The sequence below is a fragment of the Tasmannia lanceolata genome, unplaced genomic scaffold (genome assembly GCF_043159265.1).
Source record: "Tasmannia lanceolata isolate RefF3 unplaced genomic scaffold, GAP_Taslan_0.1 ptg000002l, whole genome shotgun sequence".
Taxonomy (NCBI): Eukaryota; Viridiplantae; Streptophyta; class Magnoliopsida; order Canellales; family Winteraceae; genus Tasmannia; species Tasmannia lanceolata.
The window spans coordinates 34878993-34951081 of NW_027518679.1; the positions used below are offsets into that span (position 1 = coordinate 34878993).

At 37.4% G+C, this 72089-nt stretch overlaps 1 long non-coding RNA gene and 1 pseudogene across 2 annotated transcripts; one reads left to right on the forward strand and one right to left on the reverse strand.

Moving 5' to 3' along the window:
* Positions 1-13723: 13723 nt before the first annotated feature.
* LOC143881859 (ATP-dependent zinc metalloprotease FTSH 8, mitochondrial-like) lies at positions 13724-38304 on the reverse strand (annotated as a pseudogene).
* Positions 38305-59283: 20979 nt separating this feature from the next.
* LOC143884317 (uncharacterized) lies at positions 59284-63003 on the forward strand. 2 transcript variants are annotated; one of them, XR_013252817.1, is made up of 2 exons: positions 59284-59392; positions 62504-63003. It is a non-coding gene; the product is annotated as an uncharacterized LOC143884317 (long non-coding RNA). The 2 variants fall into 2 exon arrangements; XR_013252818.1 differs by having other exon boundaries at positions 59286-59392; positions 62564-63003.
* The last annotated feature ends 9086 nt before the right edge of the window (positions 63004-72089 follow it).

The window sequence follows — 72089 nt, forward strand, 5'->3', positions numbered from 1 at the left end:
AAAGAGGAAAAAATCTGCTGGATTACCTAATTATCCTCAAATGAAATAGAATTTTTTTAGTAAAATCTTCATCTATAGAGGGGTATTTAAGTCAATCTATTTATTCCCAAATCTTTGAAGAATCAGTGCCACCACATAGTCGGTCCTCCCAAGCAAATGTCCGAGAAACGGACACGTGTCATATGTTTGTCATATTACAAGCTTTCAGTTTGAGGACAGTAATAGAAGCAGCTGATTGTTGGAATGTCAACGTGGCATTTTTTAATAGGTCCAAGTTGCGAAAATCAAAGAGACCCGGAATGGACACGTGGCTATATCCTAAGAAGAGAAAAAAAATACAGAACTGTCTCCTAGCAAAGATTGTATGTTGTACCTAGCCCTATAATTGAGGAATGTACAATTCGGTTAGCCCCATCCATATTGGCACTACTATGTTTTGATAATTGCACTAATTCATCTTGTCTTTTATTAAACAGCTGTCAAAGGTTATTATAGTTCCCAAAAAGCTCTCATAAGCAATTAAAAAAAGAAGAGACAAGCTGAGTTTGTGCAATTATTAAAACATTGTAGTGCCAGTATCATTTTTTAATATTACGAAAATATCCCTTGTGAATAGACATATAGATATAAATGAACGAAAATATGAAGGGTGTTTATCACGATTCTAGGATGGTCCATTGGGTATTGTAACTACGTCTAAGTCATGATCCGAAATAATTTCTGATCTTAAGATTTGGATCCAAATGGACACGGTTCGAATCAAGTAGTTGTGTCCAAATCGTGTCCATTAACGTTAGAATCCTTTGGATACATCAGATAGGCCCGGCCCCAGATGGGCCAATTGATACCCCAACTCAAGCCACGTTTCAGAGGATGTTTTGCATAGATAACAAGGGCAACTTGAATAATTTTCCAAATGGCCAGAAACGCATGGGCCCATCCCATTTTAAATATTTTTTCTCCTCAGGTGTTGTTAATGCCTTAAATGAATAAAGGATCAATTACCAATGGGGGTCAAAAATTAGGTGGAACTATCAACATGACCCATGCTTTTCAGAAATTATCAAAGAGGGACAAAAGGGGTATTTTCATTAAAAGTTGGACGGAAATACCCTTTTCTTAAGCAACACGTTTTGCTTTTCCACTTTTCCCTCTTCTCTCTTCTTTCCATCTTTTTTTTTTACTTTTTCATTTTCAACTTTGTTTTTTTTTACCTTACCAGTCATCTTCTTCATCATTTAGCCACCATTGGAGGTGGGAAAACTCAAAATTTTGAAATGTGAGTTTATTCCCATCTATCTCTCAATATCTAGGTTTTGTTTTTCATTTGTTTTAGGGTTTTGCATTTCTCCTTCTCCCTTTCAATGGAGGATGAGGAAGATGAATCGTTCGGTAGAAAGAAAAAAAATGTGAAAATGAACGAGTGAAAAAAAACAGGAAGAAAAAAAGTGTTCATAAGGGATTTGATAAGCCCATTCGGAATTTGGTAACCCCATTTTGATACTGGATAACCCCAACCCTAGAGACTTGAAAACCCCCTTCCAAAACTCCAGTACCCTTGGGCAATTTTAAGAGACTTGATAAGCCCATTTGTAAATTGGTAACCCCATTTTGATACTAGATAACCCTAATCCTAAATACTTGAAAACCCCCTTCCAAAACTCCAGTACCCTCGGCCAATTATCAAGGACTTGATAAGCCCATTCAGAAATTGGTAACCCCGTTTTTTATACTAGATAACCCCAATCCCAGAGACTTGAAAACCCCCTTCCAAAACTCTAGTACCCTTGGCCAATTTTTAGGGACTTGATCACCCCATTCAGAAATTGGTGACCACATTTTTTATACTAGATAACCCCAATCCTAAAGACTTGAAAACCCTCGTCCAAAACTCCAGTACCTCGGCCAATTTTCAAGCATTTGATAAGCCCATTCGAAAATTGGTAACCCTACTTTTGAGAGTTACTAACTCTCTTCCAGAGAGTTGATAAACCCCTTCTGCTACAAAACCCCCTGCCTATAACAACTCTTCTAATTGCATTATAATTCTGCTCATGATAGAAATAACAAAAGAAATGGATGTTGTTGTCATTAAATGTGCTTCATGTATTACATCCCAATTTGTGTATTACAAAAATAATAATTAAGTAAATTAAAAAATGTGTAGCCATCCATTCATGTATTACATCAACTTTTTCTTATACAACCACTTGTCTTCCAAAAAAGTGAGTGAAGCCATCCATGAATTATCTCCAGAACTCACCCTAAAAAACAAATCGCTTAAACTCTAAACAAGATAAATCAGAAACAGAGGAATGAAAAATAGTGCAAAACCCTAAAAAAGAAAAAGAAAAAGAAAAAGAAAACCTAAATACAAAGAGATAGATGGTAAGAACTCAACATTCAAGTTTTCAAGATTTTTAGCAACAATGGCGGCTGAACAAGGAGGAAGATGACTAGTAGGGTAAAAAATCAAAAAGGTGATAATGGAAAAGTAAAAGAAGAGAGAAGAAGGAGAAAAAAAGGTCAAAATGTGTTGTAAATGCCAAAGGGTATTTTCGTCCAGCTTTTGCTGACAAGACCTCTTTTGTCCCCAGTTGATAATTTTTGAAAAGCATAGGTCGGTTGATAATTTTGTCTAATGTTTGTCTCCCATTGGTAATTGGTCCATGAATAAAATATGCCGCCACTAATAAAGTGAAAGTGACCAACCTTATATAGAGCATGACACAGACTTCCCTTTTTGATATTTTTTTATACAATTATAATAACCAATTGGAAATAATTGGAACCCTAAAGTCACTTACAATGGAAAACAAAAGATCAAAACCCAATAACAAAAGATCAAAACCGAATAAAATAACAAGAAAGTACAAAGGGAGTAGATGGCAAAACCACAAAATGGAGAACATATAAAGACCCTTTGTTTTGTTCTTCCTTTCCCACTCACAAAAACACACTTAAATTATTAGATGGATCCCAACTATGTATTGGAAGGTCCATTTCTAACTCTTCTACTAATTTCTTCCCCATTCAATTATTTCAGATGTTGGCTGATCATTGCTCATGACTAGACCCATTCTATCAATTTATTGGGTCGTTTTCCCAGTTGGGACCCACATTATTTAGTCACTAATCTAACTTAGATTCAATCCTAGCCGTTGATTTGGTGATGATGACGAAAGATTAGTGGGTTTAATTAGCAAGTAGAGAAATAAACATGACCATTTTTGTTTGTTTCGAGAGGAAGAAACACATTAGATAACAAACTCCAACTCTTCCTTGTTGGGTGCTCTTTGATTCCCTACCAAATTGGCTTTGTCTCTTCTGTTAGGGAACTGATATAATCTTATTTTGTTAATGGCACTACTCACTTTATTAAACACTTCTTAATTGGTTGTTGGTAGCGTTTTTGGAATTTTGATTACATTTAACAGCTAAGTAGCTAACCAGAAAAGTGTGACATGGAGCAAGGAGTGCCATTAGTAAAACATAGTGCCCGGGTAATGTTGCGAGGGAGTGATTTATACGTGACTCTCTGTTTCTTTCTAAGTAAAATGGGTGTAAAAGATATTTTACACCTAATTTTAAGTGTAAAATGGGCATAAATGAAGTTTTACTCCTTTAAGCGAAAAATAGGCTTACAATTTGTTTTATCCTTTTACCACTCAAATTTATTAAATTTTAGTTCAATAATCGGTTTTGGACTTACAATCGGTTCTCAAAATCTAAAGGCCCTGTTTGTTTAAGAATATGACAACCGATGGATCGGTATGGCACTCATAATCAGTTGTCATAATATTAAATGAACAGGACCAATGCAAACATGGCCTTAGGGTTGGAGGGTGTTGCTTTAAACGGACAGTGCTCAAAAGTGTTTCAAAATGCAGATTTAGGTCAAAACATGGCTAGAGAAAATCCTAGTGGACTTGGCAAGACGTGGCTGAGACTCGGTTGATGTAAGTAATAGGTTAACGCGAGCGGGTACTTGTTTGACACGATCAAATACTTAAGAAGGTCATGGTGCGATCAAGTACTTAAGAGGGTCAAGGGAGTTTCGATTGAGTATGTAGGGGGAAATACGGACTCGAACAAGAATTCGGTCAACGTAAAAAGTAGTCGGACTCGGGTGAGCCAACTATGGTGCAAGATAGTTTTAAAACTATGGCTTAAATACCCCAACCATTTGGACTTTGGGGTCTTTAAACAATATTGGCTTAGCTCTATATAGTCCACAAGTACCTATAATTAGAGAAGAATGGGATAAATTTTGTGATGTGACTGAAAACTACAAAAAGATAAAAATAGTAAAAAATACAATATATTTTGTTTAAATGTGAAAGTAGTAATAATTACTGAATTAGATAATTAATTTTATCAGAATGAATAATAGTAAGTAATTATAAATGTGATAAATGAGTCGTTAGGTATATGACATGACAGTAAATAAAATAATAATTAAATCTAATGAATAGTTTTAAGAAATATGTGTATCTACCAAATTCGATCTTAAGTCAATAAATTACTAACTAAGTATATAATCAATTGGGCTAGAGGAGGAGATTATCGACGTGGAAAAGATTAACCGAGAAAACATCGAATTGTCATCACTAGAAACAATGTGTTAGTGTTAGTGCCCTAAAAACCAATGTACTTTGGTTATTTATCAATAAAATTTCATTTCCTTTGGGAGTAAAGTTGGAATACCATGCTCAAGGATTCAAAGATCCTAGAGATCTAGGAGATATAGAATTTCAATTATTTGCAGACCTTAGAGGTTCCTAGTTGGGGTTTAGATTGGACATCTCTTCCTGTACACAACTAGCACCAGTCTTGCCTACATGCACGTGTCATGGAGTGGCTTATCTCAGTCACTTGGGTAGTGGACCATAAGTAAAAAGAGTGGGTGTGACAATGGGATTGCGGAATGAACAGAATTACATTAGAATAGCATGTAGACAGGAGATAGTAAGGCTATTCTACCAGATAGGATCCTTTACATGTCCTTCGATCTGAGGGTTCATATTGATCTTTGGGCCCGTCCTTCACTCTTGATCTATCTAATAGTGGTTCTTTTGGGGATCACTTGAAGGTAGTACTAGAATGTTAGACAAACCTACAAGGCTAATACGGATACCCGGCATTGAATTTTCTGCCCAATTGTTAGGACAACATCTATAGTTTTTGTTAGAGGCATAGGTCTATAAAATTACTAGGTGGATTTGATAAAAAAATTATCAAATGTTTTACAAAATATTATTTTGAAATGGTTTTATCAAATGCATTTGCGGGCCTAAACTACTTGACTGAAAGGTATACCACGAGTGGGCCCAGCGAGTAGTTTGTGTCCAGCCTCCGTAGGACCTAACTTAGTAGATGTTGAAAGGATAAGTGACTTGCACATAATAGATGTGATTAGAGGTATGATGATTTGATGGTTATGTTCAGGATCATGTCTTGATGGAGGCCACTGATCCAATGCGATTGTAGTTTTAACTACAGAGCAAGATCGCAGTGGGGCCCGTCTTTGGGTTCTGTAGGATCAACTGTTGAATCCTTGCAACGATCCCACTAATAACTTGAATGGCTCATTTATATCCTTCGGATAGGGGTCCCGCATTTAATGGATTGCATGAACAAACTAGTTTTGTCGCATTTGATGCAAAGGGAAAGTTCTATTGGTGTATATAAGCCGTAGGACCCATTTGAAATACCAAATTAGTTAAATGTTAACTAAGGGGTATTTTGGGAATTATAAATTATTTGGATGGATCTTTAATCCGATTGGATGAGAGGATTTTCTATGTATTTAATTGGAGAATTAAAATGAGAGTTTTCATTTAATTGGAAAAACAAAGTGGAAACTACATAGGATGAAATTGGGTGGGTCCCATGAAAAAAGCCACATATGGGAATCCATATTTGGTTTTCTTTGTTTCAATTAAATAAAATCTTATTCCATATCCTTTTAGGGAAAAAAATTGGAGATTCTTTAGGAGATCTTTTAGGAGATATTTTAGCAACCACTTTATTCCCACCCCCGTGTGGGAAGGAGAAAACATCCATACATTTCATTAAAGGAATCCTCACAAATTTGTTTTCCTATTTGAAAAAGGTGTGTGAGCTATACTTCCCTTTGAGTAGAATTGTTGGAGAAACCTTAGGGACTGTTTTTAAATAAGAAACCACTTCATATGTAAACATTGGGGAACATTTCCAAGAGAATAATAGTTCTGGAAATCCATGCCGAATTCACTCTCAAAAAGGTTTTAAAGTTCGCCTCTCTTTCTCTCTTCCTTCTAGTTCTCAATTCTACTTCTAGTTTGTGAGCAAATAACCAAAGCTCCATCAAAGGGATTTCATTTTACCATCCCAAGGTACTGATTTAATTCAGTAAACATCTGAAAATATAAGTTATTCTTGCAAAACAAAGGAATCCATCGGTTCGACTTGCAATGCCGCGACGATTAGATCGTTCTTAGCCGTTCGAGGAGCAGATCAAGCCAACAGATTTCTTCTCAGCTGTAAGTAAGGTAAATTGTTTATTCCATGTTCTATTTAATCCAATCCTTGTATCGAGCAGCAGTAGATGAAAATAGCGGGTCTGTAGAGAGCTACCCAGATTAGAATTGTGTCGAATAATTAAACCCCAAAAAAATTGGGCTTGTGGAGGAGAAGTATGAGAATCTGGACCAAGGCTCCGTAGTTAGAGGTGGACAATGATCACATCAAATGGGCAGTAGTTGATAAACAGGTGGAAGAACTCTTGAACAATCATGTTCTTCATACTAGTAGAACCTTGGGCCTATCCTTCTCTGGTCTTGAGAGTGAGCTTAAAAATATGTTTTTGAGAGTTGAACTCAGATAGGGATGTGCGGGATCCAGAAGAGGACATGAGATATGAGATCATAAGTAGATACCTTCACAAAATGGCGAGACTTCATTCTTTAGAAAACTATGATAGGCCATCTAATAGCTGAACCTTAAATCGAGGTAGGGGGAGGGGGGGCTTGTAGGTCCTCAATGGGAGAATAAAAATGTGTCATGATCATGAAGATTCTTAGTTGGAATGGAACGGGATTGTGTGCTGAAGATAAAAAGCTTCAAGTCCAGCAAACGGTTTTGGCTCTGAAACCTTAGATTTTTTGTCTCAAGAAAACTAAGATGGAGGATATGTGTAGGGTTATCATTAGAGATGTGGGGTGCAGAGTTAGTCGGGATTTTGCTCCTCTTAATGCAGTGTGCTTAGCAGGAGGGATTTTGATTGTCTGGGAAATTTCAGCTTTCGACCTCATTCTTGAGGATAGGGGCGCCTTCTCTTTGTTAGTTGTCCCTAAGAAGATTTAAGATGGCTCTCTCTGGATTTTTACGTGTGTCTATGGACCAAACGTGAGGGCCGATCACCATCATTTTTGGGAGGAGCTGGATGACATAAGGATAAGGTGGCCTTATCCTTGGTGTCTTGGAGGGGATTTCACTGTGTATTGAAGAAAGGTTTTGTTGTAAGAGGAGCTCATATGATATGGAGGCTTTTTCTAATTTCATTAATAGACATAAGCTTATTGATATTCCTTTTAGCAGGGCACAATTCACTTGGGCTAGAAATCAAAGCATGAGCAGAAATGACAGATCCCTCATTTGCTTGGGGTGGAAATCTAGGAACCCTAATGTCTATTAGTACGCGGTTCCCAGAACCATTTCAGATCGTTTTCCATTAGTTCTTCACCCTTGCTTTGAATCTTGGGTGTCTGTGGGACCTGGGATCCGGGATCTGGTCGCACCCACGAGTGTGTTGTAGGCTTTGCTGGTTTTTTTGTTGGCGCTTGCTCGGTTCATGTGTGTTGCATTTGATTTTCTCGCTTTTCCATGAACTTGGGATAAATAATCCAAATTCCACGAAAACGACTGACCTGAGTCGCCACCTAGGTTAGGGCCTAGGACCCATAAGTGACTCTGCGAACTAAGTTCACATTCCCATAAGATTGGGTTGCCTGATTATGAAAACAGAAGATGTCAGGTACCGTTCTCGCCCAGTCAAAAACCGGTCTTTATATTTGAGAGCTTTATTTACTTAAGTTCTAACTTAAAGGGGTAACAAGTTTTTATTAAGGTGATTTATGCAAAGGAAGTTAGTTGACCTTATGTTTTATGGAGTTAGTTTAGTCGTTCACAGTTTATACTCGTGCGGGCCAGGAGTTTTGAAATGGGATATGAGTAGTGAAGGAAATGAAGAAAGAGAGAGAAAGGTGTGACTGAACTTGGGTTTGCCAAGTTGCCTACGTACGCTAAATATTAGGGATCAAGCCATCACGTAGTTCAAATGGTCCTAAGATGCCTACCTAGAATGCTTGCCTAGCATGAAATCTAAGTGCCTGAGTGTGGTTTGACTGTGCTTGTTGATTGGATATTCTGGGTGCTAAGTGCTAGTGAGTACTAGTTCCTATATGCCTAATATGCTGGTACTAGAATGTTCGTAGAACTAATGAAAGGGAGCCTAATGATCCTAAGCTAAGGCTAAGGTTTGAGGTGTGATTTACGGATCCTAGGATTAGCAATCCTCAGATGGGGTGTTCTTGGTTGGGATTCTAGGATAAGGTATCCTAGGTTTCAGGTTCTAGGTTTGGGGTCCCAGGATAAGGTATCCTAAGTTTAGGGTTCTAGGTTTCAGGTTCCAGCACAAGGTATCCTAGGTTTCGGGTTCTAGAAATCGAGATAAAGTATATTGGGCTTGGGTTCGGGAATCGGGATATGTCATCTCGGCCGGTTCGGGTTCTTGACACGGGTTGAACTCAGGTTGGGTGTGGGTCCGATTCGGGTTGGCATCGAGCTAGAGATGGACTCGGGTGGGATGTGGGTCCAGGTTTGGGAACGGGGTTGGATCGAGTAGGGTCAACCCGAGTCGGGTCGGATTTGGATTGGGTGGGCCCTATGGGTGGGTCTGATGAATTAGGACGAGTGGCCCAAACTACTACCACTTAGCTTTCATTTATTTGCAAACGAACTACTCTTTTGGTCATTTCTCATTTGACTTTATTAATGAAAGATTGAATACAAAGCTACTGTTTCACTTTAGCATTTGATCTTTATTAATATATATATATATATATATATATATATATATATATATATATATATATATATATATATATATATATATATATATATATATACACACACACACACACAAATCGTGTATCATTTTATGTAAGCCCAAGGGTTTCTATGGGTTAATCATTCAACTTACCTTCTTGTTTTGATGCTAGCAAACCAAATTGATTAGCATTTATGGACTGATGTGTTGCTTTGAGGTGTTGCGTTGTATATAGGAATTTCATGTCATAATCGCCATTACACAACTCTTCACAACACATGGCTTGTGGATCAAAGAGCAAAGAAACCAAGAGCTTGCACCTACAGTGAAGACATCCTCATTTGAAGATGTTCAAATCAAGAGCTCACCATGAAGATCCCACAAGTTCCCTAAGCAAGTGTCACGAAGGAGCTTGGTGTTGAACATGCCTTGGTGACACCTCATGTACTTCAACATGCATTGAAGATTGGAGGACTAGTCATAAGAGCCAAGACAAGGTCAAGATGTTCACCCAAGCAGAAGAAGTCCAAGAAAGTGCAAATGAGCCTATACATTCCCAGAAGACTCAAGGTTTTCATCTTTTAGATTGTATTTGGAGTCCTCTTGATTTTATGTTTAAATGCACTTTCAAAAGGTTTTCAAATGGTTTTCATACTTAACTTTTTACATCTTTGAAAACTATACACACACCCAAAAATATTTTTTGAAAATCTAGGACTTAAGCCCAAGGCCATGGCTCAAAAGTCCCTGATTTTTAAAGTTAAAAAATGAAATTTCACACAGGGCCGGTCGACCGCGAGATGGAACCTGAGAGTCCAGGACATCTCGAAATTCATCGGGCCGGTCGACCGCGGATTGATTTTTTGGAAATCCAGAAAACATCCAGGTTGGGCTTGGCGGACGACCGCAATGGGTCGGTCGACTGCGGATAGGTTTTTGAGCCGAAATTTTGAGCTAACAGGTTAGCCTCGCAGGACGACCGCGACAGTAAGAAATTTGAAAATAAAAAAGGTGCCCAATAGAGGCAGGCGACCGCGGTGGCTCGGTCGATCGCGACGGTCGGGCAAACTAGCCGTTGGGGTATTTTCTGCTTGACTTTTTCAAGCCAGTTATTTACAGTTTTACCCCAAACGGTCATATTTTCAAATACACTATATATACATCATTAAAACCTATCTCTACAAGATTTTGAACATTTGAAAGATCAAATCCCATCTTTCCTTGAGTTTAAACTTTTTAAAATCAAAAGCAAAACCTCTTTGAGCTTGCATTTCTACATCTTGTCAAGAGGCATTCCATAGAGCTTTCTTTTGCTTATTTCTTTGGAGTGATTGTGAGCTATAAACTTTGTAATCCGCCTATTAAGAGGCATTGAGAGTTTTTCATTTTCTTTGTTCTACATTAAGGTTCTTCTCTTCGGCCCGTTAAGAATCGTGAAGACGAGGGTCTCCTCTTGCCCGTTAAGAAAGGTGAAGACGGCATATGAGGGTGTGTCCCCTCGCCGAAGGCTTCGTGCAGATGGGGTTCGCTTTGGCCCTTGAGAATGAAAAAGTTTGGTCATGTAATGGCTCATTGATCCGGCCTTGAAAGAGGATCGAGATAGTGGAACTCACGTGTGGACGTGAAGAGTGGAGTAGGTCTTGTGATAGACCGAACCACTATAAATCTTGTGTTCATTGTCTATCTCTCTCTCTTCCTTTCCTTCTCTTGCACGTGTGGTGATTGGTAATCTCTAACCCTAACTTGTTTATTGTTTTAATGAAACAAGGGTTAGTAAATGCACTTGAATTAAATATATAAACCCTAATTGCATTTATAATATTTATTTGAACAAGGGTTAGTTAAATGTGCATGATTAGAAAGTCTAAATCCTAGCTTTTATTGATATACCTATTTGAACAAGGGTTAGACTAATTAGTGCTTAATTAAATGGATTAATTTTTAATCTTCCCTTAATTAAGCCTAAAATTTCTAATTGACTAATTCACCCCCTCTCTTGGATTGTCACACCTGTATTTCATCTTAGCGTTTGGTTTTTATTAAAAAAAAAGCATACAAAGCTATTGCATCATTTTTTTAGACAAGTTTTTTTTCTTTTTAATTCATTTTTTTGCTAACAAGCTGCTGTGTTATTTTTTTCCTTTTTCCAAGGTTTGCTTATTTTTATATTATCTTTTTTTTTGTTGAAAACCATTGTTTTGCTTCAGATTAAAACAACTAGAAAGCTTGAATAAAACCTACAGATTCAGAAAACTATTACTAGTGTAATCATGGAACCATCTATGATAAATTCAAAAGCATCTGCTACTATGACTAGCATGTTCATGGGTCCTATAAATACCAGGAATATATGAACAACAACTACTATGGATTCAAAGGCATATGCTATATGGATCCAAATACTGCTATCATATAGATTCCTAAACAACTATCATGACTCATCTGATGTGTAACTTGAAATTAAACTAGAGCTTGAAATAAATTTATCTCAAAGATAAGGGAGAGAATGATTGCTCGACCACCAAAAGGAAGTAGAGGAAGGATATCTGGCCACCAAGTGAATGGAGAAGGCAGTAGAAACCATGGTTTTAAATTTCGGCCGAAATCCAAAATTTCGGACTTCGGTGGAGACCGAAACCGAAATTTGGTGTAATCCGGAATTTCGAGAATTTTGGCCAAAATTTTGAGAAAATGTATTGTTTTTTTTTTTTTTTAAAGAAAGGTTACAAAATTTTGGCCGAAATTTTGGAATTTCGGTCCGAAATTTCGAAATGAATAAAATAATATTTTTTAATTACGGGATTTCGGCCCAGACCGAAATTGGGTCCGAAACCGAAATTTAAAACCTTGGTAGAAACTATGATGTATAAGGGATCAGTAGCATGGGCCAAAACATCAATGGTTAGGATCCTTGGTTAAAGCTTGGGGGGGTGAGCGGCTTTCGTGAGAGGGGAGAGAGAGGGTTGGGCCTTGCTTGGGGGGTTTTGTAGCTTTTTTTGTTTTTTTAGAATGATGGGTGAGGGTCTCTATTTAGGCCAAGGAATAAGCTAAAAGGAGTGGGTTGTAGGGCATAGATTAAAGTGATTATGATCTAATGGTCGTGGTGGGTTAGTAAAGAAAGGATTAGCTCAAAGAGCGGGGTGGTGAGATGTGGTTGGCTCATTTTGGCTGGGCTTGCCACATGACCCCCATGGGGTTAGATTTGAATGGCTATGATCAAACGACCATCAAATGATGAGAAATGAGTGGTCTTGATAAGGACATGCAAGGAATGGGATAGAACTTGCACACAACTCACCAAGGGAGGATTTCCATGTGCACAAAAGACAAGATCTTGTGCAAAAAGGTGAAGTGAGGTGGCTCCTTAAAGTGAGGGAAAAATTAGTGAGATGGAGAGGGTGGCTACAGGATTTTTGGGGGAGGAAAAATAATGAGTAATGAACTCTACAAGGGGTGTCTATGGAGATTTGGGGCTGGAAAAAAAGAGAGAAAATGGATTTTTATTCCTTTTATTAATCACTTGCTAAATGAGAGCCGACGATTTCGAGGGTGACCCAATGGCCCACCAAATCATCGTCTTTTCAAACCGTTTGAAGCGTGTGACTTATTCTCACTCCCAATTGATGATCTAAACCATTAATTGATGGATTTGAGTTCCCCAAATAGGAAAATCGTTGATGAGTAAATCTGCCATTTGCGATCTCAACTGCTCTCATCGATCCATTGTTGATCTGTGAATCTATTCACTAGATTTTTTTGATTCGATTGCTATCAGTAAATCCACCATTTGCGATCTCAACTGCTCTCATCGATCCATTGTTGATCTGTGAATCTAGTCAGTAGATTTTTCTGATTCGATCGCACTCGTCAATAATCGAGCCACAATCTTGATTCTAAGTGCTTTGGTACTGACCACATTGGGTAACCATGAAAATTCCCCAATCATTTTTGGCCCTTGATTTAGGGTCCTTCCGAAAATTGGGTTTCGGCAGGTTATCGGTTGTTCGGCCAAAAAACAACCCCAGGTAATTTTGACCCGATTAGAGATTGGTATGTCAGATTAGTGTTTTGATGATTCGAAGTATTCGAAACCATGTTTGAGAGCCTCTCACATGATTTAGTGTACTTAAGTCATCAAATGTTGTTTTCCATTATTACTCATGTAAAACTAGTGAATTTTCTACAGATAGTTTGTGGATATTGTTGGTGAAAATATAGCAAAATGAGGGTGTCTACAGATGCCCCTCTTTGGCAGAGGTCACTTAGTGACCATATGCCAAAGCCAAAGGGACAGTCTCAATTTGCATAGTTTTAACCGGCAATATTCTCACTCAGGCCTGGCTTTGAATTTTGAAAAACAATGCCACCCAATGCAACATGATGCGACCTAATGCAGTCTAGTGCAATCTAATGCAACCTACTGTAGTCTAATGCAACCTAATGCAAACTAATTCAATTATTTGAAGAGAAGCTTTGAAATGACAGGATTCTAAATACCTTGACGGAATTCTAAGTCGCAAAATTCAGAGATTCAGAGTAATAGGACGAGATTCAAAGTAACAAAATTTGGAGGTTTGGAGTAAGAAAACAGGATTAAGAGTAACACAATTCGAGGATTTGGATTAACAAGGTTCAGAGATTCGGAGGAGTAACGAGATCCGAAGATTCAGAGTAAGGAGATTCGGAGTAACTAGACAAGATTCAGAGTAACAAAATTCAGAGATTCAAAGTAATGAGACAAGATTCAGAGATTTGTATTAAAGAGATTCAGAGTAACAAGCTTCGAAGATTTGAAGTAAAAAGATTCCCGAGATTCAGAGTAGCATGATTCAGAGATTCAGAGTAACACAATTCGGAGATTCGGAGTAACATGTTTCAAAGATTGGGAAAGATCAGGAATAGCAGGGTTCAGAGATTAGAGTATTAATATTCGGAGTAACAGGTTTCAGAGTTTCAGAGTAACAATATTCAGAGATTCAGAGACTCGAAGACCTAGAGTCAGAGATTTGGAGTAACAAGATTTGGAGTAACAAGATCCAGGATTCTGATTAACTATGAGTAGTTGGATTTGGAGTAACAAGAATGACCTCTGAGTAACTAAATTGGACTTGGAGTAATACGAATGATCTTGGAAGAGCTCGGAGTAATTGAATTGGGCTTAGAGTAATTAGAATGGAGTTCGGAGTAAATAGAATAACAGCTGAGTAATTAAGGATTTTGATTAATTCTCCAGGTGATAAGATTCTGGGCAAAACAATTGGTTTCTGAATAATGGGATTTTAGTCAAAATGATAAGATCTTTGAAAAAAATTCCTTGGTGAACTTTGACTAGCCAGGGTGATTCAGAAAATCTTATTTTCTCTGCTGGGGATTGGAATAAGCATTTCTGGGCAGGAATGAACATAAAGAGCGTAACTCTGGTGAGTGAATATGAAGGTGGACAAATGAGGGGAGAGAAAGATCTCCATCAAAACCACATATGAGATTCTTCTTGTTTATGTGGACCCGCAATCTCGAGGCTGCCCGAGGGTCCTCTTGATCTCCACATGATAGAGAGCTCTACTAAGGACCTCTTGAAATGGCGCCCTCACAGCATGAGTTCCTGACGAATGTATGCGATACCTCTTGATTCGAAGTCAAAGCTCGGAACCAAGACGTACCTAAAATAAAGAAGAGTCGCCATCCAGGGAATAAGGCCTTGGAACAGATAAAATACTCTGTGTAATGGATAAATCCAGAGATAATTGGGTCCGTGCCTGGTTACGAGTTGGGGAAGGTGTTAGGCATTCCACTCGCCCGAGCACACTCGGTCTCTTATGCCATTTTTATTATTTTCGAAGAATTTTGGGCAAAATCACGTGAAATGGGAACAAACATCCCTGAGAAGACGTCTACCTAAGCATATATGACCCGAGGATGGGTAAAAGAAAAGAAAACATCCAAGCCCTAACTCATCACATATAATTCTAACTCATCACATCTAGGAAAGCAGTAAACATTCTCATGCACAGCTACAAATGAGCAGGATATAATATGAATATGATAAGCAGGAAAGCAATAAAAGAGCTACAACTAAGCATATGAATAGATAGGTAAGCAAAGCAGCAAAAGATAATGTACTACAGTTAAACATGTGATCAAAGCAATAATAATAAATATGCTACATCTAAGCATGTGATCGAAGCAATGTAGTGAATAACACTACAACTAAGTACACAGACGTGCCATGTAAGAAAGATAACGGTAAAATAAACAAGCGAAAGAAGTAAGTAAACACACTAACATGTCCTTATATAGAAAAATCATAACCAACAATAGACCACAAACCCCTAAGACCCTCAAGACTCTAAAAAATATGCAACAGTATGATCTGGACCTAGATGACTAGCCATCCAAGCTGCCTACGTATCCAAGCCTCTTTTTGGAATTAATTTCAACGTAGTTCTGTGGCCTATTCTAAGCTACGGTGTCTATTGTGACCACTAAACTAGACTCGACCTTCCTAACTTGACTTGACTTGTGATTAAATCTTCTTGAATGCAATTAACTATGTTAAAGTGAATGGTGAATTTTAGACACCCTATATGCTCTAACTAAATGCCATTTTATCCTTAAACTAATGCAGGTGATTCCTACATCCTATGTGCAACTAGGTTGTATCCTAGGGAGACAATGGGCTAACTAGGTGAATCATATTCTACCCATCATTTGACTATGCGACAATCCATGTAGTCAAACTGCCCGCACAGAGGCTCCTAACTCTAGAATAAACTTCTAACTTTAAAACTCTCTAGATATCTAGGACAGACTCCTAACTCTAGAGGAAGGTTTTTTCGAAAACAAGGTTTATTGAAAAGATTTTTATTTTTAAAGGGTTTTTGAAAGGTTTGAAAATTTTTATTTGAAAGATTTGACTGGATTTGGGATAAAGATCCCAAGCTGCCTACGTACCCCGTGGGAGGGGATTAAGCCAACGTAGTTCGGAAACAGACTTTCCTACTACTTTTCTAATGTCTTGACTTTTTTTTAATGTTTTTAACTTTTTTGATGTCTTTGTTCTTTAAAAGTTTTGAATATTTTTGTATTGTATTATATTTCTGTTATTTTTTGTATTTTTCATGTTTCTGATGTTTTTAAAGTTTCATGTTTTCACCCTTTCAGCTAAAAGGAACCTATAAGATCACACTCCGTGATCCATAGCTTGGCGGAGTGTCAACTCTAAAGGACAGAATCCCTAGAGCCTAAAGGAAAATCCTTAAATGAGTGAACTAGTGTCCCATGAAATGGTAAGATCTCAAATAGGTAAACTCTAACTAGACTGAACAAATCTCTAACAAAAAATGAAAAAACTAAGCTAAAGGACAGAATCCTAACTAAAGGACAGACTCCTAAAAGAAAAGGACAGACTCCTTTACTCTATAAGAATAGGACTGACTCATAGACTTTGTAAGGAGTAGGACACACTCCTAAACTCTTTAAGGATAGGACAGACTCCTAAACTTTGTAAGGGTAGGATAGACTCCTAAACTTTGCAAACGGTAGGACATACTCCTATCTAGAGGAAGGAATCCTGACTAGACAGTAGGACTCCTAGTCTATGAGGCTGACTCTTATTCTATAGGGCTGACTCCTAGTCTATGAGGTTGACTTCTAATATATGGGGCTGGCTCCTAATATATAGGGCTAACCTCTTGATGACTCTATAAAGGGGGTATTAATAAGACAAATCATGTCTAACAGCTCTATAAGAGGGGGAGTTAATAAGTCAAAGCATATCTAATGAAGAAGAGGACAACTAAAATAAATGAGACAAGGCATGTCTCCTATGGGGAAACATCTAGCTCCAATGAGACAAAACATGTCTCCTATGGGGGCTCTAAGGGACCTTATCATTGCCCCTTGTAATGATAAATAAGGGTATAGAGTATCTAAAAGACTAAGTTAGTCTTTAACTTAGAGGAGGTGCTCTACTTTATGAGACTTGGTAAGTCTTCTATGGGTAACTCTTCTAATGAGACCGAGGTAGTCTCCTAAAGGGGAAACTTTTCTACTGAGACAAGGCTTGTCTCCTAAAGGGGCTCCAGATGACTCTTTCATTACCTTTGCAATGATAACATAGGATAGCTTCATATAATCATTGAAATCCTAGAAGTTAAAAAAAAATCCTCTAAGAATATGACTAGAATGACCTCAAAAGAAGTAAACATCGATAATGATCTCCTTTTAATAAACATAAAGAGAAATTTACTTAATATTCTGAAATTACGATGTTTAGGTCATAAGAATATAAAATGCAAAGAGAAAATAAAATGTTCATGCCTTATTTAGACATATCAAATATGATCAAGAACAGGATATGAATACATTAATTATCCCACATATTTCCAGCAATTCGTAACAAGACCAACCTGATATCATTTCCTAATATTTGTTTAAAGATATTCCAAATAATTTTTATGGATAACTATGATAACATTTAGCATTAACAGACAAGATAAAAGAAAAAGATATTGACATCCTCACAATAAAAAACACTAAAGAACAGCAGCATATTGATTTTTCTTCTAAATAGAATGAAGTTCAAAAGTCAGAAATTCAAACACCCTTGTATTTTCTCTTTTTTTTTAGAAAATAATAATAAATAAAAAATATTGTCAAAACACTATTACAATTCACACAAAACTATCAAGTTTCATATATGAAAAACTGAACATAAAGGTACTTCAGTCTATGTCAACCAATATTGTCTTATGCAAAACAAACCTGCACTTTTTCATCAGATGTGGCAGTTAAAATTGAAATTCAAAAAATTTGATATTCAAATCTCTATATATTGGTGCAAACAGATACCTACTAAGGATTATCAACTCTACCAAGTTTTGTTATTGACACTCACATGCAGTATTATTATCTATATGAATATCAAGACGAATGAGCTGATTAGAGAAATAGCATTAGCACTTCTACACCCCCACTAAGATACCTTATCTTTTAGCACCTGTAAAACTATCACAGTATTATTACCATTACCAAAAGATTCTAGCAAGCCAAAAAAATGAATTTGATCTAGGGAACTGTTCAAAATGCGGTATAGCTTATATTATTTCCCATCAATGAGTGAGAGGAATCAGACCATGATGTACTCTTCCAAAAAGAAATGGAACATGAATTCAGTTTTGGGCTAACAAATATTGGCAGTATTATACCTAAATTATCTTTTTCATTTTACCTCGTCTCTTGGTTTCTATGGGTTCTTTGAGGGTCATGTCAAAATTTGACAAAGAACAAGGTGACTCAACACAATTACAAAGCAAAGTAGAGTCAACATTAAATGCCCAAAAGGAATAAGAATCTTGAAAATCTAATACATAATAGATAAAATTACCGTAAAGACATGACATAAGGAAATTGCAGTTGCTAAAATACTTAGCCCCAAAATCTTCGAACACAAAACTAGAACCCAAAATGAAATAGATGGAAAAAATGAGGATTTTAAAGAAGCTCAAATATATACTACCAAGTTATTTCATTTCCCCTAAAACAATTTACAAACCACAACCAATAAACAAGTCTATATAATTCTCAGGTCATGAAAATACACATACACATCCTTAAAATGATATGCAAAGAAAAATTGATGGTTAGGTTTCTTATAAACACAATTCATTTCCCTATCCATCCATGGAATTCCTTCTTAAAACTATAAGATACAAAAGGTCAAATTACAACAGGGCCAAAAGCTTTACTTGTTAAAATAAACAAAAGGGATATCCACCTAGTTTATGAAAAACAGAACATGAAGAGACATTGGCATAACTTTTTAAAACAAAAAAAGGGATCAGTTCTCTAAACAAATAAACAAAAATAGCACATGAGATGCATTAACATTTGTACCCTATGTTACAACATCAATATAATTACACACATGGCTAACCACATTCTACCAAACAATATTTGATCTTTGAACAAAATTAGAAGGTTATAATGATTAAATAGACAAGATAAATAGAAGCTATGATTAAAAAAAATCATCTGTAACTTACTCAGGTTCATGACTCTTCAAGAAAATAATAGTATTTGCATACAGGCATTGAAATAATGATGATGCTAAAAATAAAAGAGAACCAACAGAGGCCATAGTTGTTATAATTCCCATACAATGTTTAGAACCACAAATCAATCAACAAAGACAAACCTATCCAACTTCTGCATTACAGCTGAAACAAACATCATATTAAGATCAATGTACAAAACAAGGATCATTCTATGAACATGCCACTCAAGATCCCTGCTAAAGAAGGCTACAAAATGAAATAACCAATTTATATGACACCTTTAAAGGTGCATAGGTAAACAACCAAAGGACAGATAACTGTGCCAGATTATATAGAGTAAAAATGCCTAATTAAGGTTCCAAGAACAAGCTCCCATCCATCAGCTTAAGATTAACAAATAGTGAATCAACACAGGAAATAATACATATGAAGGGAACCTCAATTAATAAGTGAATCCTATGAATCCGGATACCTGATGCAACACTTCAAACACATAAACCTCTAATAAATACCACTTTTTTTTAGGCTCAAAATATCTCATTTTCTAAAAAAAAACGGCACTGTATAGTCATCATGAATTATAATGAAAAGTATTTAAAACATCCTTTGAAATTCCATTTGGTTTATCAAAAGACAATCCTAGAAAACAGAAAGCAGGCTGTTCAAATGATCCCAGAACATTAACACAATCTCATTTTATAATCATTTCTTACTTATAAATACAATCGTAGTAGTAAGGCATTAAAATTAAAAACAACTCATGCTTGTTAGAGCTGATATCAAATTTATATCCAAATATTATTCTAATAAAAAAAAATCTTCAACATAACAACTCTACCAAAAAGCTATTGAACAAACTCATATTTTCATAAAAAAACAGAAACTTTAAGCTATAGTCTTCATACAAATACCTATAAATCATGAAAACTTTGACTCATTCTAAGCATTTCAATAAGGAAAAATAAAAAAAATGCTAAGGAAAATAACTTAAAGAATCATATTACCTGACCGAAAATATGTCAAGAAATATCGATATAAATCTCTAATCAGAACTCAAATCTTCACAGATTCTTTCAGCAACACAAATCAAATTATAAATTCACTCAAAATAAACTCTAAAAAGATCATAAAAGAATACTTATTTTGCTTCAAATTAACTCAGAAACTCCTAAATCTTCTCTCATTTTCCTTTTTCTTTCCTTCACAAGCTCAGATCAAGCTCTCTTCTTTTTCCTCTTCTCGAAATATTCACCATCTCAACAAAATCGCAAAGGATTTTGCTACTAAAGGCACAAATCTGATTCGAAATAGGAGATCTTAAAGTTTGAAGATGAGATCCAAGGTTTTCTCTAACTAATTAGGGTTTGGAGATTTGGGTCTAGGGTTTGAGAGATAGTAGATGATGGTAATGGTTTTAGATTTAGCAAAGGAAAGAGGAGGCTTGAAGAAAGAAGATCGGCCAGAATTTTGATCGGAGCTCCGTTGAGCTTGCCGAGGAAGATGATCAGAAGGAAGAAAAAGGCAAAAATCTCTCTCGTTTTCTCTCTCTCTCTCGCCCCCCCAAATCAGCAAATGAAAAGAAAATCCCCCAAATAAGAGCCCAAATGCGCTATTTATAGACATTTCTTCATTAATTTTTGGCCCCTATTATGTTCCTGGATAGCTCCTTTTGCATTTGTTTTAACTAGCTTTTGTAAGCTAAAGCGCCCCTCTTGTTCGGCTATTTTACTCCCCTTTCGAACATAGTATACAGGTAACTGGATAATTGAAATTCCACTTAGCAACCCAAGAGGGGGTGAATTGAGTTTCCTTTCAAATTTTAAGGATTTTGAAAACTTAGATTGCACTAGTTTTAGATTGAATAGGAAATCAAAAATAGTATTTAAAGCAATAGTAAAAAGCTTACCACAAGAGAAGAGGTGAAGAGACAAAGAAGCTTTGACACAAGGATTTTTATAGTGGTGCGGTCTTAGCTCAAGACCTACTCCACTCTTCTCAAGTTACTCTCCTTGAGGATTCCACTATCTTCTCCAAGGAACTTAAATACGGCGTTCCTTCCACCTTGTACAAATCGAGCTTCAAGCTCTAAGGGTCTACTACGGCACCCTTTGTGCCAAATACAAAGAAGATGAAAGGTTTCAACTTGCTTGCCTCTAGATAGGCTAATTACAAGTAAAGGTCACTCACTATCATAAGAAAATAATTAACAAATGAAAACCCAAAAGTCTCTCAAGAATAATCTAAGGTAAAGGCACAAGAGAGAGATGGAGAGTGAAAATCTTGAGGAGAAAGATAATCAAGCCTTTTATTGCTCTTAGAATGTTTTTTGAACTCCTTTGTTGCTTCCCCAAAAGTCCCAAGGTTTATATTTATAGAGGGGAGAAAATACACATTTTTTAAGCTCCCCAACGGTCTTCTCGGACTCCAGGTTCGGAGCTCGGAGAATATTCTCGGAGTTCCGAGAAGCCTATGCACAACAGTTTTCTTCTTATATTTTTGCTGTCTTTGTTTGGGGTTTTAGAAATTTAATTTATCAAGTTAAATAGAATGTCATGAGGGTTCAACAATGTTGGGACATCACTATGAACATTCACAAACCCATTAAGTTCTACTTAGTTTGATTTTAACTCTCCTTTGTGCCATAGACCTAGATTATACATGAAGGACCATTTACATTTTCATTCTACTTGGTCTTCAATCTTGTTGGCACCTTGTAGAGTCTTTGACATGTCTTTACTCAACTCCATTGATGCTTGAGCCAAGCTTGAACTTTTGAGTTGATTGCCATTCCTGTTAGGCTAGAGTTCAACCTTGTCTTTGAATACCTTTGAGATGGTGATGTCTTCTTCAAGCCTTTGATACCTCTTTGAGCTTGAATGATTTGCCATTTGTCATGCACTCTTGAGACAAGTGAATTGCAATGCAATGCAATAGAGAAAGAGGCATAAGACAAGGTATGCGAGCAAAAACAATAAAATAGAGAAGCACACCGCACAGTAAACCAAAGATACATATATATATATATATATATATATATATAGATGATGTGAAATGGCATACATAAAAGTGCATATAACCAGTCAAAGGACATAGCATCCACGACACATCATAACAGTGAGTCAGTGACATAATTAGATAAACCGAATACATCCCAAAAAGATCCAACTGACTATAGAAGCATCTAGCTAAATAGGATCCATACAACCAACTTGTAATCCAAAGACGACTGAGGCAAATAGAAACATATAGACAAGCCCAATATAAAGAGAAATCTGAGCAAAACAGGATCCATCATCAGAGAACGAGAGCCATCTACTGCTTCGGAGGAGGTGGTGGCTGATGAGAAGAACTGCCCGGCGCCTGGCCCCACTGGCCACTGGAGAGGTAGCGATAATAGGCGGCCCACTGGTCATCAACGTGGGTAGTCATGGTCTGGAAGCGAGTCGAAATCTCAGAGTCGACATGGGTAGACAACCGCTCAAACTGTGAGGCCATGGATCGCTCAATGGCCTCCTGCATGTGAGCCAAATCCTGGCGAGTGCAGAACTGAGATGTATCTTGTGACTGCTGAGGTTCCGGTGTAGCCTGGTCCTCCGCTTCGTAGCCTCCTCCATCGTCAGAATCAATGTCAATCGCTGCTTGATTAAGAGCCATGGGGTTAAAGGTCTGATCATCAAACGGGGCAGTAGGAGTCATGGTCATCTCTCCATCCAAGATGATGCCAAAGTAGAGGAAGACACGGGTGAGAATCATGCCATATGGCAAGGAAGAGCGGTAGCGGCCAGGGGTCTGAAACATGTAGCGAAACATGATATAAGGCAGACAAAGCTGGCGGCCTTCTAGGATGTTGTAGATAATATAGGCCTCTATGGGTCTTAGGGCTTCACGCATCCGAGCACGAGGTATGAAGATGTGATACATGAAGTTATGAAGCATGCGCGCAACCGGAATGAGGTCGGCAGATTGTACGGGCATATTAGGGTGGTAGCGCCGTGTAATCCGACCATAGACAGTGCCATGATCAATATCATCAAGTGAATGTGTCCCATCTTCAGGCCAAAAATAGTGTAAGAAGCCCTCATGGCTAATCCCAAGAAGTGTGGCAAAAGTGTGATAGGTGAGTTTGATGACAGTTTTCTTGATCTTAGATTCGATTTTGAAGAAGGAAGGGGAAATGGTGAGATTGACATAGAAGAGATACACCAATCGAGGGTAAACGGGTTCGTTGAGGTGAAGGATGGGTGTCCAATGAAGGGCATCAAATTTGGCCTTTAAATCAAAATTTTGAAGGACAAGGGGATCAATGTACCTACCAGTGAGGATGCCTCTAGTGCCGACGTCGGCCCAGAGTTTCTTGGCCTTATCCCCAGTGAAATAGGAGTTGGACACAACCTCGGCCGCCACAGCCTTGGCCTTTGCCTTCTTCCGTGAAGGCCCTTCTTCCTCGGGAACGTCTTCAGGAACGTAGTCGGGGTCTGCAATTTGGGAGGAGGCTCCAATGTTGAGATTTTTGATTTTAGGAGGCATGGTGAGAGGAAATGTGGGTGGAGAGAAAAATAATGTGTTAAAAAAAATAGAAAAATAGCCCTAAAATGGAGGAAAGCAGGAGAAATAGAGAAAGGAAGAAAGAAAAAATGAAAAAGGGTTGAAATCCCAGGGTTTGAATGGGGAAAACTACGGTGTTAGGAAGAAGAGAGGGATTTGGAAGGGAGAAGAGGGTTTTGGAGGAAGATGTAGAGGGAAAATGAAGAAAAAAAGGAAAATGGAGTTTGGGTTTGAAGATATGTGGAAGGAGGAGGGAAAGAAGAGAAGAGAAGTAAGAAAAACTGAACCGGGTCCGGGTTATAACGCTCTCGGAGTTCCGAGAACCTTTCCAGGTACCCTCTACCCCTATTCTCGGAGTTCCGAGACAAAATCTCGGAGTTCAGAGAATTTTTTATTATTATTATTATTATTAATGTAAGCAGGACATAGTTACATATGCATAAAGTGATATTTCAAATTCACTTACTTGTAACACTATACATACATACACATAGATAGATATGTATATAGGTGACATTGCAAGTACAAACCATGATCCAATGCATGAATTACACATATGACTTACCGAAGGTTTAGATGATGGCACATGGCCAAAGTTTTAGGTATCTTAATTAAAGGTGATGGTACCAACTCCCCCTTGAAATGAAGTAGGCTATGGGTACCAGTTGAGTGAGTTTTAGAGTTAGGGTTGTATCATCTAAAACCATGTAGTCACTATCAAAACAAGAGATATATATATATATATATATATATATATATATATATATATATATATAGATATATACAAGGAGAATTGTGTCTCCTATTCATGCTTCATGTGCAAACTCTTTGACTTGATCCGAACTCCAAATGTTGAGTCCACTCCTAAGGTCTCAAAATCGATCCTCATTAAGGGGTTTTGTGAAGATATCCGCCAATTGTTCATTGGTGTGGAAGTACTTAATTTCAATATCCCCTTTTTGAGAATGATCTCTTAAGAAATGATGCCTTACCTCTATGTGCTTAGTTCTAGAATGTTGAATTGGATTTTTCGTCAAGTTGATGGCACTTGTATTATCACAATGGATTGGAACATTACTAAATGCAAGATTGTAGTCCATGAGAGTGTTCTTCATCCATAGGATTTGTGCACAAAAAGCGCCGGCCGCAATGTATTCTGCTTCAGTAGTAGACAAGGCTACTGAGTTTTATTTTTTGCTAACCCAAGACACTAGAGACCTTCCTAGAAATTGACAAGTGCCACTTGTGCTTTTTCTATCAATTCTACAACCGGCAAAGTCGGCATCCGAAAATCCTATTAGGTTGAATTTATTCGATCATTCATACCATAAACCTAAAGAAGGAGTTCCTTTGAGATATTTGAATATCCTCTTAACGGCACTCAAATGAGACTCTTTAGGACCCGATTGAAACCTAGCACAAATACACACACTAAACATTATATCCGGCCGACTAGCGGTCAAATATAATAGACTACCTATCATTCCTCTAAACTTCTTCTCATCAACCGGTTTGCCACTTTCATCATTTTCTAATTTGGTGGAAGTGCTCATAGGAGTTGGCTTGATTTGTGAGCTATCCATGCCAAATTTCTTAAGGAGTTCCCTAGTATACTTCTCTTGGTTGATGAAAATTCTATTTTTACATTGTTTGATTTGAAGTTCTAGGAAATAGGTAAGCTCTCCCATCATACGCATCTCAAACTCTTTTTGCATGGATTGTGCGAATTCTTCACACATCTTATCATTGGAAGCATCAAATATTGTATCATCTACATAGACTTGAACAATAAGCATATATTTTCCTTTTCTTTTAATGAACAAGGTTTTGTCAACCGTGCCCATTTGAAAGCCACTCTCTAATAGGAAGGAGCTAAGCCTCTCATACCAAGTTCTAAGAGCTTGCTTTAGACCATACAAGGCTTTGTCCAACCTATATACGTGATTAGGGTATTTGAAATCCTCAAAACCGGAAGGTTGTTCAACATAAACTTTCTCCATAATATACCCATTTAGGAATGCACTCTTCCCATCCATTTGATACAACTTAAAGTTTTTATGGGATGCAAATGCAAGTAGCATCGTTATGGCTTCCAATCTAGCAACCGGAGCAAAGGTCTCATCATAATCGATACCTTCCTCTTGGTTGTAACCTTGAGCTACCAATCTAGCTTTATTCCTTTGAATATCTCCATGCTCATCGAGTTTGTTTCTAAACACCCATTTAGTCCCAATAACCGGGTGATCACTAGGCCTAGGAACTAACCTCCATACTTCGTTTTTCTCAAATTGGTTTAGTTCCTCATGCATAGCAATCATCCAAAATTCATCATTTTCAGCTTCTTTTATGGACTTGGGTTCTATTTGGGAGATAAAGGCCATCTTGGCACAAACATTCCTATAGTGAGATCTTGTCTTAACTCCTTGTGAGGTTTCACCTATGATTTGAATAGAAGGGTGACTAGACATGATTCTACTATGTTTGGGAAGACCTTCTACTTCAAGTTCTTCTATAGGTTGACCTTCTAAATCAAGATTTTCTAAGGGTTGAACAATGGACTCTACTTGGCTATGAGGCTCTAGAAGATTGACACTGTCATCATCTTCATTAATGACTTTAGGAGGTTCAAATGACTCATCAAATTTGACATGCACGGATTCTTCCACAATTTGAGTTCTTTTGTTATAGACTCTATAAGCTTTACTATGGGTTGAATAGTCTAAGAAGATACCTTCATTGGATTTTGAATCAAACTTGTGCAAGGTGTTTTTCATGTTTAATATAAAACATTTACAACCGAAAACTTTGAAATAGCTAACTTTGGGGGGTATTCCATTCCATAGTTCATAAGGTGTTTTGTTAAGGTGAGGTCTAATGACCACTCTATTTAAAAGATAGCAAGCCGTGTGAACGGCTTCCGCCAAAAGTTTCTTGGAACATTGTGCTCATTTAACATGGTTCTAGCCATTTCAATAAGTGATCTATTTTTCCTTTCAACTACCCCATTTTGTTGGGGAGTTCTTGGAGCCGAGAAATTGTGCTTGAGTCCATTTTCATTACAAAAGGTATCAAACTCAATGTTCTCAAACTCGGTTCCAAGATCACTTCTAATTTCATTTATGAAAACCCCTTGTTCATTTTGAATTCGCTTGCACAAGTTGACAAATTTCTTGAAGGTTTCATCTTTATTAGTTAAAAACAACACCCAAGTGAACCTAGAGTAGTCATCAACAATCACATATACATATCTATTGCCTCCTCTACTACGAGTCTTCATGGGACCAAATAGGCCATGTGAAGGAGTTGTAGTGGACAAGAGGTAGATAATACACTTATGGGTTTAAATGAGTTTTTAGCATGTTTTTCATGAATGCAAGCACTACAAACTTTATCTCTAATGTATTTGAGTTTAGGTAACTCTCTCACAAGATTCTTAGAAGATAATCTTGAAATCAAATCCATATGAGCGTGACCAAGTATCCTATGCCATAACCAAGGGTTATCATCCATGGCGGAGAGACATTGGATGTTTTGATTTTCAAGGTTTTCTAATGCTAATGAATACATATTGCCATCTCTATATGCAACAAATTCAACTTCATTATTCTTAGCCTTCAAAATCTTACATCTATGTTTTTCAAAAAGAACTTTGTGACCAAGATCACATAGTTGACTAATGCTTATCAAATTAAATGAAAGACCATCAACGAGCAAAACATGTTCAACTTTAATGTCCTTAATTTTAATGGTACCTTCACCGATGATTTTGCTTCTTGTATCATCCCCAAAGGTGACATTTCCTTGATAACTCATGGTGACAAAGGCGAACTTGGTTACGTCTCCCGTCATGTGCCTTGAGCAACCGCTATCCAAGAACCACTTGTCCTTTGAGGGTTTTTCTTTCAAGCACACCTACAAGAATCAAAGCTCATGCTGAAGTTTTAGGTACCCACTTTTTCTTGGGTCCTTCAAGGTTAGCAACATCATAAAGCTCATCTTTTTTAACCCACATAAATTTAGATATTTTTGATTTCTTAACATTGCATGCAAACCTTAAGTGTCATATTCTACCACAATAGTGACAAGTAGGAATAAAAGCACTAGTGTTAGCATGGATGTGGGAGGAATTCATTATAAACTTATTTTTTAATGAGGCTTCTCCTTTAGAAAGGGGTTGGTAACCAAGACCATTTTTTTCTAGAGAGACAAGCTTATTTTCAAGAATTTCATCTAGGTTGTTTTTGCCACATGAGAATTTTCTAAACGTTAAATCAAGTTCTTTGCATTTCAAAACAAGTTTCTCATTTTTCTCTTTCAAGCTTTTGTTTTCAAAGATTAATTTGTCTACTTCTTCATTCAAAGCTTTGTTTTCCAAAATCAATTTTTCACTTGTATTGGTTTGCAAATCGAATTCCTTTTTCAAGAACCCAAAATCCCTAGTTATATCTTGTAAGGACTTTTTCATTGTTTTGTTTTTGGCAAGTTGTAAATCCAAATTTTCATGAAGTTTTTCACAAGCAAATATTAGTTCATCATTAGAGAATTCATGAGACATATCATCAACATCATTTACCTTGGATACGGAGATATCTTGTGTCACATCGGCGAGGTGTTAAAACGGTTAAAGAAAGCAAGAGGCAAAGGGTAGGTTCTTGGTGTTAAAACGGTTGAGGGAGGTTGGTTAATGTCACGGTGCAAAAAAAAAAAAAAAACCTGAAGTAAACAACTTTCTAAATTGCCTTTGCCTTTCCACCCAAGCAACACTCGGTGGGTGGGAAATAAGGCAACTTTCCCAACATAAGGCCCAATTTCCCTCTAAACAAAACCGAAGAGAAGTATAAGAAGAGATAAAGGATGGCAAGAAAGAGATGTGTGAGGCTTGGGATGGAGGAAGTGGCTCATCCAATAATAACTGAAGTAGCAATGAAGAAGATGACCTATGCTTCATGGGACTTGACAAGGAAACCAACTGAGAATTCAACGATAGGCCCAAGTATGACGGTGGAAACTCAAGAGGGGGGTGAATTGGGTGTTAAAAAATTTTCCATTTTCAAAAAGACTAACTGATTTTAGCTCAAGTTGAAGTTAGAAGATCAATTCACAAATTAAACCAAGAAAGATAAATCTAAGTGCAAGAAATAAAAAGAGAGAGTTCGAAGAAGTGCACCAAAGATTTAAAGTGGTTCGGTCCTCAAACCCACAAGGCCTACTCCACTCCACCAATAAAATAGGTTGATGGCTTCACTATTTGATCTTCTTAACTCCGGCGAAGATCGGTGCCAAATTTACAATCAGAACGCTTTAACCTTGGTGACGAACTTCACCACAGAGAGAGGGCTCCGCTTCTCCGGATACTCGCCCAAATACAAGTATAATCAAAAGAAAATGAAAATACAAATGCCTCTTCAAAGACAAGATCAAGCTCTCAAGTAATCACAAAACAACTCTCAAAGATATACAATGAAGTCTTATGCCCAATCCTTTACAAATGACCAAGTAGAGGCTCAAGGAGGGTTCTCCACACTTATATATATTCCATTGGGATTTAGGAGTGTTAGAGTTAAGTTTAAGAAGGTTAGAAGCATTTATATAGGCAAGGGAGACCAAAACTAGCAGTTATAGGGCTTCCCAATGGCTATTACGGAAGCTACGCATGGAATTCCGTGATAGCCGTTAGCCCTTTTTTATTTTGGACAAGAAGCCTCCGCAGAATTCCATGAGATCCCACGAAATTTTGTAACTGGTTTTCCAGATTACAGTGGCTAACTTGTAAAATTCATCTCCTTCGTTTCCTATCGGATTTCGACGTTCTTGTGCTCTACAGATATTAGAAAAAGGCGATCTCTCCGTTAAAAATATTTTCAAATATATTAAAAATATTTTGGACCAATTACTATCAAATTAAGGTCTGTGGTCACTAAATGAACTATTAAGCAAGTGCCAATGATGTCTATCTTCTGGGTGTGTTATCTAAGGCTTGACCCAAGATATTTATCATGTTTTAGGACACTATTTAATATCTCATTGACCATCTAATAGATCCTAAGCTAAGGATTTGGCTTAACATTCTAAAGACTTGACACACAATTAAATCTTCAACAATGATCTTCCTCTTCAAGTCTTCATTGTAATCATGGATCATCTCTTTCATTCTTTTGGATTCACAAGGTCTTCATGAAATGCTCCAAGCCTTCATTTTCATTTGGATTCAAATGATCTTCTCCATTTGGTTCATGCCACGATCCATGCCATTTTCCTTGACTTTGGTGTTTGATTTCTTGATTTTCAATACGTGCACTTAAACATCAAACACATTAGAAATACAAGACAAATCAACTTGTGTTTGGAATCATCAAAACATAGAAGATTGCCAAGGTGGGAACCATTGGGCTTATAGTCTCCCCCTTTTTTATGATGACAACAAACAAGATGATTTTCACATATAAGCACACAATTTCAAAACTTCTCCCCTTTTATCACAAAAAAAAAGGGGTGAGAGTTAAACATAAGGGAATAAAAATAAGCAACATAAACTCCCCCTTAGTCAAGGCATAAAACAATTTAAGACTCCTCCTTTTTCTTTTTCTTTTTGTAAATCAAAATGAAAAACAAGGAGGGTAATAAACAAAAACGGGGTTTTAAAAGTAAAGCACATACAAGCTGGGGGTTCAACTCAGGTCGAGTTCAACCTGAATTTGGGTTGGGTTGGGTTAATCTTTTTCAAATATCTGGTTGGGTTGGGTTGGGAAAAATCAACCTTAATTGGAAATCGGGTTAGGGTGTAGGGCAACCAGACCCGACCCAAAACCCGACAAGTATTGCGATATGTAGAAAATTTTAAAACGGGTGAATATTCAATTTCCAATTTTTCGAATTTTCTTCTATCTTTCCTGTATATTACTCTTTTCTAATTTCTATCTTTACTAATAAAAAATATATGTATAAGAACCAAAAAGTAAAACCCTAACCCTAAGAACCAAAATGGCAAAAACTGAAAAGTTAGAAAACCTCCATCGCCTCTCCCCCCCTCCTTGCACTTGCAGAGTTGCAGGTAAGCCTCTTAAACCCCTTGTAAATAGAAAATCTCTCTCTCTCTCTCTCTCTCTCTCTCTCTCTCTCTCGCGTGGGCACTGGGCAGTGATATTTCGCCCCTTTAACAGATACTGTTTGGATATACAAAGGGGTGGAAGAGCCACTGTTAACTCCAAAAGGCTTAAAAGTTAACGATTTAGAGAGAAATCCCTGAGTTGTTCTTCTCCGCTCCAAAGGGTTACAAGTTTGATGTACCCACTTGCAAAACTTGATGTCATAAAGACATCAAAGATTTGTTAAATGTCGAGTTGATTTTTTTTTATTTCAGCTATTATTTTGTTTCCTATAATTTCTTTAATCAATGATTTATGTCTTAGTTAAATTTAAATTTAAATTTAAATTTTCAACTATTAGTTGGGTTTCTATGTGAATTGTTCTTATTTTAGGCCACTATTTTTAACTATTAGTTTGCTTATTCATGGATTTCTGTTAATCTTGGGTTTCAGATATCATTATATGAACCACTCTTTTTGTAGTTAGATTTTTTCATGGCTTGGTAGCTGATTATTATGTGAAGTAAATTATTAGTACATATTAGCATATGCCAAAATTTTCCATGATCTTAATAAGGATTGATATGATGTTCTTACTATTTATTTTCTTTCTACTCCTTCCAATTGGTGTAGTTGAATTCATGACTCAGGATTTTAAGTTAAACACAAACGACTTCGTGAATCCACCAAAATGAAAGGCCATAGTAAATGATTGAAAAATGCATGTCTTAATGAAAAGCTTTCAGTGTTTCAAGGTTAAACACAAACCATCTTATAGTTCGACCAGTCTGTTTTGTTATTTAAACAACTTTCAATTTCTCATGTTTGTTTCAATCTACGGGAGACAAAGAATGGGAGAAAATAACTGACTACATCTAATACCATCCATCACATACAAAATTATCTATTGATAGTGATTGCTTAACTATACAACAAAATATTTATTTTGTAAGTTTAATAAAGGTATTGGATTTCTAAATCATAAAACTTACGAAATAATGTAACGGCATCTGAAAAATAAGACATCCATAAATGAAAAATAATAGAATAGGATGTAAACATGGCACAATGCAAGAAAAAGAAATTAATACAATAAATGAATCAGGAAAAAATGTTAAAGCTAGAAATAAGTTACCTTGTTTTTCTTCTCCAAACCACCAATGATCCTATCTATAGTTGCCTCAAAATGTTCCATCATGACCTCCATTTCCTCATTCCTTGCAGCTATTAAAGCAGGTTTGTTACAAACATTTGCAATGTCAGCTCCAATGAATCCAGGTGTTAACGCTGCAAGTCTTCGGGAGTAAAATGAAGATTCACTATCAAGTTTAAGCTTTTTGAGATATATCTGGAAAATCTGGTCACGACCTTTGATGTCAGGTTTATCAATGGAAATTTGACGATCAAATCGACCAGGTCTCAACAAGGCCTTGTCTAAAATGTCGGGCCTATTGGTGCCAGCAAGTACAACAAGTCCAGCAGTTGTTCCAAATCCATCCATTTCTATAAGCAACTGGTTAAGAGCACTCTCACGCTCATCGTTTCCACCTGTGAGGCTCCCATGGCCCCTTGCTCGACCAATTCCATCAATTTCATCAATAAAAATTATACTCGGTGCACATGTCTTGCTTCTGAAAACAAGCTCCTCACCCGGGATGGTCCAACCCCAACAAACATTTCCATAAAATCTGAACCAGAAATAGATAAAAAGGGAACACCAGATTTGCCTGCAGCTGCTTTTGCAAGAAGTGTCTTTCCTGTTCCTGGAGGTCCAACAAGAAGATCGCCTTTGGGAATTTTTGCTCCCAGCTCCTCATACTTCCTAGGGTTCTTGAGGAAGTGTAAAAATTCCATGATTTCTTGCTTCGCTTCATCACATCCAGCCACATCTTTGAAAAATACCTAGACAACAAAAGTATTTCAGTTTCCAACTAAATGTTATTAAAATACCTGGATGAAAAAAGCATTCCAACTTTATCACATGCAAACAAATCTTTGAAAAATGTGTTTAAGGAAAATTAATACCAATAACAAAGTGAAAGAAGTAGAGCTCACCTTGTTTTTGGAATTCTTATCTAATTTTGTCACATTAGCTTTCCCAATATTAAATATTCCATGACTATCGCTTCCTCCACTCCCACCTACGCCAAATCCACCTTGCATTCTTGTCCCCATGTATAAGAGTGACCCGACAACCAATGCTGTTGGAGCGAATCTCAGCAACTCTTGGTACCAAACTATTTCAGAGACATACATTACAGGAACATAATCATGAGGGTCAACCCTTAGTGCTGCCTGGGCTGCCTCCAACTTCTCTTCAAATGATTCAATACTCCCAATGTTAAAATGAAACATATAATGGCTCCCATTTCTTCTATCAGGGGTACCACTCATAGTTCGAGAGCTCCTGACGTACACTTTTGCAACAGATTTGTTGGAAACAACAATGTGATCTACTAAACCACGTTCTAGAAGCTTGCTTTTAAACTCTTGAAAACTGATCTGAGAAAAAAAACATACAAGGTATTTGTTGTTAGAACAGAAAGATATAAAGATTTAAGTCCATAAATAAACAGTGCATATACAACGAGTCAACAAGAACATGTTCTAATGTACTGATCATAAAATAAGCGTTAGAAAGAAACTGTGATATATCCTAATGCAATGATCATAAAACAGATCAAATCAACGTTCAAAAGTCGGACCTCTAGTTGAAAAGCCCCCACTTAAGTATGGTCATATGTAACTAATGAAGAAACATGTAAATAGTTGAACCACAGTTTTAAATTTCAACTGAAACCTTTTGTTTCGGCCAAAATATTTCAATTTTGGCTACTATAGAAATGAAATCCACTTGGTTTCGAAAAAATACAAGAATTTTCTTGAAGTTTCGGGATATTTTCTGAAACATAAACTTTTTAGATAAAAAAACTGAAGTTTACATCGAAATGACGACAGTTCTATTAAAACGATGACAAAAATTAACTCCGCTCACAGAAAAGAGAAGAACAATTAGATTCCTTTAAATTAATTCCAAAAAAGACAAAAAATAAAAAGAAAAACCAATGGTGAGGAATCTTACACAGATTTTATCCATGACTTTGGACCGAAATATTTCGTGATTATAAGATTTTGGCCAAAATTTCTTACCGAAAATGAAATGTTTTCATTTCGTTGATGACTGAAACCAAAACCGAAACTTAAAAACTTGAGTTAAACCACTTAAGCTCAAATAAGATGTATGTGCCATGATGATTAGAAGCAAGAAAAGCTCAACACATCAATAACCTGATTACAGAAACTGTCTATATGAGGACTTAATGGGCTTATAATACAGGTAGCAGTAGCCACTAGTTGAAGCTGAGAAGGTTTGAAGCAGAAATGAGGGAAAGGAAAGGGCTAGTACAAACCACCCATAATAAAGAACTTGCAAAATGTATCCTTTTGACATAAAGAGATTTTTTATTCAGAGTTTTAGAATGGAGAATAAAATACTGATAAGTTACAAACAAGATCAATGATATTATTATTTCAACACAAGAAAAGTAGGAAATGCCTTGTGCGGACAGATCAGGAGATTTCAGTTACTAAGCACAGTACGTAGGGGACCACAGAGTTGTATGACTTCTGACAGACCTACTTAAGAATAGAACAAATATCAGCGTCAGCTGAACCCTTATTAATGGCCAAATTTTGACATGGTATTGTAACATAGAGAAAATCAAAACACCATCTAAATTTGTTTCTTTTAGAAACTGAATCCATCTTTTGGGTTGGGATGAGTTAAACTCTCTCTCTCTCTCTCTCTCTCTCACACACACACACACACACAAAAACAAATAAAAAAGTTGATGGTATCGAACTACATAGTACCATAGCTAACAAAACAAGTAAAATAGACAGACTTAGGCAGTAATTGTATAAGATATAGTGATATCCGATGGAAATCATTTTAAATCGTTAGTATTATAAATTTCATCGTAGAATTATGTGCCAAATATAAACCAAGATGATAAATAAAGTGACTTAAACTTGTTTAGAAGATATGCTAACCTGCTGTTGGTTTCGGTTCCGGATCCAATAACCGAAGGAGATGAAACCCCCAACCCAGTAAATAATAGAGGTGCCACCAAACTGTTGGGTATATAATATAACCATATTATGTTCTAATATAAGCCCAATAAGATAATGGACCGGTGTAGTGGGCCTATTTGGGCTAGAGCCCATTAACCTATTAAAACCCTAGTGTATCTCTATATATAGGGGCTGGAGGCAACAAACTTGGTATTCCAAATTCGATACCTTGGGTGTAATGCTTCAAGAAACCTCTTGAAACTACTGTTCCTCTCTCGCCTCAATCAAATGGCATAGCTGAGTGTAAGAACATGATGTTAACTTAAGTGTTAAACTCCATGTTAATGTCAGCTGACATGCCTAATTGCATTTGGGGAGAAGCAGCTTTAACTGCAAATCACATCCTAAATAGAGTACCTCACTCTAAATTGACCTCTACTTCGTATGAGTTATGTCATAATCTTCCTTGTAGATATGACACTCTTAAGACTTGGGACTGTATTGCTTATGTAAGGATACTAGACCCTAGGAGACCTAAAGTGGGAACTAGAACAAACACTTGTGTTTATCTAGGAGGTGTAGAAGATAGTGCTGGTGATCGATTTTTGTATCTATCAACCAATATGGTTATAGAATCTCGAGATGCAATTTTTCTTTGAGAATAAATTTCTCAGAGATCAAGGTTTGACCATACCAGGCGATACAGAGATGGTTACAAAATTGACGGTTGAGTCTGAACCAGTTACTTCTGACACTTTTCCCAATCTGATTTCTGAATCAGTTCCTGTAAGAGTTTCAACAAGAGATAGAGTACCTAAGAATTTGGTGAGGACTTTGTGACCTACCAATTAGAGAATGGTCCATCATCCTATCAGGACGTGATGGGATCTAGGGACTCTATATTGTGGGCAAAAGCCATTCATGATAAAATGAGCTCTATGTTAGAAAATCTAACTTGGCAGCTAGTTGATTTGCCAAAATGGGCTAAGACTATGGGCTGTAAGTAGATATTTGTATGTGATTATACAAAGTTTATTATGGTCTTAATCAAGCACCTAAATTGTGACATCAGAAATTTGACATATTAGTAAAGAGCTTTGGGTTTCTGACAAATTACTCGGATAAATGCCTTTACTATCGTTTTGTGTCGAATAAGGTCATGATTATTTGCTTGTATGTAGATGTTGATTCTTATTTCCAATCTCTCTCTGTGATAAGTAATGTGAAACTAATCTTGGGTAAAGACTTCGACATGCAAAGACCTTGGTGTTGTTAACACCATTCTTGGTATGAATGTAAGTTTTTGAAAGGCAAGGAATCACCTTTGGGCTAACCCATTATATGAAAAACTACTTTCCTTTTGAGGATGTAGTGAGTGCAAACCGATTGAGACACCATTTGATTATATCAAGAAGCTGATTTTTAATGAAAGAGACAGTGTGAATCAGTTAGATTATTCTAAACTAATTAGTAGTCTCATGTATGCTATGAGTTGCACTAGGCCAGACATAGCCTTTACAGTTGGCATGCTGAGTCGTTTCACTAGTAATCCTGGCCATGAGCACTGGGATGCCCTTATGAGGCTGATGAGATACCTTAAGGGTACTCAAAATTATACTCTTTGTTATGGTGGCCATTCTCCTGTCTTGGACGGATATTCTGATGCATCATGGTGCTCAGAATCAGAGAACAGCAAATTTATTGCTGTTGTTTGGAAGTCGAATTGGAACTTTATGCTCTAACTTCAGCTATAGATGAAAGCTAAGGGATAAAGAATCTGATTATGGTTATGGCATTCCACTAACCCGGTTAAAGATTAGTTCTTTAGTGGGTTAAGGATTAGTTCCTTATGTGTGTTCTGTGATGATCAAGCTACAACAATGGTTGGGAAGAACTCACTCTTTAATGGTAAGAGGATACATCTTAGGCTGAAACAGGCCATATGCTGAATTATCTCAAGACCACGGGATTATCACTTTGATTGATACGAAATTGATGGATAATAGGCCGAAGCTCTCACAAAAGGGACTGACCAAAGATCAAATATTCAAAATTGTGGGGGAGATGGGGTTAAAGACTGTGTAGACGTATCTTAACCTACATCCAAGATAAGCACTTGATATGTTTCAATGATGTTTACAGTTGTCTTTATGTCATTCCACATTTGATGACATGTCCTTCTTGGGAAAGGTTGTTTCATTCCAAACTTGATGATACAGCATAACTCAATTTGGATATGATGCCTGTAACATTCCAAATAGAAACATGAAATGGTTCTTTGCAAAAGAAACTATTAGGTCTTGTTCTTTATTGAAACTTGACAATGATGAATGGTTCTTTGCAAAAGAAGCTGTTTAGGTCTTGTTCTTTATTGAAACTTGACAATGATGCTTATGGTGAGAGTGATACTGATACTTTTTTCAGCCATTTTGGAATTGTACTAAGTTCTTCTTCAGGTAGAACTAGATACTTTCGTGAATTAAGGAATTGTACTAAGTTCTTCTTCAGGTAGAACTAGATACTTTCATGAATTATGGAATTGCACTAAGTTCTTCTTCAGGTAGAACTAGATACTTTCATGTTTACACTATTGGTTGGATTCATTTTCATGCAATCCATATTTGGTAATTCACAGGGATTGGCGAAAAAGGAGGAGCTTGTCTTGATTTGGACTTTGATGAAGAGGACATACTTAAATCTTCTAAAGTCATAAAGACTATGCTTTTATTTCAGTACGTATAGAGTTCACTTTTTTGTGAAACTTTATTTTGGATCTCGATGAGAATCATACCCCATAAATGAATTCCTCTAAGATCAGTGGGGTTCACTTATATGTGAAACTACCTTTTAGTTGAGTTTAGCTTGTTGTATATCTAGAACTCTTGGTTTGTCATAAAATGATTCGTGTTTTCAGTTGGATTACAGATCTTTTATGATATAGACCATATGGTGATGTGGATGATTCAATATTTTGTCTTGAACATTGCACTATCTATCTATTGGATTGTGCTATATGTAGAACATAGGGGGAGATTGTTGGGTATATAATATAACCCTATTATGTTCTAATATAAGCCCAATAAGATAATTGACCGGTGTAGTGGGCCTATTTGGGCTAGAGCCCATTAACCTATTAAAACCCTAGTGTATCTCTATATATAGGGGCTGGAGGCAACAAACTTGGTATTCCAAATTCGATACCTTGGGTGTAATGCTTCAAGCAACCTCTTGCTGGACCTAATTACTCTAACAAAAAATTGGCAACTGCTTCTTAAAACCTTCCTAGGAACTCCCATGATCATATGCATTCGAATCCTCTGGGGAAAAGAGAGGAAAAAAATACAGTATTATGTTTAATTACCACCATAAAACTTTAACCATCTAACAAAAAGTTTATGTATTTCCATCACAGACCAACTGTCTCTGTAGATTTAACAAAAAGACGAAAACCCATCTCTATAAAGATCATCAAGTTATGTATTTAATGTGCATCTTCGATTCATTTGTAAACTATTCAGGAAAAAGAAAATCGGAATTTTTGTTCATTTTGTCCATTGTCCATTGTAAAATAATACATTCAAATCTATCAGCAAGTATGTAGATTTCACAACAACCCATCTCTATAAAGATCATCAAGTTATGTATTTGATTTGAATCTGCCAATAAAAGAAGCTCATTTTAAAACTAGTTACGAAAAAGGAAATCGAAATTTTTATTCATTTTGTCCATTGTCTGTGGTAAAATAAAAAATTCAAATCATATACCAATATGATTTTAAATTTCAGCCGAAATCCAAAATTTCAGCGAAAATATTTCGGTTTCAGGCAAGGCTGAAACGAAATCAACCTTGAAGCATTTTTTTTATGAGGACTTGCTAGGCAATTTTGCAGAAAACCATTATGAGCCTGGATTTTGCATGTGAGAACAGCCACACAGGTTGACTTTTTGTCAGATTGTCTTATGCACTTAATTCATGTGTGTTTGTTCTCACATGCAAAAGCCAGCCGCAAAATGAATTTCCTCAAAATTGCCTACCAAATACCTTTTCATAATCTATAAAATCATTAAAAATAGAAAAAAAGGGAAATAATTTCAGTGCCATATGCGTTCCACTTGTTTGTCATGTAGTATTTAAAGGATATCACAGTTCTCAAAAAGCTCTTAAAGCCCTTTAAATGCTACACGACAAACAAGTGGAGCGCATGTTTATCAAAACATTGTCGCGCTGAAATCATTTCCCAAAAAATATAGTCAATAAAAAGTTAACAAGCTAGACACTACAGAATCAAACTCAGCTTACTTTTACTCTTATTTTCCCTCTTTCAAGACTTGCTCGAGAAAAATCTTCGATCTTTACAGTTTGCGAGAAACATATTCGAAAAGTAATTCTTCCGAACAGAATCATTTTGAGCTCTTATGGACGTCAAATAATCTCTCAAAAACCCTAATCTGCTATTATCTTTCCAAGACTGCAGAATCGATTCTTTCAAATATGTAGTAGAACTTCCATAAACACCTAAAAGACCCCCCTACAATACACAAATCGAAAAATAATCGATTAAAGTTGAAAAGAATAGATAGAATAGAAATAGGGAAATGTTATCAGCACCACTGTATTTTGATGAGGGCACTCCTAATTTTATTAAATGTATGGTATGGCCCCCACCATAGGATGATCCAAACTGTCCATTAGATGGGCCACAGCCTAAATAGGATGTGCCCCAAAAATCATTTCCATAGGTCGATCCTAACCCTCCGATCTGAATGTTAGAGGGTTGATCCTAACCCTTTATAGATCGGAGGGTTAGGATCAACCTGTTGAAATGATTTTTGGGGCACATCCTATTTAGGCTGTGGCCCATCTAATGGACTGTTTGGATCATCCTATGGTGCCGGTCATACCGTACTTCTAATAAAGTGAGGAGTGCCCTCATTAAAATACAGTAGTGCTGATAATAGAAACATACAAAAAAAAAGAAAAAAAAAAGAAACTTACTCTGTCAAGTTTCGTGCTATATGAACACGATACAGAACGTCCAATTCTAAAAAAATTCATCTTTTTATGAAAATGCTGATAAGCTATATTATATTAACAAAGAAGCCTAGGCTGTATCAGGTGGCTGTTAACAAAGAAGCCTTAGTTTGTGAATGTTTTGATCGTAGTGGTGGTAAGTTGATATGGTGTCCTGCCTTTAGAAGAATCCTTTTTGAGTGGGAAAGTGAGGATGAATGGGTTGCGGCGGCTCCTTAATAAGTGCTATGTAAAACGTGGGGGTCAAGACAAAAGAATATGGACAGTGGAATCATCCGGCATTTTCTCTGTCAAATCTTTTTATAATGGTTTGATGCCTTCTTCTGTTCCTGCATTTTCTGCAAAGGTATGGAATTTTCATTGCCCTCCTCGGGTTAGTATCTTCGGTTGGGCCGTTTGTCGTCAAAGGATACAAACCATTAACTTTTTGAGAAACTGTGGGTTGTTGCTAATTGATCACTGCCCTCTTTGTCTTAATGATGGGGAATCTGTGGATCATTTGTTCATGCACTGTTCTTTCACCAGGATCATATGGAGATGTATCTTTCTGAGGTTTGGAATTACTTGGGTCTTCCCTAGAACTATTCCGAATCTTTTGAGTATGTGGGGCTTTATGCCATGGAAAAAGAGAGGGAAATTATTGTGGAATGTGTGTTTGCTAGCTACGTGGTGGGTGGTTTGAAAGGAAAGAAACTCTAGGGTGTTTGAGGGTTTGGCCAAATCACCTTATTATTTGTACATGCAGATTATAGCATTGGTCATATCATGGGTTAGATGTCTTCCATCCTTTCTTTTTGTATCGGCCTTTGATCTTTGGGAACATTGGAGGGAAGTGTGCTTTAGTTCTGAGAGGAAAATTAACATAGTCAAAAGATGGGAGCCTCCGATGCTAGGAATGTTGAAAATCAACTTTGATGGTGCTTGTTTTGGAAACCCGGGTCCAGCGAGGGTGGGCGGTCTTTGCCGTGATGAGTTTGGTGAGATTCTTTGGGCTTTTTCTGGTCCTATTGGTGTGTGTGATTCTTCTGAGGCGGAAGTTAAAGCTGCCTATTTTGAGATCAAGAAGTATTTTGTGACCATCTTATTGTTGAAGGGGATTCATTGAATGTCATTCAGTGGTTGAAGGGTGGTGTAGCTCCTCCTTGGAGATTTTTGGCGTTATTTGATGAAATTGAGGATTTTGTTGCAGGTTCGGCTATTGTCTTTAATCAGGTTTGGAGGTCGGCAAACGATAAGGCAGATGGGTTAGCCAAGCAGGGACTTGGGAGGGAGAGTATTCTCTGGTTCGATCATCTTCTCCCGTAATATAATTTTGTTTTATTGTATCTTTTCTTCTTCTTCTCTGTTTCTTCTTTCTTGTTTTTGTTCTCTGGGTTGCCCCTTCTCGGGTGCTCCCCTGTCATTATTTCTTATTAATGCAAATCGCTATTTCAAAAAAAAAAAAGCTATATTATATTAACAGATAAAAAGAAGACAATGTAAACTCATATCTCTCTCTTGTTGGATTTAGTGTAATTTTATAGTGTTCTGTTACTACCTGGATTTGTGAAAATATCCAGCAAAATCTATGGTGTGATTAAAGGGCTGTAACTGGAAAATAGGAGTGTTTTTGGCAAGAAAAAAAATCAGAACGTATCTAACAAAATCCACAAAATATTTTGTTAAGGGGCATATAAATTCGACCACCTTCGCCTCCTTTTCAAGTCACAGCCGCCACTACGGGTACGATACACCTATTCCATCCAGCCAGGCCTCTTTCCTTTTAGAAACCGTTTGTGGGGCCCAACGATGAATGGTTTAGATCTTTGGAGAAGGTAGACACCTTAAAAGTGTGTTATTTTAATAAAAAATCACTTGGGCCCACTGTGCTCAAAGATCCAAACCGTTCATTTGTTGCGACCAACCGTAAATAGACTTTGCCTCAAAAATCATCTCGCTAGTATATTCCCAACTCTTTGATCCGTTGATATATTTTATCATCATATTAGATCGAAGGGTTAGGATGATCTGATGGAGCTAATTTTTGGGGCATGACCTATTTACGTTGAGGCTCAAGAGATTAACACTTAAGATATTCGGACAAGGTAGACATAATGAATTTTATAAAAACAATATGCTGTACATGATGTATGCATACATTGTCACATAATAGATTGTAAATACCCAAAATACCCCTCATCAATTTTTGTCCCCCCTTGAATAAAAAGGGGCATTTTTGTCCGTTGGTATTTGACTCAGATCAAGGCTTTCTAATAAAGCCTAAAAATAGATTAACTTGTGGCTAAACAAACCCTAAACGGTTGTGTAGCCCTAGAAAGAGAAATTGGAGAAAGAGAAGAAGAAGGCAGAGGAGATCACGATTTCGAAGTCGAAGCCGCGAACCAGGGTAAGATCTATGAACTAAGAACGATATGAATATATAGGAACCCTAAAACAAGGTTTTCAAAAGAGAAAAGAAATAAGAACTTTGATTAATATGAATTAGAAATAAGAATCTTTAGGTTGATGTTGAGTTTTCTTACATCCGAAATTGATTTACAATTCCAACGAACTCAAAGTCGATTAATAAGAATCCGAATTTAGAAATTTGTGTCTTGGAGATTCGAATAAGAATTTTATCGATTTTTAATAAATTGTGTGTTCCAATTCGGAGCATGAAGTCAAGTTTGATGGATTCCTCTCGACGATACGAATCCATTGGATCCGACCTCGCACAATTTGAACTCCAAACGAAAGAGTTATGGCCGTTTTAGAGACAAAAACGGTGAAAAATCGCGTTTCGCGAAAAACTGGGTCCGTGCATTGGGCGGACATCCGGAAAAATGGCGGATGTCCGTATGTACCAAGTGTGGTAACAGATAGATTCTCGGACGTCCGGCACAACAATATTACCCCGGTAGTTCAAAACTTTAGAAATTCATAACTTATTCGTTCCTTGTCCGTTTTCGACGCTCTTGTACTCTACGAATATGCCGGAAATGAGTACTTTCCGTTAAAAATAGATTCAAAAAGTTTTGGAGACTCTTAAATGATGAAAATTTCAAAAATACTAAAAGAATCCTAGGATGGTTTACCGATTCGTTTCCGAAGGGACACCAAAGGGTGTCTTATGTCCGTATGAGGACATATATGTCCGATAGGAGAGAAATTAATCATGAAACTCATGGAGAATATCCATATTCTTAATTACAGGAAACTAAAGTGATTAAGAAAAAGGAAATTTTTTTACGTAGTAACGTACTACTTTGGGTATCTGTAAACCCTCTTCTCTTTGAATCACTTTTGACTCTGAAAACCTGTATTGATGCCTTGAATATCTGAATTTTCTTCAAGTCAAGCTTGCCATTTACCTACTTACTACTGTTTTAGAACCTTTGAAATAATTGCTCTGAAATACTGTTATGAACCTCTGTTTTGAACTCTGAATTTATGAACTGTCTGTTTGAACTTGGAACTTAGAACTATCTGAATATGAACCTTTGAACCCTTTTGAACACTTCTGTGGAGGCTTGCGTATTTATGAACTCTGGACCCACTGTGGGGGTAGTACACTGGAATTTCTGGCCCGTCAGTGGGATAAAACGCTGGCCCTGTCGACTTGTATCTGAATTTGAGGAACTAGGTCTGACACCGTGGACTGTCGGTGGATAAGCAATAACATGTCTTCTGATACCGTGGACTGTCAGTGGATAAACAATAACATGTCTTCTGGCCATGCCGATGATTCTGAAGTGTATTTGAACTCTGAACACCATATGGCTTTGACCATAGCATTTGAATTCTGAAAACCTTTCACTTTGAACATAACTTAGACATTGAATTCCTTATTGCACTTTAATTCAGAACCATATTTGACATGTACACATATTTACCTTGTGCCTATTATTCAGCTGTGAACTCAGTCTTCCACTTTGACTCTAATATCCGAACCATATTGAACCTTGGCTTGCTTAGATTGTACTTAAAGTAGTATTTTATTATGTACTGAGCTTTTCAGCTGACTGTGGTTAATTGATATTTTTCACGTCTTGGCCCTCGTGAGGTTATCGAGGAACATGACTCTTAGCTGGGATTTGGATTTTGGCTCAGATACTAATTTAGTTTATTTGTTTTCAGTTCATTAGGAAGTGAGTATTTGGCATAAGATGTAAAGGCCTTATTATATTAATTGTTCTGAATCTTGGGGAGAGATGAGATTTGATTTGACTCTGATGAGTCCGCTTAGATTGAATTTGTCATACATTTTTAATTATGAATGCCAGGTTATTTCTGTTATCTGCTTTGTAGCCTTGTACATTTGTGGGACTTGTCTTGCAGGTGTACGGCGCTGTCATGTCCTACGCCCACGGTGGGGTTTGGGCATGACAGAAAAGTGGTATAAAAGCTTAGGCTTTAGGTCCTACGAAGAATTATTTGAACAAAGGACTTTGATTGTGAGAACTGGGAATTTAGATAAGGAGCATTTAGGAAGCGCTTGATAGGTTTATGTGTTTCGGGGACGCCTGATAACACATAAATTAGTCGCGTGATCAGGGCCCAATTATAAATTCAAATGCACCAGGGATGCTTGGGAAGCATGCGAGTTTGTGATTGGGTAACAACCATGAGAAATATATGATGGATAGATATTGGCTACAAATGGGAATGTTTGTATTACTATATGAATACGATATATGTATGTAGCTATGCTTTAGACAGTTTTCTGATTAAGTGTTTTATAATAAGATGTGCCCTATTATAATTGGAAATAGAGAAATGCTAGCAAACCTTATCTTGCTTAAATTGTCTGACTTCGATATGATTTTAGGTATGGACTGGTTGTCTACCCATCATGCTTTAGTAAATTGTAATAAGAAGGTAGTGAATTTTGAAATTATGGGAGAAGAGAAGTTTTGTTTTGAAGGGAGTAGAGCTCACTCGACTCCTATAGTTTTGTCTGCTATGCAAGCTTGTCAGTTTTTTAGACAAGGTTGCAAAAATTTCTTTACCTCAGTAGTTGAGGTTAATGATAATGATATGAAGATTGAGAACATCCCTATAGTTAGGGAGTTTGCAGATGTGTTTCCTGAAGACCTTCCAGTACTACCTCCGAATAGAGAAGTTGAATTTACTGTTGATTTAGCTTCTGGAACGGTGCCTATCTCTAAGGCCCTGCATCGTATGGCACCTTTGAAAATAGAAGAATTGAAAAGTCAGTTAGAAGAACTCTTAGAGAAGGGTTTTGTGCGACCCAATGTTTCACCTTGGGGAGCACCAGCTTTGTTTGTTAAGAAAAAAGATGGAAGTATGAGGTTATGTATAGATTACAAAGAATTGAACAGGGTTACTATAAAGAATAAATATCTGCTTCTGCGGATAGATGATTTGTTTGATCAATTGCAAGGGGCATGAGTTTTCTTAGATCGACTTTCGATCGGGTTACCATCAGCTTAGGATTGAGTCAGAAGATGTTCCGAAAATGGCATTCTGAACTCGGTATGGCCATTATGAGTTTCTTGTTATGCCATTTGGTTTAACTAATGACCCGGCAGCTTTTATGGACCTGATGAATCGGATATTCATACCACTATTAGACCAGTTCTTGGTTGTGTTCATTAACGACATTCTGATATATTTTAGAAGTCAGTCTGACCACGAGCATCATTTGAGAGTTATCTTAGAAACCTTAAGAAAAGAGAAGCTATATAGAAAACGGAAGAAATGTGAATTCTGGCTCGACTCAATCTCCTTTTTGGGTCATGTGGTCTCTAAAGACGGTGTATTTGTAGACCCAAAGCAAATTGAGGCAGTAACATTATGGAATAGACCGAATAATGTTCCGGAGATTCGTAGTTTTCTGGGTTTGGCAGGATACTACCATCGTTTTGTTCAGGACTTTTCACGTTTGGCTGCCCCTTTGACCCGTTTGACACAGAAAGGGACAGAATTTGTTTGGTCTGAAGATTGTGAAAAGAGCTTTCAGGAATTGAAACAGAGGCTAGTTTCTGCTCCCATCCTAACTTTGCCTTTTAGCGGAATGGGATTTGTGATTTATAGTGATGCCTCGAAGAAAGGCTTAGGATGTGTGTTGATGCAGAATGGCAAAGTGATTGCGTATGCTTCACGCCAGTTGAAACCTTATGAAGAGAACTATCCGACTCATGATCTGGAATTGGCAGCCGTTGTGTTTGCTCTGAAAATCTGGAGATATTATCTGTATGTGGAACCGTGTGAAATCTTCACTGATCATAAGAGTCTGAAGTATATCTTTACTCAGAAAGAATTGAACGTGAGACAGAGGCGTTGGCTAGAATTGTTAAAGGACTACGACTTAATCATAAGCTATCACCCTGGAAAGGCTAACGTGGTAGCTGATGCTCTAAGTCGGAAGTCGTCTGTGAATTTGGCAACTTTGATCACTTCTCAGAAGTATATTTTAGAAGACCTCCGACGATCAGAAATAGAAATTCGTGGTCCAAACTTTGGGATACTGATGGCAGCACTCTAAGTATGGCCCATATTACAAGAAAGAATCAAAATAGCTCAGGAATCTGACCCAGAACTTTGTAAAATCAGAAATAAGCTAAAAGAAGGATCTGAATCTGAATTCCGAATTCACAATTACGGTACCCTGATGTTTGTTAACCACATTTGTGTTTCGAGTGACTGTTCTGAAGAATGAAATTCTGAAAGAAGCGCACAGTTCGCGTTATTCTGTACACCCTGGAGGTACTAAAATGTATAAGGATTTAAAAGGGAATTTCTGGTGGAAAAACATGAACAGAGAAATAGCTCAGTATGTATCACAGTGCCTCACTTGTCAAGTGATTAAGGCAGAACATCAGAGACAACCCGGAACACTGCAACCACTTCCTATCCCAGAATGGAAGTGGGAGGAGATTACGATGGACTTTGTGTTGGCTTTACCTCGTACTCCCTCAGTCAAGGATTCTGCATGGGTAATTGTGGATAGATTGACAAAGACAGCTCATTTCATACCCATTAGAACTGGCTTGACACCTGAAAAGTTAGCCAGATTGTATGTTGATTTGATAGTTAAGTATCATGGTTTGCCTAAAATCATTGTATCTGATAGGGACACCTGCTTTGTATCTCAGTTTTGGAACAGTTTGCATTCAGCAATGGGATCTTCTCTTAAGTTCAGTACAACTTACCATCCTCAAACAAATGGACAATCTGAAAGAACTATTCAAATTTTAGAAGATATGATCAGGGCTTGTGTTATGGATTTGAAAGGATCTTGGGATGACCACCTTCCTTTGATAGAATTCACCTACAATAGTAGTTATCAGGCCAGTATTAAGATGGCACCTTTTGAGGCCCTTTATGGGAGGAGATGTAGATCACCCATATGCTGGGATGACGTGGGTGAAAGAAAACTCTTAGGCCCGGATTTAGTTCAGCAAGCTGTGGACAAAATCCAATTGATTATAGAGCATCTTCGTGCGGCACAAAGCCGACATAAGAGCTATGTAGATGTCAGATGAAGAGAATTAGAATTTCAGATCGGAGATAAGGTGCTTTTGAAAGTATCACCCACCAAGGGAGTGATGCAGTTTGGGGTTAGAGGAAAACTCAGCCCAAGATTTGTGGGACCATATGAAATATTAGAAAAGATTGGAAAAGTGGCTATCGATTGGCTTTACCTCCGTCATTGTCTGGAGAGCACAATGTGTTTCAAGTGTATTTGTTATGAAAGTACATATCGGATCCGAAACATGCGAATGAATTAGAACCTCTGAATCAGAGAGAAGATTTGTCATTTGAAGAACAACATGTCCGTATTGTGGATCATAAGGATCAGGTTCTCCGGCGAAGGACTATTCCGTATGTGAACGTTCAGTGGCGGAATCACTCAGAACGTGAAGCCACCTGGGCGCTGGGGGAGAAAATGAGATCGAAATATCCATCTTTGTTTGAGATTTCAGGTAAGTGATAAGTAAATTTTGAGGACGAAATTTTTGTAAGGTGGGTAGAATGTAAATACCCAAAATACCCCCCTTCAATTTTTGTCCCCCCCTGAATAAAAAGGGGCATTTTTGTCCGTTGGTATTTGACTCAGATTAGGGATTCTAATAAAGCCTATAAATAGATTAACTATGGCTAAGCAAGCCCTAAACGGTTGTGCAGCACTAGAAAGAGAAATTGGAGATGGAGAAGGAGAAGAAGAAAGGTGAGGAGATCGCGATTTCGAAGTCGAAGCCACGAACCAGGGTAAGATCTATGAACTAATAACGATATGAATATATAGGAACCCTAAAACAAGGGTTGAAAAGAGAAAAGAAATAAGAACTTTCATTAATATGAATTAGAAATAAGAATCTTTAGGTTGATCTTGAGTTTTCTTGGATCCGAAATTGATTTACGATTCCAATGAAATCAAAACCGATTAATAAGAATCCGAATTTAGAAATTTGTGTTTTGGAGATTCGAATAAGAATCTTTATCTATTTTTCTTAAATCGTGTGTTCGAATTCGGAGCATGAAGTCGAGTTTGATGGATTCCACTCGTCATTACGAATCCATTGGATCTGACCTCGCGCAATTTGAACCCCAAACGAAGGAGTTATGGCCGATTTAGTGACAAAAAAGGTGAAAATCGCGTTTTGGGGAAAACTGGGTACGCGCATGGGGCGGACGTCCGTATGTACTAAGTTTGGCAACAGATGGATTCCCGGACCCCGGACTTTCGGCGCGACAATTTTTCCCTTGTAGTTCAAAACTTTGGAAATTCATAACTTATTCGTTCCTTATCCGTTTTCGATGCTCTTGTACTCTACGGATATGCCAGAAATGAGTACTTTCTGTTAAAAATAGATTCAAAAAGTTTTGGAGACTTTTAAATGAAGAAAATTTTAAAAATACTAAAAGAACCCTAGGATGGTTTACCGATTCGTTTATGATGGGACACCAAATGGTGTCTTATGTCAGTATGAGGACATATATGTTCGATAGGAGAAAAATTAATAATGAAACTCATGGAGAATATTCATATTCTTAATTGCAGGAAACTAAAGTGATTAAGAAAAAGGAAAAGTTTTCGTCATTGAGGAACATAGTAACGTACTACTTTGGGTATTTGTAAACCCTCCTCTTTGAATCACTTTTGACTCCGAAAACCTGTATTGATTCCATGAATATCTGAATTTTCTGCAAGTCAAGCAAGCCATTTACCTACTTACTACTGTTTTAGAACCTTGGAAATAATTGCTCTGAAATACTGTTATTAACCTCTGCTTTGAACTCTGAACCTATGAACTGTCTGTTTGAAGTTGGAACTTAGAACTATCTGAATATGAACCTTTGAACCCTTTTGAGCACTTCTGTGGAGGCTTGGGTCTTTCTGAACTCTGGACCCACCGTGGGGGTAGTACATTGGAATTTCTGGCCCGTCATTGGATAAAACGCTGGCCCTGTCGACTTGTATCTGAAATTGAGGAACTAGTTCTGACTGTCTGTGGATAAGCAATAACATGTCTTCTGATATCGTGGACTGTCGGTGGATAAACATTAACATGTCTTCTGGCCATGCCGATGATTCTGAAGTGTATTTGAACTCTGAACACCATATGGCTTTGACCATAGCATTTGACTTCTGAAAACCTTTGACTTTGATTAGAACTTAGACATTAAATTGCTTATTGTACTTTTATTCAGAACCATATTTGACATGCACACATATTTACCTTGTTCCTATTATTCAGTTGTGAACTCAGTCTTCCGCTTTGACTCTAATATCCGAACCATATTGAACCTTGGCTTGCTTAGACTGTACTTAAAGTAGTATTTTATTATGTACTGAGGTTTTCAGCTGACTGTGGTTATTTGATATTTTTCAGGTCTTGGCCCTCGTGAGGTTATCGAGGAACATGACGCTTAGCTGGGATTTGGATTTTGGCTCAGATACTAATTTAGTTTATTTGTTTTCAGTTCATTAGGAAGTGAGTATTTGGCATAAGATGTAAAGACCTTATTATATAAATTATTCTGAATCTTTGGGAGAGATGAGATTTGATTTGACTCTGATGGGTCCGCTTAGATTGAATTTGATATACATTTTTAATTATGAATGCTAGGTTATTTCTTTTATCTGCTTTGTAGCCTTGTACATTTGTGGGACTTGTCTTGCAGGTGTACAGTGCTGTCATGTCCAACGCCCAGGGTGGGCTTTGGGGCGTGATAGAAAAGTGGTATCAAAGCTTAGGCTTTGGGTCCTAGGAAGAATTATTTGAACAACGGACTTTGATTGTGAGAATTGAGAATTTAGATAAGGAGCATTTAGGAAGCGCTTGATAGGTTTATGTGTTTCGGGGACGCTTGATAACAGATAAAGCAGTCACGCAATGAGGGCCCAATTATAAATTCAAATGTACCGGGGACGCTTGGGAAGTATGCGAGTTTGTAATTGGGTAACAATCATGAGAAATATATGATGGATAGATATTGTCTCCAAATGGGAATGTTTTGTATTACTATATGAATACGATATACGTTTGTAGCTATGCTTTAGACAGTTTTCTGATTAAGTATTTTATTGGATTTAGGAATATGGCTAACATAATCGGTAAGATGTTCCCTATTAGAATTGGAAATAGAGAAATCTTGCTTAAATTGTCTCACTTCGATGTGATTTTGGGTACGGACTGGTTGTCTACCCATCATGCTTTAGTAAATTGCAATAAGAATGTAGTGAATTTTGAAATTTTGGGAGAAGAGAAGTTTTGTTTTGAGGGGAGTGGAGCTCACACGACTCCTATAGTTTTGTCTACTATGCAAGCTTGTCTGTTTCTTAGACAAGGTTGAAAAGTTTTCTTGGCCTCAGTAGTTGAGGTTAATGATAATGATATGAAGATTGAGAACATCCCTATAGTTAGGGAGTTTGCAGATTTGTTTCCTGAAGACCTTCCAGGTCTACCTCCGAATAGAGAAGTTGAATTTACTGTTGATTTAGCTCCTGGAACGACGCCTAGCTCTAAGGCCCCGTATCGTATGGCACCTTTGGAAATGAAAGAATTAAAAAGTCAGTTAGAAGAACTCTTAGAGAAGGGTTTTGTACGACCCAGTGTTTCACCTTGGGGAGCACCAGTTTTGTTTGTTAAGAAATGTGGGACTCGATCCCGCGAGAGGGGCGGCGCGGCCCGCCTCCCTCTCTCTTGGTCTCTCGTACCCACGCCGTTGGCGTGTGCTTTTTATTAGTGATATAAATTTTCTTTCCCGTGAACTTGGGATCACTAAAGCAATCCGAATTTCACGCAAAAGAGAATGACAGGGTCGCCATCTAGATGAGAGATCTAGGGCCCATAAGTGACCAGAAATATAGATTTGTTACCTGATTACGAGAATGGAAGGTATGGGGAGTTTCTACCACATGCACCATTCTTGCCCGATAATCCAGTCTTCAATTTCAAAAGTTAACTCTCTTGAATTTATTTTAAATGGCTAATTTAACTCTATATTAAAGTGCGAACTATGTGACATGCATCCTAAAATCTAATTTCAATGTAATCCCTAATGTGTATCTTGATTTTCTTAATTTGTTTGGATTCAATCTAAGTGAATGTTCTCCTAAAATTCTAATTCGAGGGAAATCCTATGTGATTTAATTAATTTTAATTAAAAAAAACTAACATACAAAACCCCACCATTTGTGGTGGGCCGACTCGTGCTCGGTATGCCATTCAAAGCATCCAAAGTTGCCTACGTATCCAAGCCTAAATGAAATCAGAGTTGATCGTAGTTCGGTTCGTAAACTAAGCTATATGCCTAAAATCTAGGACACCAATCTAAATTGGAATAACTGTTTCAACAGTTTAAGGGAATTCATTTAATTTAAGTTGGGTGGATTTTATTATCTTAGGACTTCATCTAAGATGCTATATGGTCCTATCTAAGTGCAAGACGTTCCCTAAACTAATGCAGGTGAACCTACATCCTAGGTTAACTAGGCTTGTCCTATAGGAAAATGGGTTAACTAGTGTAGCTAGACGTATGACTCGATTGCTAATAATAGGAATCGGTCGTGATGAGGCTGAACTCCTAACTCTAGGACACCCTAAAACCTAAAACACAACGTGACGTAAGTGTTCCTAAGGTTTCTGTTTTGGACAGTAGACCTCGGAGCCAATAACATACTATTAAGTTACATGCTCAAATTATCAAGGATTGATCACAATTAGTATGCGATTATGAATGCGATCTTGGCGGTTAAACTATCATAACATTGCAAATTTACAAAAGAAATCAATGGTCCTAAGGTTTCTGTTTTGATAGTTTAAAGATTAAATACCTGATGTAGCATTAGAATTCTTCAAAAAAAATTATAACAATTTGAATTTATTTCAATTTTCTTAAGGATTTTAAAAAATTTCAGTTCAGATTACAGAATTACACATAAACTTGTAGTAAATCTAATCTAAATAAGTTGAAATTGTTACAGTAGCTTTCTCTTGACTAGAGAAGACTACTGTAAAATTTTCATGGATTTTAACTGTGCCTTGCTATCAAATTTCCAATGTTGAAGATATCTGTCTAGATTATAAATTTAGACATAAACATATAACAAATTTAATCAAAAAAATCTGAAAGTTTTATAGTAGGTTTATATTGACCAAATAAGATTACTGTAAAATTTTCATAGATTTTAAAGATGATTTACTATAAATATTTTATTTTAAAGATATCTGTCCAGATTATTAAATTACACAGAAACACATAGTAAAAATAGTCCGAATCAATCAAAACTTTGTGAGAACATGTCATTCTAGAATTAAATCTCAATTAAATATTTCCACAATTGTTTATTGCAATTTACTATTTTTTCCAGATTTAATATGACATGCTTGATTTGGAATAAAAATCATAAGATATATCTAACAGCAACCAAAAATCTTGAAATATTCACTGGAGATCAGATCTTGTTTTGGTTACTTCTCATCCAAAGTTTACTTCTGGAAACCCTATATACTTTTCAAAAATTGGTTTTTTTGAAAAATGCCCTAGAATTTAACAATTTTTTAAACCCCTTAATTTAAATCCAAAATTCTTCAAAAAATTTGTGCTATTTCAAAACGTTAAAAGTCTGTTATGTTTAAATTTTTATTGATTTTTGATCTATTTTGACATATTTTTAAGTTCTATCTTTGAAATTTTACTCCATTAAGGGTAGAGTTCAAAAGGTCAAATAGTGGTCAATACGAAGTCAAAATTTCTTGAAATTCCAAGTTTCTATACACTTTAATACACAAAAGACTCAGAAATTGAAAAATTCAAAAAATTGCAAAGGCTTATTAGAATTGCTTTGTAAAATGGATTTAAACCTTTTTAAGTTCAAAAATCAACTTTTAATATTAAAAAATAGATTTTCCAAGAAAAATTTCACATTATGAAATAACCTAAACCTGATCTTATGTTCTCAAAATTTCGCATGCAAACACTTTCATCTTCTTAACTTTTCAAAGAAAATTATAGATTCACTCCTAGCATGCTTCTAATTTAAGCTAGCTCTCCTTGTCTCTAGGGTATGTAATCCTTGGATATACGCTTTGACTTACCATTTTAATCGTAAAGAAAATCACAAAGAATAATAATATAGACTCCAATATGTTGAATATGTTGAATATATGAAAGCACTTGTGTAGAACCAAGTTGTAGAGATGAACACCAAAGCACACAAAAAAGTGGAATAAATTCCAAGAGGGAGGAGAGAGAGGGACGAATTTCGCAGCCTCCTAAGGTTGCTTTTTCAAAAGAAAGAATTGCCTTTGGAAGGTTTGATTTTATAGATAAAAGACCTAGGTTGACTGATTTTAGAAATTTCCATTGTGAGCTCTCTCTTTGGGCTTGTTTCCAATTTGTGATTTGACTTTCTCATTCTTTGATTTTCATATTGAACTTATTTCTAAACCTTGTTTCTTGCAAGCTAAGCAATGCTAAATTACATAATGGAGATTGATGAACACATTTGTGTGTGAATGGTAGTGATAGGAAACATGCATATTTTGTCATTTTAAGCGGTATTACTAAAGTATTTGCTTGTTTTTGGTGTTTCAGGATATTTCTGAATTTCCATGGAAAATGGAACTAGTGTGAGGATTTTATTGGATAAGGGCCATTCAAATTGTGACTCCACAATTGTACAGTTCAGATCGTTATATGGAGTTGATTTAGAGGCACAACCTAATTGCATTCCAGCCCAACAAATGAATGATTCGGGTGGGTGCAACCAATTTATGATGTGACCCACAGAATGGACAGCTTGTATTCCCAAAACATTGAAGCATAGAGGAATGACATTTGTGGCTTATTCATTGAATGGTTCAGATCGTCCTATAGGGGTGCAATCAATTGACGGTTTGGATGATCCTATAGGAATGATTTGGGATTATAACATATTTACATCTTGATCAATGAATTAGATGGCCCGGATCGATTTGTGGGAATTGATTAGAAGAGACATCATTTATACTGTGGCCCAATCTAACGGATGGTTAAGATTAGTCCATGAAAATGATTTAGGGTCTATGACCAATCCACAATTTCACCCATCAATGGTACGGTTTGAATTAATCCATGGAAATAATTTAAAGCACAATCAATTTATGGAAACGATTTAGAGGGTGTGGTTAATTATCATTATGTCCTAAAACAATGAGCGGATTAGATCAATCAAATGGACAATTAGGATAGTCCTTGGGGTTGATTTTTTGGGCCCATGAGTACTTCACATTTTGGCCCATTTAATGGACGATTTGGATCATTCCAATATGTGGTTTGGTTGCTATTAGGGGATGTAAAGGTGGGTTCCACAATAGAGATCACTTTTATAGAAAGAAACCACCAATTTTGGAGTTACACTAAAAGGGCATTTATGGAAATTGCATGTAAGAGAGCAAGAACCGACCATCACCTTTTGGCATCTTGCCACCAAAAAAATTGTCCAATAAACATGCATACCCATTCTTGCTCCCACGTGTTGGATTTGAAGAAAATAGCATTTTCTATTTGCAAACATATGCATGCACATGTGGGGCCCACTTTAGTTGGACAAGTCTCATCTCATAGATAAAAGATCAATGGCTAACTAAGAAGTTTGTTTTGGGTTAATTTTCAAAGGGAATCTGTGTTGGAGTTGGACTCATAAAAGCAAAGTTTATAAAAGGATTTTTGGAAAGTCCCTACCCAAAGATCGTTCAGCCCTTTGGAAATCGGTCCCACTATCTCTCATTGTTTTGGCGATTCTGTGTCTTACCCAATTTGGAATGCCCATAATTATTCTTAGAATTTGAGAAAGACACTAGCCAACGCCCTATAAAGAGAAATATTTTCTATGTAAAGAGCAATTTTAGGGATGAAATATTTCTGGAATATTGACTTTTATCATCATTGAAATTTCAGCAATTTTTGCTATATGAAACGGCAAGTTTCTATCATCTATTCTACAAAGAACACAAGATATATAAAAATTGATGATTTGGCTACTGTTGGAGGGGGGGAGTTTCTTAGAAAGTGGCTTGCTTGGGATTTTCTCTCCTATAGTTAGAAATCAGCCCATTCTGATCACTTCCTTATTTTTAGAAAGCAGCTTTTGTGGAAAACTTTGGGATTCTAAAAATTTAGATACTTGCAATGACACCTACTTCATATCCCCTCAAAAATTGGCAAGACTATATCTCTTTCTAAAAGTTATTAACGTATACCCTCCCCTTGCTACGATTTTTTTTTTTGGCAACACTTTCTTTTCTCAGGATTTTGGGGATTATATTTTCGGTACTCTCTACTCTCTCCTCTCTCTCCATTCTCTCTACTTCTCTACCACTCTCAAGCTCTCTCTCTCTCTCTTAGGTTTTCTTATTCTCTCTTGCTCTTTTTCATGCTCTTTTTCTTTTCTACTCTCAACCAAGGATCAATCATCCACCGTTCAATCAAAGGTGACACTAAAGCGTGAAGAGGAGGATTTGGCCAAAGTTGGAGGAGAAAAAGACTAAGTTCTATTTAATTTTTGTTATTTATTTTAAGTTCAATTTGATGTAATTTTGTTTCAATTCAAGTTAGTGAAGAAGTAATTTGCTTTTGTTTCATTTCCTTTCAAGTTGTATATGGCAATTCTTCTCCTATCTATCTCTTTTATTTTTGTTTTTCTTCACTTCTTCATGAATAACTAAATCCTAATTACTTAGGGTTTAGTTGAAGCCATGGGGAAGGAGAAATATTTATAATTAAATCAATCTACTCAATTCAAAAATTATGTAGGATTTTGTGTTTGGAAAATCCCAATCATTCATGCCATTGGCTTTTCCCTTTCGTATGAATGATTGTTAATTAACAAATATAAAGTTCTATATAATCAATGTAAATTGGAGAGTGGATTTGATTAATTACTTATAAGGAATGACATCCTTTTGATCTTATTCTTTATTGACTAGTTAATCGAATTTTCAACCCAATTCAAAAGTTGTTTTAATTAATCAATCTATTCCAAACCCATGGTGGATTCTAACCCTAAGTAATCTTTTATATTGAATTAAGGTGTTTACACTATTCCAAATTACTTTTGCAATTTTCCAATTAACTTAGGCCCTTAGAATTTTGGTTTTCTAATTAAATTAGATAAGTAGTTAAAAAAGATCATTAGAACCTTGGTACACTTTGCCTAAATTAGGATTTTAAATCAAAAAGATCTTAGTTAAATTTGATTCTTAGATTGATTAAAATATACGCTTATATATAGTGTTGGCTCCGAGGTCAAGTCCACGGAAATCCTGAGTCCATTTCAGGCAACATTATATCATAGCTAATATTCTAATCGGTACAAGAATAGGATTGACAATTAGATTTCTCTTCCCTGAGTTCGACCCGTATTTACACGATCCGTGCACTTGCGGTTATTTAATAAATCAATCAGAGATCCTTCAAGATCAATCTAGAAGCCTTCTCACATAAGAAATAACATATATATGAAAGATTCCCATCCAAAAAAAGACTGTCTAATGTTCGACCTATTTAGGGGCAGAATCAAGAGAAATCGTAAACTAGAAAGTTGTAGATCTTTTCAAGACGTTCGAAACACGTATAATTGCAAATGTTTTTTACTAGAAGGTAAAAAGTTATGGCTATTTTACAAACCTGACTACACTAGCCCTTTCTAATTATAACTCTTCCTTCTTTTGATTCTTTTTTTTTTTTCAAAACACTTCAAATATGTCATCCATGTTGGGCAGCCAACTAAGTGGGCCACCCATGTGGGGGGCGCCAACTTATGTGGCTGACCCACATGAGTGGGTCCACTTGGGCCCCTTCCTATGTGGGCTTTGCCCAATGGGCCTTCTCACATGGGTTTTGGGTTTTTTCATAAAAAATTAATAAAATTCTTTTAAATTCAATATTTTATATATGGACCGTACCCATTTGACATTTATGGTGCACCCCTAACGCGTGATCGAACCATCTTTTTTTTGAGAAAACAACTTTTCGGACCAAAATGCCTCTATTTGACCATTACACATCCAAATGCGACCAAAATACCCTCAAATTAGTTCACCCCTAAAGGGGAAAGTTAAAAATGGAAAGTCTTTGTGGTCAAACTTCAAAAATAGAAACTTTTAAAGTTGAGTCCTTTTGGTGAGCAATATCAAATAGGATCATTTGGTATCCCCTGAAAATATCCAAAATGCTCTTGACAAATAAAATTTCTAAGTCGAGTAAAACCCTTGAGAAATACTAAATTTAGCAGGTTTTCCAAAATTCATGAAATCATCTAAGATTCCTCAGATACATCCTAGAGGTCAAATGAAACACATTGGAAAAGACTAAATTACCCCTGAGGTGCAAAATTTGGTGAAACTAGGGAAAATCCAAAGAAATTTCAAAAATAGTAGGTTTCCTAAAATTCACGAAATTACTCGAGATTTCTCAGATACGGTCCAGGGATTAAATGAATCACACAGGAAAAGACTAAAATACTCCTAAAGTGCAAGAATAAGAGAAACTCTGAGAAATCTAAATTTAGCAGGTCTCCCAAAACTTATGAAATTACTCATGATTCCTCAGCCATACCCTCAAGATGATTTTGGATATATTGAAAATGATCAAAATATCCATAAGACGGTGAAAATGTGGAAGCCCTTTGAGTTTATAAAAATAGCAGGTTTTCTCACTTGATTGGAAACTTGAATTCTCATCTTCCGGAGATTAATAGAACCCCCTAGAGACCTTTAGGATTGCGAATCGACTTCAAAACACCTAAAATAAGATGAAATTTACCCTAAAATGCAAAAATGCTTGCCCTAATGTTAAATACTAACTGAGGATTTCACTGACCAATCAAACCTTTCGCTTTTTTAAAGTGTAGAAAAATGAGGGTGTCTACAAGAAAAAAGATAGAAGTATGAGGTTATGTATAGATTACAAAGAATTGAACAAGGTTACCATAAAGAATAAATATCCGCTTCCGCGGATAGATGATTTGTTTGATCAATTGCAAGGGGCTGGTGTGTTTTTCAAGATCGACTTTCGATCGGGTTACCATCAGTTTAGAATTAAGTCAGAAGATGTTCCGAAAATGGCATTCCGAACTCGGTATGGCCATTATGAGTTTCTTGTTATGCCATTTGGTTTAACCAATGCCTCGACAGCTTTTACGGACCTGATGAACCGGATATTCAGACCACTATTAGACCAGTTCGTGGATGTGTTCATTCAAGACATTCTGATATCTTTTAGAAGTTAGTCTGACCACGAGCATCATTTGAGAGTTGTCTTAGAAACCTTAAGAAAAGAGAAGCTATATGGAAAACGGAAGAAATGTGAATTCTGGCTTGACTCAATCTCCTTTTTGGGTCATGTGATCTCTAAAGATGGTGTATCTGTAGACCCAAAGCAAATTGAGGCACTAACATTATACTACCGTCGTTTTGTTCAGGACTTTTCACGTTGGGCTGCTGTAGACACCCCATTTTGTTTTGTTTTAATCAACAAATAAATTAGTGTGTTAAATCCATGTGAGAACCCCCACTATCATTGATTTATATGTTTTAGGTCATTAATATCTTGATCTGACTTTACGGATCATCAATCGGGACAAAATAAGCTAGGGTCACTTCATAGCCCGGACCCTGATTCCATTCCGAGACCCGATTTCCGTAAATCGTTAGATCAATGGCAGATCATGACCTGGGTCTAACCATCCAAAACCACCTAACCTCTCCTCTCATCCTAACCATTCAAACCTCACCTAACCTCACCTAACCTCTCCTCCCATCATAACCATCCAAACCTCACCTAACCTCACCTAACCTCACCTAACATCACCTAACCTCACCTAACCTTACCTAACCTCACCTAACCTCACCTAACCTCCTATCCCATTCTCCTATAAATACCCTCTCATCTCACCAAAGAAAAGAAGGAAAAAAAAGAAAAGAGGAGAGAACCCCTCTCTTAGAAAATTCAAGCCCTCTCTCTAGACCAAATCCCTCTTCTCCATAAGTTTGCATGGAATATCGTCTACAAAAAGGTATGTCTTTTGGAATTTTATTTTCTTTTCTATATTTGTAGGATTGAGTGTTGTTTTGCGTATATTTTGGTTGATGTCATGTTTAATTTTGTACTAGTTTGGCCTTGGTCATGTTCTCACTTATGCTAAATATGATTAATGTGTTAGGGTCATTAGAACCTATTTGCAATGGGATGTTGAAATCATTGGCTTGTTAGGGAATTTAGATTTCTTTTGGGAAAACAATTCATTAAAAATTTTGAACATTTACAAGAAAGAAAACTTGAATTTTACATGAATTATCAAAACCCATTTAATTTGGCTTACAAAACCTCCATCTTTCAATTGATAACAACAGCCCCCACTCCAATTTGATAACAACAGCCCCCACTCAATCTCAAGAACCCAATATCCATACCCCACCTTGCCAAGTAGATAAAAACAACCCCTTTTTCAAACATCCCATTTGAATCTAATCTCAGGCCCATTCAAGCCATTTTTCATATTCACCGTCTTTTAATCACTAAAAAAATAAGAACTATCAAAAGAAAACATGGGGGTGCCAATATCATTCCCGTCATAGTGCTAGCTGTTAGACTTTAAACAGATTTTTCGACCTCTAAACAACAGAATCGTGGGAAATGGTTAACTACAAAGTCGTAGATATTTTCGTGCCGTTTCCAACGAGTATTCGTGCTAGATCAGACAGCGAGCGGTTAAAAAGTTAAGTCCAAAATGGTTGCGGCACACCTTTAGGCATTTCCAGTTTAATGTTGCTGTCCTTTTGTTTGCAACACAAATTCGAACCTCTAAATCACAGATTTACAAACAATGGAGAACTACAAAGTTGTAGCCCTATAAAAGATCTTTCCAACGCATGTTTGTACGTTGAATTTGGCCAAGCGGTTAAAGAGTTACGACAGTTTTAGTGGGCTGCATTTGTCAGATCTTTTAATGGTCAATGGTTTGTCGAATTTGTGCAATTGTCAAAACTTGGTTGTGTTAACGTCATTTTCCAAACCAAAATCGAAAGACATTAATCTAAAGTACATCCAACCTAAAATTAACAAAACTAAAATTCACCCATTTAAAATCCACTGATAAAAATCCGTTAAAAGCCATTAACCAAAAGACCACTAAAAATTTCAAATGAAACTAAAACCTTCTAAATAAACAACTTTAAAAGCTACCAAACACACTAAATACCTTCAGATAATAAAAGCTTCAAGAAAACTCTAAAAGTTTCCACAAACCCAAAAGAATTCGAGATTCCCAAGAGCCGGTGGATTCAAAATTCCTTTAGGAACCCTTAGAGCCCAATTTAGGAACACTGGTGTCGTGTCGTGTCGTGTCCTAAGTTTTAGGGAGTCTTAGGTTTTAGGGAGTCCTAGAGTCAGGAGTCCAGCCTCATCACGGACGTTTGCTATGTATAGCAACCGTGCCATAGGTTTAGTTACACTAGTCACCCGATCTTTTCCATAGGACAAGCCTAGTAAACTAGGATGTAGGCTAACCTGCATTAGTCTAAGGGACAACTTGCATTTAGATAAGAATCATATAGCATCTTCGATGAAATCCTAAGATAATAAAATCTTCAACTTGAATTAAATAACTTCTCCTAAAACTGTTGAAACAGTCAATCCCGTCTAGGTCGGTGTCTTAGTTGAGTTAGGCATATGTAACTTAGCTTAGGTGCACCGAACTACGTCGACTCTGATCCCAGTGAGGCTTGGGTACGTAGGCAGCTTGGATGTCTGATGGCATACCACCCGCGAGTCGGCACCACAAACAAATTGTGGTGTTTTGTATATTAATATTCTTGTAAATGCTTAATCAAATCACTTAGGACTTTCCATTGAAATTAGAATTCTAGGATGCATGTCACTTAGTTCGCACATAAACATAGAGTTGAATGAGCCATTTAAAATAAATTTAAAAGAGTTAGCTTTTGGAATCGAAGACCGATTATCGGGCAGGAATGGTGCATGTGGTGGATAACTCCCCATACCTTCCATTCTCGTAACCAGGTAGCGAGTCTAGATTTCTGGTTAATTATGGGTCCTAGATCCCACATCTAGGTGGCGACTCTGTCAGTCTCTTTCGTGTGGAATTCGGATTGCCTTAGTGATCCCAAGTTCACATGAAAGACGAATTCAAATCAATAATTAAATGCACACGCCAATCGCGTGGTTACGAGAGACCAAGAGAGAGAGCGCGGCGGCTCGCGCCCACACCCCTCTCGCAGGATCTGTGTCCCACAGTTTGGCGACTCTGCTGGGGACCACCTAACTTCATTAAAATTCCAAAAGATAATTCATTTGAATTTAATTTAACTGGCTCATAAGAACTCTATCTCTTGTATACTTGTCAGATTAGTTTGTCTTGTTTTATTCTCTCATCACATTTTACTCGAACTTAATTTAACAAAACCTGAAGGCATCATAGATTGCGCGAACTTATTGCACACACTTACATCACTTGCATCTAAACCCTTGCATCTCACGTGCACACACGTCCTATTTTAGGAACCCGGAGTGTTATCTAGCATGGTTGACTGGGATTTCATCACCTGGTGCCTCTGTGCTAGAGAAGCATTCCACCCTTAGCCTGGTACCTTTATGGTACGTAAACGGATCTCTTGTTCACGTACTGATACGCCGGACACTGGTACAGTATATCGAGCAGGGATTCGCGCTAAGGGAACTCTTGGCCTTACCCCTAGATTAACCCACACATGCATGTAGTATACGAACACATGTGCATCACGTGTGTGAGCCTAGTTTAGGATATCCTACCCATTGGTGTCTAGATTAGGCCGTGGTCCATCTTCCAATGGTCACGATCGGTCCTTATATACACGAACAAAGTCATGAGTCGAGATTCTCTCTCCACTCCGATAGATTAGGATTAAGGTTGATGCCTTCAGGTAACACTGATAAAATGTGAAAAAAAAAATTCCCTTTGAGTTAGGATATAAATCCCATCATTTCCAAAGATCTCATAGGATTAGTCATTCATGATCTATCCGTTGAAAGCAATCTTATGCTATCTCATCTAATCTTTTGATCGTGCGTCTTTCGTTCTTCTGTCATACGATTCGATCGTATCTTCATGCCATCCCCTAACTGGCAGATGCAGAATCTCACAATCTTTCGATTATGCGTTCTCATGATCTGATCATGCCTGGTCCAGATAATCCAATCTTGCTTGTACCCCTGGTCTGTTCCTCCTCTAGGGGCTACCTTTTTCAAGATTATTTTGCTAAGTCCTTCAGAGTTCACTCTCAGAATCCTTGAGCTAGGGGCATTTCCCTATGCGAATCAGTCATCATTGTCCAAAATTGAAAGTATCAGCCATGATGATGTTCAGAACGAACCAGCCTTCGCCGAGCCTTCAACGCCAAACAGTTGCAGCAGTTAAAGTTTTAGTCACTTACTATTTTATGTTGAGTCAGTCATCATGGTCAGTATAATTGTTGAGTCCGGTCTTACAGTTAAAGGTCAATGCCTAGTCCAGGCAAGTTATCTTCTGTTTCCCTTTCTTATTTAGAGTTGTGAATCCTGAGCATGTTCAGGATAGGTCGTCTGATGTAATAGCTTTTCTTTAAATAAAATTTCGGTCAGTTCCAAAAAGTTCACTTGTGTCTGTTCTTAAGTGTGCTTCTGATCTTAAAATAAGACTCCCTCTTCAAATGAGGACAAAATTGACGAAACTCCACTTGAGTCACAGCAATTACTTGAACGAGAGGAGGAGCGCCAATCCCAACCTTTCAAAGATGAAATTGAAATGATAAACACTGGCACTGAAACTTTGATTCAGTGAATGCCGATTGAAAATACATTACCCTCTAAAGAGTGTGAAGAATTGATAAAATTATTTCAAGAATAAGAAGATTGTCTAGAAAAGCTACAACCGATACCAGGGGCAAGACATAGATAGAAGGTTCAAGAAAGAATGAAGTGAATATCATATGCTATGCAAGGGGCATAGAGTGGAAATAACTTTCATATTTCCAATCAATGACCTTGGTTCTCAAATTCATAACATGAAGCCAACAAATTCAAGATAAGAAGTTCAAGAACAAGTATTGAAAAGTGGTCATCAGATATCAAGAGTACGAATCCATAGATGGAGGATGTCAAAGAACAAGTTTCGCTCTATGAAAGTCAAAAGCACGTATTAGAATCTTGAAAGAAGAAGATCCATTATCTCTTACCTGGAAATGCCGTCAAACTCCGCGAAAAAAAAAAAAACAAAAGAGAAAAAAAAATAATCAGTACCAGAGGGACTCTAGTAACCTAGATCGATTCCCAATCTGAACATCGAAAGGCCTCCTTTGGCCGATTAAATCCCAAAATCAAAACCCAATGTCAAAAGAATACCGATTTGCAAACCCTTCGAGCCTAAATCAAATTTTCTTGAAAACCCATCAAACTTGGGGCATTCCCCCGAACTACGCGAGACCTGATCCCTATACTGGGGTACGTAGGCAACTCGGTTGAACCGAGTTCGGTCGATTCAAAAAGGAAAAGAAATTCAATCCTTTCAAAAAAAAAAGAGAGGGACAAGTTCCAAAAGAAGAGAAGTTAATTGTTCCAGAAAGAAAAGAAAAAAGGAAAAAAAAATCAAACAATTTATCTTCAAACTAGGGGCATTCGCCCTGAACTACACACGACCTGATTCCTACCTTGGGATATGTAGGCGACCTGTTCACAGGTTCGGTCGAAATCTTTGTTGAGCCTTAAGCCATTCTTTGAAAAGCCCTATCCTACCTATAAAAGTCCTTCTGGTGTTCAGAACTAATGAGCTAGGTCCTGAGATACAATAAAAAAATGAAATGATGATGAATAAGAAAAATAACGGAGTTTGAAGATCTGCTAGACTGAAAACCTGAAAGGGCGGTCTAGGCAAAATTTAAGATCATTCCCCTGCTAAGTTGAAAACCCGAAAGGGCGGCTTAGGCAAAAGCTAAGGGGATAGCCTGCTGGATCGAAAACCTAGAAAGGTGGTTCAGGCAAAAGTTAAGGCTAGCGCGGTCCGCCAAGTTAAAAACCCTGAAGAGGTGACTTGGTCACGGTAAGAGAATCAGTATAAGAAGGCAACAGCCGGTATCAAGACTGAAGATCAACTGAAGTTCAAGCAAATTCAAGTGATATCCTCAAAACTGGGGGCATTGAAGCTAAGCAATCTTAGGGGTCGTAATTAAATTCTTGAGGCATTACTGTTTCGAGGAAGAAGTCCGGTGTTTACCAATTGAAAAACTATTCCTTGAAAGGATAGACTTACCAAACAAAACATTAACTAAGTCAGAAGCATCACTATGTTTGTCAGTATAGTCAGTCAATCTTTATTATTCTAAGTTCACTCCTTCAGGGCTGCTCAATCCTTTGAGTAGTGCCTTTCATCTAAGTTTTCTCTTTAGAAAGAGTTAATTGTCGTTCCTATGTCCAAATGATGTAACTGTCTTGGTGAAGGAGGCCAGGCCTAGGCAGCTCCCTGCAATTATACCTGAAAGAGCTCGAGAATTTAGTCAAACAACTTCATTTCAAAGAAGATCAGCTCAGAAAAATTCAGAAGTAGAAACATCAGAAAGCCCAGCTTCCGTAAAAAGATCATACCCCAGGAAGGCACCTTAAGCTTGGAAGAACCTCAGATGCAATGGTGGTTGAGCCAATTTCTCAGAAAGATGAACCATTCAAATTCATAATTCCCTTCCGGTTAGTTATCCTGGTCAAGAAATGTTTATCTAAACACCTGTCAAGAAGCAGATCCCGCTTTTCCATGTTAATATCCAAGAGAGTCGTTGTTCTAAATTACCAATCTCAAATGTCTTGTTCAAGGTTTCAGTTATCAAAATCCCCAGAAGACAAGACCAGCAGTCTCTTTGAGAAAAATCTTGTTGAAGTTTCATAAAAATGTTCCTAATCCATTCTTGCTAGTAATGGTTCTTCGTTCTAAAGGTTTGCCGTTTCATCATTCGTCAAAGTCCTAGTTTCCAACATCTTTGTCGGGCACGATCCATAATATCCCCGATTTCATTGAGTTCAAAAAAATAAAAAATTCATCAAATCCAATCTTACGTCAAATTCAAGTTCATGGAAAATCTCTAAATTCTTCGAGCCCGTTTGTGAACGGTACCTCTTTTCTCGAGCCCATTTGCAAATGGCCTCGTCTTCTCCTTGAGCCCGTTTGTGAACGGTGCCTCATCTCTCGAGTCCATTTGTGAATGGTTTCGTCTTCTCCTTGAGCCCATTTGTGAACGGTGCCTCATTTTCTGAGTTCATTTATGAATGGTCTCATGTCCTCCTTGAGCCCGTTTGTGGACGGTGCCTCATTTCTCAAAAAATCAAAAATTCATCAAATCCAATCCCCGATTCAAACAAATCCAATCTTACGTCAAATTCAAGTTCATGAAAAATCTCATGTCCTCTTTGAGCCCTTCTGTGAAAGGTGCCTCATTTCTCGAGGCCGTTTGTGAATGGTCTCGTCTTCTCCTTGAGCCCGTTTGCGGACGGTACCTCATTTCCCAAAAATAAAAAATTCATCAAAACCAATCCCCGATTCAAACAAATCCAATCTTACGTCAAATTCAAGTTCATGAAAAATCTCATGCCCTCTTTGAGCCCGTTTGTGAACGGTGCCTCTTTTCTCGAGGCCATTTGGGGATGGTCTCGTCTTCTCCTTGAACCCGTTTGTGAATAGGTTTCTCATTCTCTGAGTCCATTTGTGAATGGTCTCATGTCCTCTTTGAGCCCGTTTGTGAACGGTGCCTCTTTTCTCGAGGCCATTTGTGAATGGTCTCATCTTCTCCTTGAGCCCGTTTGCGGACGGTACCTCATTTTCCAAAAATAAAAAAATTTATCAAATCCAAATCCTTAATTAAAAAATAAAAATAAAAATCCATTCCTACGTCAAATTCAAGTTCATAAAAAAATCCCTAAATTCTTCGAGCCCGTTTGTGAACGGTGCCTCATTTCTCGAGTCCATTTGTGAATGGTCTCGTCTTCTCTTCGAACCCGTTTGTGAACAGGTGTCTCATTCTCTGAGTCCATTTGTGAATGGTCTCATCTTCTCCTTGAGCCCGTTTGTGAACGGTGCCTCATTTTCTGAGTCCATTTGTGAATGGTCTCGTGTCCTCTTTGAGCCCGTTTGTGAACGGTGCCTCATTTCTCGAGTCCATTTGTGAATGGTCTTGTCTTCTCCTTGAGCCCGTTTGTGAACGGTGCCTCATTTCTCGAATCCATTTGTGAATGGTCTTGTCTTCTCCTTGAGCCCGTTTGTGAACGGTGCCTCATTTCTCGAATCCATTTGTGAATGGTCTCGTCTTCTCCTTGAGCCCGTTTGTGAACGGTGCCTCATTTCTCGAGTCCATTTGTGAATGGTCTCGTCTTCTCCTTGAGCCTGTTTGTGAATGGTGCCTCATTTCTCGAGTCCATTTGTGAATGGTCTTGTCTTATCCTTGAGCCCGTTTGTGAATGGTGCCTCTTTTCTCGAATCCATTTGTGAATGGTATCGTCCTCCTTGAGCCCGTTTGTGAACGGTGCCTCATTTCTCGAGTCCATTTGTGAATGGTCTTGTCTTCTCCTTGAGCCCGTTTGTGAACGGTGCCTCTTTTCTCGAATCCATTTGTGAATGGTATCTTCCTCCTTGAGCCCGTTTGTGAACGGTGCCTCATTTCTCGAGTCCATTTGTGAATGGTCTTGTCTTCTCCTTGAGCCCGTTTGTGAACGGTGCCTCTTTTCTCGAGTCCATTTGTGAATGGTTTTCTATCCTCCTTGAGGCCGTTTGTGAACGGTGCCTCATTATCCAAGTCCATTTGGGAATGCTTCTTATCCTCGTTGAACCCGCTTGTGAGCGGCGTCTCATCTCCTTCTAAAAACTGTTTGAGAGCGATCTTTGTCCTTTCCCTTCAGAATCCATTCGAAAATGATATCTCATTCTCTAATTGCCCGTTTGTGAACGGCGCCGCATCGAGTTTTTATTATTATTCAAGTTCTAGGGTTTCATCTAAGGTTTTGCATTATGTTAAGGTGCGTTGTATCTAGAGAGTCCTTTGTCGATTAAAACTACGCAAAATGGTTCTGTCATTTTTAACTTTGGTATTCAATGACTACGTCATCTCTACCAAAGAGGGGCATCTGTAGACACCCCATTTTGTTTTGTTTTAATCAACAAATAAATTAGTGTGTTAAATCCATGTGAGAACCCCCACTATCATTGATTTATATGTTTTAGGTCATTAATATCTTGATCTGACTTTACGGATCATCAATCGGGACAAAATAAGCTAGGGTCACTTCATAGCCCGGACCCTGATTCCATTCCGAGACCCGATTTCCGTAAATCGTTAGATCAATGGCAGATCATGACCTGGGTCTAACCATCCAAAACCACCTAACCTCTCCTCTCATCCTAACCATTCAAACCTCACCTAACCTCACCTAACCTCTCCTCCCATCATAACCATCCAAACCTCACCTAACCTCACCTAACCTCACCTAACATCACCTAACCTCACCTAACCTTACCTAACCTCACCTAACCTCACCTAACCTCCTATCCCATTCTCCTATAAATACCCTCTCATCTCACCAAAGAAAAGAAGGAAAAAAAAGAAAAGAGGAGAGAACCCCTCTCTTAGAAAATTCAAGCCCTCTCTCTAGACCAAATCCCTCTTCTCCATAAGTTTGCATGGAATATCGTCTACAAAAAGGTATGTCTTTTGGAATTTTATTTTCTTTTCTATATTTGTAGGATTGAGTGTTGTTTTGCGTATATTTTGGTTGATGTCATGTTTAATTTTGTACTAGTTTGGCCTTGGTCATGTTCTCACTTATGCTAAATATGATTAATGTGTTAGGGTCATTAGAACCTATTTGCAATGGGATGTTGAAATCATTGGCTTGTTAGGGAATTTAGATTTCTTTTGGGAAAACAATTCATTAAAAATTTTGAACATTTACAAGAAAGAAAACTTGAATTTTACATGAATTATCAAAACCCATTTAATTTGGCTTACAAAACCTCCATCTTTCAATTGATAACAACAGCCCCCACTCCAATTTGATAACAACAGCCCCCACTCAATCTCAAGAACCCAATATCCATACCCCACCTTGCCAAGTAGATAAAAACAACCCCTTTTTCAAACATCCCATTTGAATCTAATCTCAGGCCCATTCAAGCCATTTTTCATATTCACCGTCTTTTAATCACTAAAAAAATAAGAACTATCAAAAGAAAACATGGGGGTGCCAATATCATTCCCGTCATAGTGCTAGCTGTTAGACTTTAAACAGATTTTTCGACCTCTAAACAACAGAATCGTGGGAAATGGTTAACTACAAAGTCGTAGATATTTTCGTGCCGTTTCCAACGAGTATTCGTGCTAGATCAGACAGCGAGCGGTTAAAAAGTTAAGTCCAAAATGGTTGCGGCACACCTTTAGGCATTTCCAGTTTAATGTTGCTGTCCTTTTGTTTGCAACACAAATTCGAACCTCTAAATCACAGATTTACAAACAATGGAGAACTACAAAGTTGTAGCCCTATAAAAGATCTTTCCAACGCATGTTTGTACGTTGAATTTGGCCAAGCGGTTAAAGAGTTACGACAGTTTTAGTGGGCTGCATTTGTCAGATCTTTTAATGGTCAATGGTTTGTCGAATTTGTGCAATTGTCAAAACTTGGTTGTGTTAACGTCATTTTCCAAACCAAAATCGAAAGACATTAATCTAAAGTACATCCAACCTAAAATTAACAAAACTAAAATTCACCCATTTAAAATCCACTGATAAAAATCCGTTAAAAGCCATTAACCAAAAGACCACTAAAAATTTCAAATGAAACTAAAACCTTCTAAATAAACAACTTTAAAAGCTACCAAACACACTAAATACCTTCAGATAATAAAAGCTTCAAGAAAACTCTAAAAGTTTCCACAAACCCAAAAGAATTCGAGATTCCCAAGAGCCGGTGGATTCAAAATTCCTTTAGGAACCCTTAGAGCCCAATTTAGGAACACTGGTGTCGTGTCGTGTCGTGTCCTAAGTTTTAGGGAGTCTTAGGTTTTAGGGAGTCCTAGAGTCAGGAGTCCAGCCTCATCACGGACGTTTGCTATGTATAGCAACCGTGCCATAGGTTTAGTTACACTAGTCACCCGATCTTTTCCATAGGACAAGCCTAGTAAACTAGGATGTAGGCTAACCTGCATTAGTCTAAGGGACAACTTGCATTTAGATAAGAATCATATAGCATCTTCGATGAAATCCTAAGATAATAAAATCTTCAACTTGAATTAAATAACTTCTCCTAAAACTGTTGAAACAGTCAATCCCGTCTAGGTCGGTGTCTTAGTTGAGTTAGGCATATGTAACTTAGCTTAGGTGCACCGAACTACGTCGACTCTGATCCCAGTGAGGCTTGGGTACGTAGGCAGCTTGGATGTCTGATGGCATACCACCCGCGAGTCGGCACCACAAACAAATTGTGGTGTTTTGTATATTAATATTCTTGTAAATGCTTAATCAAATCACTTAGGACTTTCCATTGAAATTAGAATTCTAGGATGCATGTCACTTAGTTCGCACATAAACATAGAGTTGAATGAGCCATTTAAAATAAATTTAAAAGAGTTAGCTTTTGGAATCGAAGACCGATTATCGGGCAGGAATGGTGCATGTGGTGGATAACTCCCCATACCTTCCATTCTCGTAACCAGGTAGCGAGTCTAGATTTCTGGTTAATTATGGGTCCTAGATCCCACATCTAGGTGGCGACTCTGTCAGTCTCTTTCGTGTGGAATTCGGATTGCCTTAGTGATCCCAAGTTCACATGAAAGACGAATTCAAATCAATAATTAAATGCACACGCCAATCGCGTGGTTACGAGAGACCAAGAGAGAGAGCGCGGCGGCTCGCGCCCACACCCCTCTCGCGGGATCGGGTACCACAGCTGCTCCTTTGACCCGTTTGACACGGAAAGGGACATAATTCGTTTGGTCTGAAGATTGTGAAAAGAGCTTTCAAGAATTGAAACAGAGGCTAGTTTCTGCTCCCATCCTAACTTTGCCTGTTAGCAGAATGGGATTTGGGATTTATAGTGATGCCTCGAAGAAAGGCTTACGATGTGTGTTGATGCAGAATGGCAAAGTGATTGCGTATGCTTCACACCAGTTGAAACCTTATGAAGAGAACTATCTGACTCATGATTTGGAATTGGCAGCCGTTGTGTTTGCTCGGATAATCTGGAGGCATTATCTGTATGGGGAACCGTGTGAAATCTTCACAGATCATAAGAGTCTGAACTTTATCTTTACTCAAAAAGAATTAAACGTGAGACAAAGGCGTTGGCTAAAACTGTTCAAGGACTACGACTTAATCATAAGCTATCACCCTGGAAAGGCTAACGTGGTAGCTGATGCTCTAAGTCGGAAGTCGTCTGTGAATTTGGCAATTTTGATCACTTCCCAGAAGTGTATTTTAGAAGACCTTCGAAGATCAGAAATAGAAATTCGTGCTCCAAACTTTGGGGTACTGATGGCAGCACTCCAAGTACGGCCCACATTGCAAGAAAGAATCAGAATAGCTCAGGAATCTGACCCAGAACTTTGTAAAATTAGAAATAAGCTAAAAAAGGATCTGAATCTGAATTCCAAATTCACAATGACGGTACCCTGATGTTTGGTAACTACATTTTTGTCCTGAGTGACTCTATTTTGAAGAATGAAATTCTGAAAGAAGCGCACAGTTCACGTTATTCTGTACACCTTGGTGGTACTAAAATGTATAAGGATTAAAAAGAAAATTTCTGGTGGAATAACATGAAGAGAAAAATAGCTCAGTATGTCTCACAGTGCCTCACTTGTCAGGTGATTAAGGCAGAACATCAGAGACCACCCGGAACACTGCAACCACTTCCTATCCCAGAACAGAAGTGGGAGGAGATTACGATGGACTTTGTGTCGGCTTTACCTCGTACTCCCTCAGGCAATGATTCTACGTGAGTAATTGTGGATAGATTGACAAAGACAGCTCATTTCATACCCATTAGAACTGGCTTGACACCTGAAAATTTGGCCAGATTGTATGTTGATCCGATAGTTAAGTATCATGGTGTGCCTAAAATCATTGTATCTGATAGGGACACCCGCTTTATATCTTAGTTTTGGAACAGTTTGCATTCAGCAATGGGATCTTCTCTTAAGTTCAGTACAGCTTTGCATCCTCAAACAAATGGACAATCTAAAAGAACTATTCAAAATTTAGAAGATATGCTCAGGGCTTGTGTTATGGATTTGAAAGGATCTTGGAATGATCACCTTCCTTTGATTGAATTCTCCGACAATAACAGTTATCAGGCCAGTATTAAGATGACACCTTTTGAGGCCCTTTATGGGAGGAGATGTAGATCACCCATATGCTGGGATGATGTGGGTGAAAGATAACTCTTAGGCCCGGACTTGGTTCAGCAAGCTGTGGACAAAATCCAATTGATTAGAGAGCATCTTCGTGCGGCACAAAGCCGACAGAAGAGCTATGCAGATGTCAGACGAAGAGATTTAGAATTTCAGATCGGAGATAAGGTGCTTTTGAAAGTATCACCCACCAAGGGAGTGATGCGGTTTGGGTTAGAGGAAAACTCAGCCCAAGATTTATGGGACCATATGAAATATTAGAAAAGATTGAAAAAGTGGCTTATCGATTGGCTTTATGTAAGCC